This window comes from Oncorhynchus clarkii, unplaced genomic scaffold (assembly GCF_045791955.1).
Source record: "Oncorhynchus clarkii lewisi isolate Uvic-CL-2024 unplaced genomic scaffold, UVic_Ocla_1.0 unplaced_contig_4825_pilon_pilon, whole genome shotgun sequence".
Lineage (NCBI taxonomy): Eukaryota > Metazoa > Chordata > Actinopteri > Salmoniformes > Salmonidae > Oncorhynchus > Oncorhynchus clarkii.
In genome coordinates, this window is record NW_027260937.1 from 3,258 (window position 1) to 75,346 (window position 72,089).

At 43.9% G+C, this 72,089-nt stretch overlaps 1 protein-coding gene across 1 annotated transcript; it reads left to right on the forward strand.

The window, feature by feature from the left end:
- Positions 1-1,393: 1,393 nt before the first annotated feature.
- On the forward strand, positions 1,394-23,084 carry LOC139402444 (LIM domain only protein 7-like; the record flags this gene model as incomplete). Its single annotated transcript, XM_071146389.1, has 15 exons — positions 1,394-1,505; positions 2,368-2,529; positions 3,043-3,104; positions 3,227-3,290; positions 6,921-6,980; positions 8,774-8,799; positions 8,971-9,078; positions 9,507-9,877; positions 10,477-10,521; positions 11,793-11,848; positions 12,921-13,104; positions 13,884-14,147; positions 16,778-16,886; positions 20,408-20,510; positions 22,939-23,084. Coding segments are annotated over 15 exons (1,749 nt in total), but the record flags the coding sequence as incomplete, so codon positions are not given.
- Positions 23,085-72,089: the final 49,005 nt, after the last annotated feature.

Below are 72,089 nucleotides of genomic sequence, written 5' to 3' on the forward strand. Positions count from 1 at the left end.
CCTGGGGAATGGGAGTGGAGCTAGGGGCTGTAGGGCCTGGGTTAACCTCTACATCACTAGAGGAGGAGTAGGGTAAGAGTATGGCTAAAGGCTATAAGAACTGGTCGTCTAGTGTGTTCGGAACAGAGAGTAAAAGGAGCAGGTTTCTGGGAGCTGAAGAATAGATTCAAGGCATAATGTACAGACAAGGATGTGAATACAGTGGAGGTAAACCTAGGCATTGTGTGATGATGAGTGAGGTTTTGTCTCTAGAGACACCATTTAAACCAGGTGGGAGATAGCTAGCCCTTTTGTTCTAAGGCATATTGAGCAGGGCTGGAGGCTCTACAGTGAAATAAGAAAACAATCACTAACCAAAACAGCAATGGGAAAAGGCATATTGACATTAGGGAGAGGCATGAGTAGCCGAGTGATCATAGGGTCCAGTGAGTAGCTAGGCGAGCTGTTGGCACGGCGATTCAGACAGCTAGCGGGCCGGGGTTAGCAGAAGGGCCTTAGGGGGATGTCGCGACGGAAGGGTCTGTTGTAGCCTCCTCGGACGGTTACATCGGCAGACCAGTTGGGATGGATTGGCAGGGCTCCGTGTAGTAAAAGGGGTCCAGGCCAATTGGCAAAATGGGTATTGTAGCCCAAGAAATTGACTGATGGACCTCTTCAGCTAGCCGAGAGATGGGCATAGCACGAGGCTAGGCTAACTGGTGTTTGCTTCCGGACAGAGACGTTAGCCTGGAGTAGCCATTCGGATAGCAGCTAGCTAGCTGGGAGATGGGCGTAGCACATGGCTAGGCTAACTGGTGTTTGCTTCCGGACAGAGACGTTAGCCTGGAGTACCCATTTAGGATAGCAGCTAGCTAGCTGCGATAATCCAGGTGAAAAAGTTCAGAGCTTGCGGTAGGAATCCGGAGATGTGGTAGAGAGGAAGCGGTCCCCGATATGCTCTGGGTTGAATCGCGCTGTGCAGATTGGCAGTAGTTGACCGGGCTGAGGTTAGGTGATGACAGCTAGCAGTGGCTAACTGACTACTAGCTACTAACTAGTTAGCTGGCTAGCGTCTGTTGGTTCTATAGAAAATAGTAGATCCATACCACATTGGGTGAGGTGGGTTTCAGGAGAGTATGTTAAAATTTAGGTAAAAAATATATTAAATTATTTATGAAGGAAACAAAGATATCTACACGTGACAAGACAAAGACGTCTGACTGCTACGCCATCTTGGAGTACTACAACGATGTGTATAAACCATAGCACTGGGGTGCTTTATTGAAGCCATTGAGTAGCCATCTTGGAACTCCTCAATTGTAGGACTTTGAACCTGCCCTCGTGGGGGGGGGGGGATCTGGTTTCGTGGCACATCGAATCTCCAGGTGTCACCTTCACCTCGTCTCCTCCTCAGGTACGTCACAGTGACAGAGTGAGTCTTACCTTGAAGATGAACAGTCGACCACACTTTGGTTTCAACACTCACTGGGACTCGACAGGAGCAAGAGTCGGAGGCATCCAACCAGGTGAGAGTTGACTTCACCTCTCCCCTCCTTCAGGAATGGATGGGGACACCTATGTCCTGTGTACCGTGTTGTTGTTAGCATTGGTTGTAATCCAATAAGAGTTTACCAAAGTAGGTCAACAGAAATGTAGCAACAGCAGTAAGAAATGGATGAATAGAAGTTTGAACAAACAGATTAATATTTATCTTTTTTTGGGGGGGGGGGTATGTTTTAGTCTAAAGGTGTCTTGGTGCTAGAAACGGTTGAATTGACCGTGGCTGGGTCGTTAGTAATGACACACTGGTTGTTCCACCGATGTCCATTACCTACAGTACAGGGAGATATTCATGAATGTTTAAACAGACCTGTGAGAGGTGTGACTTACCCTGCAACAGAGACCTAGTCAGAACCACTCTGGATATCTGTACTCAGGAGATCGACAACCTTATCCTGTTCCTCTGGGTCGGTCAGGTGTGACTGCAAATACCATCTACTACTGTCCTGTAGCTACTCTCTCTCCTGCTGTCCTGTAGCTACTCTCTCTCTCCTGCTGTCCTGTAGCTACTCTCTCTCTCTCCTGCTGTCCTGTAGCTACTCTCTCTCTCTCCTGCTGTCCTGTAGCTACTCTCTCTCTCTCCTGCTGTCCTGTAGCTACTCTCTCTCTCTCCTGCTGTCCTGTAGCTCCTCTCTCTCTCTCCTGCTGTCCTGTAGCTCCTCTCTCTCTCTCCTGCTGTCCTGTAGCTCCTCTCTCTCTCTCCTGCTGTCCTGTAGCTCCTCTCTCTCTCTCCTGCTGTCCTGTAGCTCCTCTCTCGGTCTCTGTCTCGTAGCTCCTGCTGGCCTGTAGCTTGCCTCAACATAGTGAAAGCCTCTCCTCTCCCTCCAGGTAGTCCTGCAGAGTTGTGCCAGCTCCGTGCAGGTGATGAGATAGTGTCTGTTGGTGGGCACAGGGTGGCAGAGATGAGCCACAGCCAGTGGAAGGGCATGATGACCTCTGCCCTGCAGAAAGGCAGTCTCACCATGGATGTACAGCGCTATGGTAACAACGGTGTGCGAAAGAGACTCCCCCTGACCTGCTGGGAGCTTTGTTTGTCCCTCACCACTTCCCCCCCTGACCTGCTGGGAGCTTTGTTTGTCCCTCACCACTTCCCCCCCTGACCTGCTGGGAGCTTTGTTTGTCCCTCACCACCTCTTCCCCCCCTGACCTGCTGGGAGCTTTGTTTGTCCCTCACCACTTCTCCCCCCCCTGACCTGCTGGGAGCTTTGTTTGTCCCTTACCACTTCCCCCCCCCCTGACCTGCTGGGAACTCTGTCTGTCCCTCACCACTTGCCGTCCTGTAGTGTTTACTGATTTTGTGAATCAATGTTTGTAAACCCTGTGGGACCGGGCCTGTGTTGTGACGGACTGGGTCAGAGGCCCCTGTGGGATCGGGCCTGTGTTGTGACGGACTGGGTCAGAGGCCCTGTGGGACCGGGCCTGTGTTGTGACGGACTGGGTCAGAGGCCCTGTGGGACCGGGCCTCGATCATCCATCTGACCAGTGGTGCTCTGACACTTACAGGTCTAACTGACACCAGCAGAGATGCAACGATGATGAAACTGGCCCAGATCAACGGACAAGAGGTCAATGTGTGACACTACTTTTTCATACGATCAGTGTTGACATCTCTAACGCATTTACTGACATGATTTGAGTGATGAAGGAAACGGGTTAGTAAATCTCTTTGTGTCTTTTCCCTTCTTAGGTGCCGACCTCTAAGAGCAGTAAGGGAGGTTTTCAGGACGATCCCCTGACTATCAGAAGTAAAGGTAATGAATGAATTGACTGGGACTTGACAGTGCCTTCAGGAAGTATTCACACCCCTTGACTTTGTCCACATTTTGTTAGTCTGAATTTAAAATGTATAAAATAGAGGTTTTATGTCACTGGCCTACACAATACCCCATAATGTCGGTATAATTATGTTTTGACATTTTTTGTTGTTGAAATTCATAAAATAAATGAATTGCTGAAGTGACTTTGGTCAGTAACTATTCAGTCCTTTTGTTATGGCCTAAATTAAGTTCAGGAGCAAAAATATTCTCGCACTATGTGCGATTTATAGTGTTTTTTTAACATTAAAAAAATAAATAATCACCACCTCTCTGTACCCCGCTCATACAATTCTGTAAGGTCCCTCGGTTAAACAGTACATTTCAGACACAGATTCAACCACAAAGACCAGGGAGGGTTTCCAATGCCTCGCAAAAAAGGGCACCTATTGGTAGATGGGTAAAAATAAAATAAAATCAGACATTGAATATCCCTTTGAGGTAAAGTTATTCATTACACGTTGGATGGTGTGTCACTACAAAGACACAGGCGTCCTTCCTAACTCAGTTGCCGGAGAGGAAGGAAACTGCTCAGGGATTTAACCATGAGGCCAACGGTGACTTTAAAACAGTTACAGAGTTTAATGGCTGTGATCGGAGAGAACTGAGAATGGATCAACATTGTATTGACTCCACAATACTAACCGACAGTAAATGAGGATGGATCAACATGGTTGTTACTCCACAATACTAACCTACAGTAAATGAGGATGGATCAACATGGTTGTTACTCCACAATACTAACCGACAGTAAATGAGGATGGATCAACATGGTTGTTACTCCACAATACTAACCGACAGTAAATGAGGATGGATCAACATGGTTGTTACTCCACAATACTAACCTACAGTAAATGAGGATGGATCAACATGGTTGTTACTCCACAATACTAACCGACAGTAAATGAGGATGGATCAACATGGTTGTTACTCCACAATACTAACCGACAGTAAATGAGGATGGATCAACATGGTTGTTACTCCACAATACTAACCGACAGTAAATGAGGATGGATCAACATGGTTGTTACTCCACAATACTAACCGACAGTAAATGAGGATGGATCAACATGGTTGTTACTCCACAATACTAACCGACAGTAAATGAGGATGGATCAACATGGTTGTTACTCCACAATACTAACCGACAGTAAATGAGGATGGATCAACATGGTTGTTACTCCACAATACTAACCGACAGTAAATGAGGATGGATCAACATGGTTGTTACTCCACAATACTAACTGACAGTAAATGAGGATGGATCAACATGGTTGTTACTCCACAATACTAACCGACAGTAAATGAGGATGGATCAACATGGTTGTTACTCCACAATACTAACCGACAGTAAATGAGGATGGATCAACATGGTTGTTACTCCACAATACTAACCGACAGTAAATGAGGATGGATCAACATGGTTGTTACTCCACAATACTAACCGACAGTAAATGAGGATGGATCAACATGGTTGTTACTCCACAATACTAACCGACAGTAAATGAGGATGGATCAACATGGTTGTTACTCCACAATACTAACCGACAGTAAATGAGGATGGATCAACATGGTTGTTACTCCACAATACTAACCGACAGTAAATGAGGATGGATCAACATGGTTGTTACTCCACAATACTAACCGACAGTAAATGAGGATGGATCAACATGGTTGTTACTCCACAATACTAACCGACAGTAAATGAGGATGGATCAACATGGTTGTTACTCCACAATACTAACCGACAGTAAATGAGGATGGATCAACATGGTTGTTACTCCACAATACTAACCGACAGTAAATGAGGATGGATCAACATGGTTGTTACTCCACAATACTAACCGACAGTAAATGAGGATGGATCAACATGGTTGTTACTCCACAATACTAACCGACAGTAAATGAGGATGGATCAACATGGTTGTTACTCCACAATACTAACCGACAGTAAATGAGGATGGATCAACATGGTTGTTACTCCACAATACTAACCGACAGTAAATGAGGATGGATCAACATGGTTGTTACTCCACAATACTAACCGACAGTAAATGAGGATGGATCAACATGGTTGTTACTCCACAATACTAACCGACAGTAAATGAGGATGGATCAACATGGTTGTTACGCCACAATACTAACCGACAGTAAATGAGGATGGATCAACATGGTTGTTACGCCACAATACTAACCGACAGTAAATGAGGATGGATCAACATGGTTGTTACTCCACAATACTAACCGACAGTAAATGAGGATGGATCAACATGGTTGTTACTCCACAATACTAACCGACAGTAAATGAGGATGGATCAACATGGTTGTTACTCCACAATACTAACCGACAGTAAATGAGGATGGATCAACATGGTTGTTACTCCACAATACTAACCGACAGTAAATGAGGATGGATCAACATGGTTGTTACTCCACAATACTAACCGACAGTAAATGAAGATGGATCAACATGGTTGTTACTCCACAATACTAACCTACAGTAAATGAGGATGGATCAACATGGTTGTTACTCCACAATACTAACCTACAGTAAATGAGGATGGATCAACATGGTTGTTACTCCACAATACTGACCTACAGTAAATGAGGATGGATCAACATGGTTGTTACTCCACAATACTGACCTACAGTAAATGAGGATGGATCAACATGGTTGTTACTCCACAATACTAACCGACAGTAAATGATGGAGTGAAGAGAAGGAAGTCTGTATAGAATAAAAAATAATCTAAAACATGCAACAATGTGACGACAAATAATGAATTTGTTGTCCTGAATACAAAGTTACGTTTGGGACACATCAGACTTCCGCTCTCCATATGTTCAAGCATAGAGTGGGCTGCATCATGTTATGGGTATGCTTGTCATCAGCAAGGGCTTTTTTTATTTTCATAAAAAGAAACAGAATGGCGCTAAGCACAGGCAAAAACCGAGAGGGAAAGCTGATCGTCTGCTTCCACCAGACACTGGGAGAGAAACAATTTTCCAAATGACAATAACCTAAGGCCAAATGTAGACTGGAGTTGCTTACCAAGACGGAATGTTCCGGACTAGCTTAAAGTTTTGACTTAAATCAGCTGGAAAATATATGGCAAGACTTAAATGATTGTCTATCAATGATCAACAACCAGCTTGAATTTAAATAATGTACATATATTGTGAAATCCAGGTGTGTAAATCTCTTACTCACAGATGTAATCGCTAACAAAGGTGACTCTAACATGAACTGACTCAGGGGTGTGAATACTTACGGAAATGAGATTTCTGCATTACAGTTACAAACATTTCTAAAAACACTGTCATTATGGGGTTTGTGTGTGTGTGAGATCTATTTTGTCCATTTTGAATTCAGGCTGTAACAAAATGTGGAATATGTCCAGGAGTATGAATAACTTTGAAGACGATGTATCTTTTGAAATGACTGAAGATTTAGTTTTTTTGCTGTTTCCTGGTAGTTCCCGGATGTTACTCTACGGAAACTCAGTTACTCTCTCACTTCCTCTTCTCTTTCACACTTCCTGTTTCCCCCCCCCCCCCTATGTGTAGAACATGATCTGATTGTTTTGAAAACCCAGAAAAGGAGAGCAGAGTTCTTTAATCAGGAAGGTAACAGTCAATGTTAATGTCTGTCGCCAGGCTTCGTTGTTGTTGTTGTTGTTGTTGTTGTTGGTTTATATTCAATTAGTCATTAAGCCGTTTATGCATTTGCTTTGTAGATTAAATCAACTCTGACGATTGCTTGTTTGTCCTCGAATCTGCTGCTCATATATATATTTAACACAAATATAAACCCCAATGATTTTCGTGATGTTAGTTCATTAATTGGGCCCTAATCGATGGATTTCACATGACTGGGAATACAGAGATGGTTTTGTTGGTCACGTATACCTCATCTATAGCTGGAGACGGGACCGTTCCTGGTTACCCAGTCCGCTCCTGGTTACCCAGTCCGCTCCTGGTTACCCAGTCCGCTCCTGGTTACCCAGTCCGCTCCTGGTTACCCAGTCTGTTACTGTCGAGGGACCTCTCCTGGTAGTGTCATAATGCAGTTTTTTCCTCTCAGCCTCACCAGGAGTCAGCTCTATGGTCTACCTGTGTGGTGAGTGTGTGTGTGTGTGTTCAGCCTCACCAGGAGTCAGCTCTATGGTCTACCTGTGTGTGTGTGTTCAGCCTCACCAGGAGTCAGCTCTATGGTCTACCTGTGTGTGTGTGTTCAGCCTCACCAGGAGTCAGCTCTATGGTCTACCTGTGTGTGTGTGTTCAGCCTCACCAGGAGTCAGCTCTATGGTCTACCTGTGTGTGTGTGTTCAGCCTCACCAGGAGTCAGCTCTATGGTCTACCTGTGTGTGTGTGTTCAGCCTCACCAGGAGTCAGCTCTATGGTCTACCTGTGTGTGTGTGGTCAGCCTCACCAGGAGTCAGCTCTATGGTCTACCTGTGTGTGTGTGTTCAGCCTCACCAGGAGTCAGCTCTATGGTCTACCTGTGTGTGTGTGTGTTCAGCCTCACCAGGAGTCAGCTCTATGGTCTACCTGTGTGTGTGTGTGTTCAGCCTCACCAGGAGTCAGCTCTATGGTCTACCTGTGTGTGTGTGGTCAGCCTCACCAGGAGTCAGCTCTATGGTCTACCTGTGTGTGTGTGTTCAGCCTCACCAGGAGTCAGCTCTATGGTCTACCTGTGTGTGTGTGTGTTCAGCCTCACCAGGAGTCAGCTCTATGGTCTACCTGTGTGTGTGTGTGTTCAGCCTCACCAGGAGTCAGCTCTATGGTCTACCTGTGTGTGTGTGTGTTCAGCCTCACCAGGAGTCAGCTCTATGGTCTACCTGTGTGGTGAGTGTGTGTGTGTTCAGCCTCACCAGGAGTCAGCTCTATGGTCTACCTGTGTGTGTGTGTGTGTGTGTGTGCAGTGCTCTGAAGTTGACGCAACAACACTCCAGTATCTGGACCATCTCTTCCAAGCAGCTCTGTGATTCGTTGATTACTACCTAGTCAGTGTGTGTAAATGTCAGCTGATTGGAGCTGTGGTTTGAGATCATCCAGAAGGGTGATCTTTGGTTTGCAGTGCTCCCTGATTCCTTCAGAAGGCTCTATTGGGTGCTTGGTTTGCAGTGCTCTCTGATTCCTTCAGAAGGCTCTATTGGGTGCTTGGTTTGCAGTGCTCTCTGATTCCTTCAGAAGGCTCTATTGGGTGCTTGGTTTGCAGTGCTCCCTGATTCATTCAGAAGGCTCTATTGGGTGCTTGGTTTGCAGTGCTCTGATTAAATCACAAATAGAATGATGATAAATGTTGTGATATTAAAAGTGAGCCCGATTTGAGGAAACATTTATTCTCACATTGGCTGACTGTTAAAACACACCCTCTCCCCCCTCCCCCCCCCCCCCCCCCCCCCTCTCTCTGTTAGGAGGATCGGCGTCGGCGATATCTGATGTAAGTCATAGGAACAAGATAGGGGAACACTGGCTCTTAAGGGTGTGTGTGTGTTGTGACTGAGTAGTGGGGGGGGGGGTTATTGTGACTGAGTAATGGGGGGGGGGGGGGTTATTGTGACTGAGTAATGGGGGGGTGTTGTGAAGGGTAATATTCTGGGATGTCCTCCAGCTCCAGGTGCCGTCCCTCAGCACCTCCCCCTCCAGTTGGTCCTGGGACCCCGAGGAAGAGAGGAGGCGGCAGGAGAAGTGGCAGGAGGAGCAGGAGCGCCTCCTACAGGTCAGGAAGACATACATCTCTCTTAGTCTGGAACCACACTGAGCAAATGCCACTTAGCCTGGAACCACACTGAGCAAATACCACTTAGCCTGGAACCACACTGAGCAAATACCACTTAGCCTGGAACCACACTGAGCAAATACCACTTAGCCTGGAACCACACTGAGTAAATACCACTTAGCCTGGAACCACACTGAGTAAATACCACTTAGCCTGGAACCACACTGAGTAAATACCACTTAGCCTGGAACCACACTGACTAAATACCACTTAGCCTGGAACCACACTGAGTAAATGGTGACTTCAGTGTGGAACTGCTATCATTGGAACTGTTTGTGTCTTATGATAAAAGCACCAATTCTGGGCTAAACTTACCCGTAGTCTCAGAGGAAGCTGATTGGACAGTTGTCTTGTGTGATGTTGTACAGGAGAAGTACCGTCAGGACCAGGAGAGGCTGGATGCCGAGTGGCAACAGGCCCAGGAGGAGGCAGGGGCGGAGAGATACAGGCAGGCTGAGGTGACCCCTGATCCTCTACCGTCCAGATGCATCGTGGGATATGTAGTCCCTTGTGTCAAATCATCCACACCGAACATGGAGAGCTCAGGAGAGATGACCAATGGGATCGCTGGCCTTGCCAGTCCTCAGCCAGTCTTGAGCCAGCCCATGGCCCCTGTTGCCCATGTGGCATCCAATCAAAAGGAAGTTGTTTTTGACGGGGGAAGAAGGGAGGAGCCTCGTCCTCAAGAAGGGAGGAACCTGGAAGAGGAGACTGATGAAGTGGCAGGAGTAGATAATTGGTGAGGAAGACCACACCTTGGTTACTATTTAGTTCTGGTGATATGTTTAAAGGCGTCCCTCTGCCCAGTGGGTTGTGGGTCAATTGTGACTGACTTATCTACAAATAATGACTAGTTTATGATCCAAAGGTGATTTGTGGACCAGTCAGTCACAACCTTGCTGGTTTCTGTCAAACAAGCTGGCTGCTGTCTGCAAATTGACTCTTCTGTCCTCTCGCCCTCTCTCCTCTTGCCTTCTCGCCCTGTCCTCTTGCCTTCTCGCCCTGCCCTCTGTCCTCTCGCCCTGCCCTCTGTCCTCTCGCCCTGCCCTCTGTCCTCTCGCCCTCTGCCCTCTGTCCTCTCGCCCTCTGCCCTCTGTCCTCTCGCCCTCTGCCCTCTGTCCTCTCGCCCTCTGCCCTCTGTCCTCTCGCCCTCTGCCCTCTGTCCTCTCGCCCTCTGCCCTCTGTCCTCTTGCCCTGCCCTCTGTCCTCTTGCCCTGCCCTCTGTCCTCTTGCCCTGCCCTCTGTCCTCTCGCCCTGCCCTCTGTCCTCTCGCCCTGCCCTCTGTCCTCTCGCCCTGCCCTCTGTCCTCTCGCCCTCCTCTGCTGCCTCTGCCTCCAGGTCTGGGGACTCCTATGGTTTCACCCAGCTGTCTATAGCTGACAGGTCAGTCAGTACGAGACTCCTATGGTTTCACCAAGCTAGGGGGCTTGGGAGTGCACCTTTGTGATGACAAACTGTCAATGAATCGTGTGATATTTGTATGACTAGTTGTGCTCAGTGTTTGTATGTGTGAGTACTGCAGGGTGTTGTCGTGTGTGTGTGTACTGCAGGGTGTTGTCTTGTGTAACCTGACAGACTTGTGTGTGAGTACTGCAGGGTGTCGTGTGTGTGTGTGTGTGTGTGAGTACTGCAGGGTGTCGTGTGTGTGTGTGTGTGTGTGTGTGAGTACTGCAGGGTGTCGTGTGTGTGAGTACTGCAGGGTGTCGTGTGTGTGTGTGTGTACTGCAGGGTGTCGTGTGTGTGTACTGCAGGGTGTCGTGTGTGTGTGTGTACTGCAGGGTGTCGTGTGTGTGTGAGTACTGCAGGGTGTCGTGTGTGTGTGTGAGTACTGCAGGGTGTTGTGTGTGTGTGTGTGAGTACTGCAGGGTGTTGTGTGTGTGAGTACTGCAGGGTGTTGTGTGTGTGAGTACTGCAGGGTGTTGTGTGTGTGTGAGTACTGCAGGGTGTTGTGTGTGTGTGTGAGTACTGCAGGGTGTTGTGTGTGTGTGTGTGTGTGTGTGTGTGTGTGAGTACTGCAGGGTGTTGTGTGTGTGTGTGTGAGTACTGCAGGGTGTTGTGTGTGTGAGTACTGCAGGGTGTTGTGTGTGTGTGTACTGCAGGGTGTGTGTGTGTGTGTGTGTGAGTACTGCAGGGTGTGTGTGTGTGAGTACTGCAGGGTGTGTGTGTGTGTGAGTACTGCAGGGTGTGTGTGTGTGTGAGTACTGCAGGGTGTGTGTGTGTGTGAGTACTGCAGGGTGTGTGTGTGTGAGTACTGCAGGGTGTGTGTGTGTGAGTACTGCAGGGTGTGTGTGTGTGAGTACTGCAGGGTGTGTGTGTGTGAGTACTGCAGGGTGTGTGTGTGTGAGTACTGCAGGGTGTGTGTGTGTGAGTACTGCAGGGTGTGTGTGTGTGAGTACTGCAGGGTGTGTGTGTGTGAGTACTGCAGGGTGTGTGTGTGTGAGTACTGCAGGGTGTGTGTGTGTGAGTACTGCAGGGTGTGTGTGTGTGAGTACTGCAGGGTGTGTGTGTGTGAGTACTGCAGGGTGTGTGTGTGTGAGTACTGCAGGGTGTGTGTGTGTGAGTACTGCAGGGTGTGTGTGTGTGAGTACTGCAGGGTGTGTGTGTGTGAGTACTGCAGGGTGTTGTATAACCTGACTTGTATGTTTGTTGATCAGGATGAAATCCAAGTCCTCCCCATCGTTGGAGGGTTTCCACAGACAGGAGGTGAAAGGTCAGACTCTGCTGTTGACTGTCCCTCTGTTTAATGAGTGGGTTCCCCATTCCAAACCCAGCCTTGATGTTGATGCACTTTACACCATGTTGGTAAAATCTAACCAGGCCTCATTTAGCCGAGGCCCAGGGAGACGGGGTGGGGTGGGTAATGACTCTAACCAGGCCTCATTTAGCTGAGGCCCAGGGAGACGGGGTGGGTAATGACTCTAACCAGGCCTCATTTAGCTGAGGCCCAGGGAGACGGGTTGGATAATGACTCTAACCAGGCCTCATTTAGCTGAGGCCCAGGGAGACGGGGTGGGTAATGACTCTAACCAGGCCTCATTTAGCCGAGGCCCAGGGAGACGGGGGTGGGTAATGACTCTAACCAGGCCTCATTTAGCCGAGGCCCAGGGAGACGGGGGTGGGTAATGACTCTAACCAGGCCTCATTTAGCCGAGGCCCAGGGAGACGGGGGTGGGTAATGACTCTAACCAGGCCTCATTTAGCCGAGGCCCAGGGAGACGGGGGTGGGTAATGACTCTAACCAGTCCTCATTTAGCTGAGGCCCAGGGAGACAGGGGTGGGGTGGGTAATGACTCTAACCAGGCCTCATTTAGCTGAGGCCCAGGGAGACGGGGGTGGGGTGGGGTAATGACTCTAACCGGTCCTCTCATTTAGCCGAGGCCCAGGGATACAGGGGTGGGTAATGACTCTAACCTGTCCTCTCGTTTAGCCGAGGCCCAGGGATACTGGGGTGGGTAATTACTCTAACCGGTCCTCTCATTTAGCTGAGGCCCAGGGAGACGGGGGTGGGGTGGGTAATGACTCTAACCAGTCCTCTCATTTAGCTGAGGCCCAGGGATACTGGGGTGGGTAATGACTAACCAGTCCTCATTTAGCCGAGGCCCAGGGTAATTACTCCTCACCTTTCTGTATTGTGATAGAGGGGATGTTTTCACCTATTGGTCGTTGGAATAATATTGTTCACTCATTGGACAATGCTCAAATGACTGTCCTTTTTATTGGTCTTTCTGTACGAACTATGATTGGTTACACTGTCGTAACTCTGCTCTCTGGTTGGTTATTAGGCGCTACCAGGGAGGTCGCTAGGAGGAAGCCTCCTCAGAGCATGTCGTTAGTAGAGGCTGAGAGGCAACAGATCCTGGACGAGATGAGGAAGAGGACCGCTCTGCTGACCGACAACAGCTGGATACGACAACGCTCCACCTCTGACAACAGACAACCAACTAACCGGCGAGGGCCTATGAGGAGGTAGGAGGGGGGGTTGTCAACCCAGTAACCGGAGGTAGGTAGGAGGGGGGGTTGTCAACCCAGTAACCGGAGGTAGGTAGGAGGGGGGGTTGTCAACCCAGTAACCGGAGGTAGGTAGGAGGGGGGGTTGTCAACCCAGTAACCGGAGGTAGGTAGGAGGGGGGGTTGTCAACCCAGTAACCGGAGGTAGGTAGGAGGGGGGGTTGTCAACCCAGTAACCGGAGGTAGGTAGGAGGGGGGGGTTGTCAACCCAGTAACCGGAGGTAGGTAGGAGGGGGGGGTTGTCAACCCAGTAACCGGAGGTAGGTAGGAGGGGGGGTTGTCAACCCAGTAACCGGAGGTAGGTAGGAGGGGGGGGTTGTCAACCCAGTAACCGGAGGTAGGTAGGAGGGGGGGGGTTGTCAACCCAGTAACCGGAGGTAGGTAGGAGGGGGGGGGTTGTCTACCCATTAACCAGCGAGGGCCTGGGAGGAGGTAGGAGGGGGGGTTGTCAACCCAGTAACCGGCGAGGGCCTATGAGGAGGGGGGTTGTCAACCCAGTAACCGGCGAGGGCCTATGAGGAGGGGGGTTGTCTACCCATTAACCAGCGAGGGCCTATGAGGAGGGGGTTGTCTACCCATTAACCAGCGAGGGCCTATGAGGAGGGGGGGGGGGGGGGGGGTTTGTCAACCCAGTAACCGGCGAGGGCCTATGAGGAGGTAGGAGGGGGTGTGCCATTTGGACCGTACCTCTCTCTACGTGACCTGTTATTTGACCTCTCCATCTGTCCTCTCGGCAGGTACGACTCTCTGGACAACCTTCCCTCTTCCGCCACCCTGCTCTCTAACCCCCAACGCCCCCACTCCTCCCTGGGTTTCTCCGCCCCGTACCGCCCCCCCTCCTCCCGGCACAGCATGGGTGTGGCCCTGGGGGGTTACTCCAACGGGACCCAGAAGCACAGCCCTACCTGGCCCCGCCCCTTCAGCACATCTTCCCCCCCGCCCAACACCGGAGAGGAACCCGCCACCGGCGAATCACGACCCGTCTCACAGCAGCACCACCGGTAATGGACCAATCAGGACTTGTGTTGTATGTTTAAAATGTACAGTGCATTTTGAAAGCGTTCAGAGCCCTTGACTTTGTTACATTACAGCCTTGTTCAAAAATGGATTAAATCGTTTTTTCCTCCCCTCATCCATCTACACACAATACCCCATAATGACATCACAATACCCCCATAATGACATCACAATACCCCCATAATGACATCACAATACCCCGTAATGACATCACAATACCCCATAATGACATCACAATACCCCATAATGACATCACAATACCCCACAATGACATCACAATACCCCATAATGACAAACATTTTTTTTCACGTTTATTAAAGATGACACATTTACTTAAGTATTCAGACCCTTTTAATCAGTACTTTGTTGAAGGCGTCTGTGGCAGCGATTACAGCCTCGAGTATTCTTGGGTATGACGAGAGAGCTGTCCCGAAGCCACTGCTGTGTTGTCTTGGCTGTGTGAACTTTCACTCCAGTCAGAGGTCCTGAGCACTTCGCTCCGTTCATCTTTCCCTCGATCCAGACTAGTCTCAGTCCCTGCCGTTGAAAAACATCCCCACAGCATGATGCTGTCACCACCATACTTCACCGTAGGGATGGTGCCAGGTTTCCTCCAGATGTGACGCTTGGCATTCGACCAAAGAGTTCAATCTTGGTTTCATCAGACCAGAGAATCTTGTTTCTCATGGTCAGAGTCCTTTAGGTGCCTTTTGGCAAACTCGCTGAGGAGTGGCGTCTGTCTGGCCATTCTACCATAAAGGCCTGATTGGTGGAGTGCTGCAGAGATGGGAGAACCTTCCAGAAGGACAACCATTTCCACAGAGGAACTCTGGAGCTCTGTCAGAGTGACTATCAGGTTCTTGGTTACCTCCCTGACCAAGGCCCTTCTCCCCCGATTGCTCAGTTTGGCCGGGGGGCCAGCTCTAGGAAGAGTCTTGGTGGTTCCAAACTTCTTCCAATTAAGAATGATGGAGGCCACTGTGTTCTTGGGGACCTTCAATGCTGCAGAATTTGTGGGTACCCTTCTCCAGATCTGTGCCTCGACACAATCCTGTCTCGGAGCTCTACGGACAATTCCTTCGAGCTCATGGCTTGCTTTTTGCTCTGACCTTATAGACGGGTGTCTTTCCAAATCATGTCCAATCTATTTAATTTACCACAGGTGAACTTCCAATCAACTTGTAGACAGATCTTTAGGATGATCAATAGAAACAGGATGCACCTGAGATCAATTTCAAGTCTCATAGCAAATTGTCTGAATACTTATGTAAATAAGGTGTTTCTGTGTTTGTAAAGTGTCTAAAAACTTGTGTTCACTTTGTCACTATGGGGTCTTGTGATGTCACTATGGGGTCTTGTGATGTCACTATGGGGTCTTGTGATGTCACTATGGGGTCTTGTGATGTCACTATGGGGTCTTGTGATGTCACTATGGGGTCTTGTGATGTCACTATGGGGTCTTGTGATGTCACTATGGGGTCTTGTGATGTCACTATGGGGTCTTGTGTTTAGATTGAGGAAGAAATCATGTTGGCAGGCTGTAATGTAACAAAATGTGGATGAAGTCGAGGGGTGTGAACACTTTCCAAATTCACCATCTTTGAGTTTCAGTGCTGTAGTCTCCTCATACAGTCTGATCCCAGAGAGGAGAATGAGAGCATTAGTAACGAGGATGAATGCATGATAAACAGTCTCTGGAACAGAGAACAGGCTTCATACATATACAATAAGACATCATAATACATTAGACACGAGGGACTTTGTGAAAATAAAAACCCAATTTCAGTTTTATCTTCCTGGTGAACTTGTAGCTCATCGTCCAGCCGCATACCAAGGCATTTGTAGGAGGACACCTTTTCAATGGATGTTCCCCCAGACCTTGTGAATCAGTCTGGTCCCTCTGATCCCCCTCTCTCTCATCTTACCCCCAGATCTTGTGGATCAGTCTGGTCCCTCTGATCCCCCTCTCTCTCATCTTACCCCCAGACCTTGTGGATCAGTCTGGTCCCTCTGATCCCCCTCTCTCTCATCTTACCCCCAGACCTTGTGGATCAGTCTGGTCCCTCTGATACCCTTCTCATCTTAACCTCAGACCTTGTGGATCAGTCTGGTCCCTCTGATCCCCTTCTCTCTCATCTTACCCCCAGACCTTGTGGATCAGTCTGGTCCCTCTGATCCCCCTCTCTCTCATCTTACCCCCAGACCTTGTGGATCAGTCTGGTCCCTCTGATCCCCTTCTCTCTCATCTTACCTCCAGACCTTGTGGATCAGTCTGGTCCCTCTGATCCCCTTCTCTCTCATCTTACCCTCAGACCTTGTGGATCAGTCTGGTCCCTCTGATCCCCTTCTCTCTCATCTTACCCCCAGACCTTGTGGATCAGTCTGGTCCCTCTGATCCCCTTATCTCTCATCTTACCCCCAGACCTTGTGGATCAGTCTGGTCCCTCTGATCCCCTTCTCTCTCATCTTACCCTCAGACCTTGTGGATCAGTCTGGTCCCTCTGATCCCCTTCTCTCTCATCTTACCCCCAGACCTTGTGGATCAGTCTGGTCCCTCTGATCCCTCTCTCATCCTGTGTCTTCCTGTGTGTTCCCGTTCCCTCTCTCCCTCCAGAGTGCTGACTTCTCGTCAGGTGTGTTCAGTGTGTGTGTGTCCTATGGGCAGAGGGGCTGCCATGGTCATTGAGACCCTGAACCTCTGCTTCCACCTGGCCTGTTTTCAGGTGAGAGTCTGGTCTGCACCTCCATTCACCTGGTTGGAGGAGAGGTCCTCTACAAAACATGTCAGCACACTCAATCACCCTTCACAGCATGAGCTAATGGTCACTGTAGCTGACTGACTGGCTTCACCTGGGCACTGTAGCAGACTGACTGGCTTCACCTGAGCACTGTAGCTGACTGACTGACTGGCTTCACCTGGGCACTGTAGCTGACTGACTGACTGGCTTCACCTGGGCACTGTAGCTGACTGACTGGCTTCACCTGGGCACTGTAGCTTTCTGACTGACTGGCTTCACCTGGGCACTGTAGCTTTCTGACTGACTGGCTTCACCTGGGCACTGTAGCTGACTGACTGACTGGCTTCACCTGGGCACTGTAGCTGACTGGCTTCACCTGGGCACTGTAGCTGACTGGCTTCACCTGGGCACTGTAGCTGACTGGCTTCACCTGGGCACTGTAGCTGACTGGCTTCACCTGGGCACTGTAGCTGACTGGCTTCACCTGGGCACTGTAGCTGACTGGCTTCACCTGGGCACTGTAGCTGACGCTTCACCTGGGTACTGTAGCTGACTGGCTTCACCTGGGCACTGTAGCTGACTGGCTTCACCTGGGCACTGTAGCTGACTGGCTTCACCTGGGCACTGTAGCTGACTGGCTTCACCTGGGCACTGTAGCTGACTGGCTTCACCTGGGCACTGTAGCTGACTGGCTTCACCTGGGCACTGTAGCTGACTGGCTTCACCTGGGCACTGTAGCTGACTGGCTTCACCTGGGCACTGTAGCTGACTGGCTTCACCTGGGCACTGTAGCTGACTGGCTTCACCTGGGCACTGTAGCTGACTGGCTTCACCTGGGCACTGTAGCTGACTGGCTTCACCTGGGCACTGTAGCTGACTGGCTTCACCTGGGCACTGTAGCTGACTGGCTTCACCTGGGCACTGTAGCTGACTGGCTTCACCTGGGCACTGTAGCTGACTGGCTTCACCTGGGCACTGTAGCTGACTGGCTTCACCTGGGCACTGTAGCTGACTGGCTTCACCTGGGCACTGTAGCTGACTGGCTTCACCTGGGCACTGTAGCTGACTGGCTTCACCTGGGCACTGTAGCTGACTGGCTTCACCTGGGCACTGTAGCTGACTGGCTTCACCTGGGCACTGTAGCTGACTGACTGATTGTCTTCACCTGGGCTCTGTAGCAGACTGGCTTCACCTGGGCACTGTAGCTCACTGACCACACTGGCTTCACCTGGGCACTGTAGCAGACTGGCTGACTGACTGGCTTCACCTGGGCACTGTAGCTGACTGACTGGCTTCACCTGGGCACTGTAGCAGACTGGCTGACTGACTGGCTTCACCTGGGCACTGTAGCAGACTGGCTGACTGACTGGCTTCACCTGGGCTCTGTAGCTGACTGACTGACTGGCTTCACCTGGGCACTGTAGCAGACTGGCTGACTGTCTGGCTTCACCTGGGCTCTGTAGCAGACTGACTGACTGGCTTCACCTGGGCACTGTAGCAGACTGGCTGACTGTCTGGCTTCACCTGGGCTCTGTAGCAGACTGTCTGGCTTCACCTGGGCTCTGTAGCAGACTGACTGACTGTCTTCACCTGGGCTCTGTAGCTGACTGACTGTCTTCACCTGGGCTCTGTAGCTGACTGACCACACCGTCTTCACCTGGGCTCTGTAGCAGACTGACTGGCTGTCTGGCTTCACCTGGGCTCTGTAGCAGACTGACTGACTGTCTTCACCTGGGCTCTGTAGCTGACTGACTGTCTTCACCTGGGCTCTGTAGCTGACTGACCACACTGTCTTCACCTGGGCTCTGTAGCAGACTGACTGGCTGTCTGGCTTCACCTGGGCTCTGTAGCAGACTGACTGACTGTCTTCACCTGGGCTCTGTAGCTGACTGACTGGCTTCACCTGCTTATCTTCTTCCATGACAGAATACATGTCCTGCTTCTGCTCACTGTCTGTTCTAACTGGAGGGTTGATGTCTGACAGGAATCCATGAGGTGTCACCTTTCTTTGGGGGTTTCCTTGGTTTCTCCCTGCCTCACTCTCTTAACTCTCTGGTAATGCTAACTCTCTCTCTGTGGTGGTAGGGCTGGTAATGCTAACTTTCTCTCTACATGGTGCTAGGGCTGGGAATGCTAACTCTCTCTCTCCACGGTGCTAGGGCTGGGAATGCTAACTCTCTCTCTCCACGGTGGTAGGGCTGGTAATGCTAACTCTCTCTCTCTCTCTCCACGGTGGTAGGGCTGGGAATGCTAACTCTCTCTCTCTCTCTCCACGGTGGTAGGGCTGGGAATGCTAACTCTCTCTCTCCACGGTGGTAGGGCTGGGAATGCTAACTCTCTCTCTCTCTCCACGGTGGTAGGGCTGGGAATGCTAACTCTCTCTCTCTCCACGGTGGTAGGGCTGGTAATGCTATCTCTCTCTCTCTCTCTCTCTCTCCACGGTGGTAGGGCTGGGAATGCTAACTCTCTCTCTCTCTCCACAGTGGTAGGGCTGGGAATGCTAACTCTCTCTCTCTCTCCACGGTGGTAGGGCTGGGAATGCTAACTCTCTCTCTCTCTCCACGGTGGTAGGGCTGGGAATGCTAACTCTCTCTCTCTCTCTCTCTCCACGGTGGTAGGGCTGGGAATGCTAACTCTCTCTCTCTCTCTCTCTCCACGGTGGTAGGGCTGGGAATGCTAACTCTCTCTCTCTCTCTCCACGGTGGTAGGGCTGGGAATGCTAACTCTCTCTCTCTCTCTCCACGGTGGTAGGGCTGGGAATGCTAACTCTCTCTCTCTCTCTCCACGGTGGTAGGGCTGGGAATGCTAACTCTCTCTCTCTCTCTCCACGGTGGTAGGGCTGGGAATGCTAACTCTCTCTCTCTCTCTCCACGGTGGTAGGGCTGGGAATGCTAACTCTCTCTCTCTCTCTCCACGGTGGTAGGGCTGGGAATGCTAACTCTCTCTCTCTCTCTCCACGGTGGTAGGGCTGGGAATGCTAACTCTCTCTCTCTCTCTCCACGGTGGTAGGGCTGGGAATGCTAACTCTCTCTCTCTCTCTCCACGGTGGTAGGGCTGGGAATGCTAACTCTCTCTCTCTCTCTCCACGGTGGTAGGGCTGGGAATGCTAACTCTCTCTCTCTCTCTCCACGGTGGTAGGGCTGGGAATGCTAACTCTCTCTCTCTCTCTCCACGGTGGTAGGGCTGGGAATGCTATCTCTCTCTCTCTCTCTCTCTCTCCACGGTGGTAGGGCTGGGAATGCTATCTCTCTCTCTCTCTCTCTCTCTCTCCACGGTGGTAGGGCTGGGAATGCTATCTCTCTCTCTCTCTCTCTCTCTCTCCACGGTGGTAGGGCTGGGAATGCTAACTCTCTCTCTCTCTCTCTCTCTCCACGGTGGTAGGGCTGGGAATGCTAACTCTCTCTCTCTCTCTCTCCACGGTGGTAGGGCTGGGAATGCTAACTCTCTCTCTCTCTCTCTCCACGGTGGTAGGGCTGGGAATGCTAACTCTTTCTCCTCTCCCTCAGTGTGTGGACTGCAGGTGCCGACTTGGAGGGTCAGAGGTCAGAGCCCAGATCAGAATCAGCAACGGGAAGCCTTACTGTGACCCCTGCTACATCCGACTCAAGTGTAAGTCATTTATACAGAACATAAAGGAGTCCGATAAGAATCCCCCCCCCCATGTATCCAGGTCATTTATACAGAACACAAAGGAGTCCGATAAGAATCCCCCCCCCCCCCATGTATCCAGGTCATTTATACAGAACATAAAGGAGTCCGATAAGAATCCCCCCCCCCATGTATCCAGGTCATTTATACAGAACATAAAGGAGTCCGATAAGAATCCCCCCCCCCCCCCCCATGTATCCAGGTCATTTATACGGAACATAAAGGAGTCCGATAAGAATCCCCCCCCCCCCCCCCATGTATCCAGGTCATTTATACAGAACACAAAGGAGTCCGATAAGAATCCCCCCCCCCCCCCCCCCCCATATATCCAGGTAATTTATACAGAACATAAAGGAGTCCGATAAGAATCCCCCCCCCCCCCCCCCCCCATGTATCCAGGTCATTTATACGGAACATAAAGGAGTCCGATAAGAACCCCCCCCCCCATGTATTCAGGTCATTTATACAGAACATTAAGGAGTCCGATAAGAATCCCCCCCCCCCCCCCCCCCATGTATCCAGGTCATTTATACAGAACATAAAGGAGTCCGATAAGAATCCCCCCCCCCCCCCCATATATCCAGGTAATTTATACAGAACATAAAGGAGTCCGATAAGAATCCCCCCCCCCATGTATCCAGGTCATTTATACAGAACATAAAGGAGTCCGATAAGAATCCCCCCCCCCCCATATATCCAGGTAATTTATACAGAACATAAAGGAGTCCGATAAGAATCCCCCCCCCATGTATTCAGGTCATTTATACAGAACATAAAGGAGTCCGATAAGAATCCCCCCCCCCCCCCATGTATCCAGGTCATTTATACGGAACATAAAGGAGTCCGATAAGAATCACCCCCCCCCCCCCCATATATCCAGGTAATTTATACAGAACATAAAGGAGTCCGATAAGAATCCCCCCCCCCCCCCATGTATCCAGGTCATTTATACGGAACATAAAGGAGTCCGATAAGAATCACCCCCCCCCCCCCCCATGTATCCAGGTCATTTATACAGAACATAAAGGAGTCCGATGTCCGATAAGAATCCCCCCCCCCCCCCCCCCCATGTATCCAGGTCATTTATACAGAACATAAAGGAGTCCGATAAGAATCCCCCCCCCCCCCATGTATCCAGGTCATTTATACAGAACATAAAGGAGTCCGATAAGAATCCCCCCCCCCCCCCATGTATCCAGGTCATTTATACAGAACATAAAGGAGTCCGATAAGAATCCCCCCCCCCCCCCCCCCATGTATCCAGGTCATTTATACAGAACATAAAGGAGTCCGATAAGAATCCCCCCCCCCCATGTATCCAGGTCATTTATACGGAACATAAAGGAGTCCGATAAGAATCCCCCCCCCCCCCCATGTATCCAGGTCATTTATACAGAACATAAAGGAGTCCGATAAGAATCCCCCCCCATGTATCCAGGTCATTTATACGGAACATAAAGGAGTCCGATAAGAATCCCCCCCCATGTATCCAGGTCATTTATACGGAACATAAAGGAGTCCGATAAGAATCCCCCCCCCCCCCCATGTATCCAGGTCATTTATACGGAACATAAAGGAGTCCGATAAGAATCCCCCCCCCATGTATCCAGGTCATTTATACAGAACACAAAGGAGTCCGATAAGAATCATTTTACCCTGCTGGCCCGTTCTACTGGTCCACCCCCTCTGTGTATCCAAGTCATTTTACCCTGCTGGCCCGTTCTACTGGTCCACCCCCTCTGTGTATCCAAGTCATTTTACTCTGCTGCCCCGTTCTACTGGTCCACCCCCTCTGTGTATCCAAGTCATTTTACTCTGCTGCCCCGTTCTACTGGTCCACCTGCTCTGTGTATCCAAGTCATTTTACCCTGCTGGCCCGTTCTACTGGTCCCCCCCCCTCTGTGTATCCAAGTCATTTTACTCTGCTGCCCCGTTCTACTGGTCCACCCCCTCTGTGTATCCAAGTCATTTTACTCTGCTGCCTCGTTCTACTGGTCCACCTGCTCTGTGTATCCAAGTAATTTTACCCTGCTGGCCCGTTCTACTGGTCCACCTGCTCTGTGTATCCAAGTAATTTTACCCTGCTGGCCCGTTCTACTGGTCCACCTGCTCTGTGTATCCAAGTCATTTTACTCTACTGCCCCGTTCTACTGGTCCACCTGCTCTCACTGCACCTCATTTTACTCTGCTGGCCCGTTCTACTGGTCCACCGGCTCTCACTGCACCTTTTTAATGAGAACATACCTGACATGAATGTCTATTTAGAGAAGACGGGCCTGTCATTCTGGAAGTCCTTTCCTAGTACTCTGTAATTAGATGATGTGTCACTACTATATTAGATGTTTTATTAGATCAGACATAATCACATGTTCTCTTATCAACCTTTCAGCACGCCTTGCCACCTCCCTGTGACCAGAATGCATTGCAGCAGATTGAGGAAGAGACGACGACAACATCAACCTCAAACACGACGGTGGAGATCTTGACTATGACCTCGTGTTGACCACGTATTTAGAGCTGGTTGACCTTTCTTTTAGGGAACAATGTACCGATTTATACTATTGGTTGTGACTCAAATGGCTTCCTATTCCCTACATAGTGCACTACTACCCATAGGGCTCTGGTCAAAAGTAGTGCACTATGTAGGGAATAGGGGGCCGTTTGGGACATGTCTCAAAGATGCAGTTTTGGCGTTCTTCCTAGTTAATTAACTACTGTACATGTCCACATACCCTATGTCTCTGACTAAGAATCAGTTTTGGCGTTCTTCCTAGTTAATTAACTACTGTACATGTCCACATACCCTATGTCTCTGACGAAGATGCAGTTTTGGCGTTCTTCCTAGTTAATTAACTACTGTACATGTCCACATACCCTATGTCTCTGACTAAGAATCAGTTTTGGCGTTCTTCCTAGTTAATTAACTACTGTACATGTCTGACTAAGAATCAGTTTTGGCGTTCTTCCTAGTTAATTAACTACTGTACATGTCCACATACCCTATGTCTCTGACTAAGATGCAGTTTTGGCGTTCTTCCTAGTTAATTAACTACTGTACATGTCTGTAGCTTTTAATATGCAATCGATGGCTATCCACAACAATAGCTGGACACGTGTAGTTAAGAGCTATAGGGAGTTTTAAATCACAATTGGGATTTGTTTTTTTCTTGTTGATGACGTAAATTGATAAATGAGGCTCTATTAAATGAATCTAATAAATGTGAGTGTTGTATTTGACATACTTCTGTTTTTTCTTTGTCGACAATCTCAAAAAAAAAAAAAAAAGTTAGATTTATTTTGTTTGGTTGAACTATGTTAAGATTTATTTTTGTATTTTCATTTTTTGAGATGTCTAAAATATTAGTAGCTCAAACAAGTGTTAGAAAAAGGACTTCTCCACATGTTGATGGTCACGTGGCTGAAACTCTGCGGTTGGTGGACTCTGGAAGCAGGGAGGCTTGTTGTATGACTCGCTGAGGTATAAAGTGGCCTCGTTTTTAAAAGGAATTTACCTTCTAAACTGTTATGTTTGTAAATAAAAAGGACCAGGTGTTGAGCATTTAATCTGTGTATTCTAAATACGGACAGTGGTTAGAGTGTAGAGGCGGCAGGTAACCTAGTGGTTAGAGTGTAGAGGAGGCAGGTAGTCTAGTGGTTAGAGTGTAGAGGAGGCAGGTAGCCTAGTGGTTAGAGTGTAGAGGAGGCAGGTAGCCTAGTGGTTAGAGTGTAGAGGAGGCAGGGTAGCCTAGTGGTTAGAGTGTAGAGGAGGCAGGGTAGTCTAGTGGTTAGAGTGTAGAGGAGGCAGGTAGTCTAGTGGTTAGAGTGTAGAGGAGGCAGGTAGTCTAGTGGTTAGAGTGTAGAGGAGGCAGGTAGTCTAGTGGTTAGAGTGTAGAGGAGGCAGGTAACCTAGTGGTTAGAGTGTAGAGGAGGCAGGTAGGCCTAGTGGTTAGAGTGTAGAGGAGGCAGGTAGCCTAGTGGTTAGAGTGTAGAGGAGGCAGGTAGCCTAGTGGTTAGAGCTTTGAACTAGAAACCAAAAGGTTGCAAGATCGAATCCCTGAGCTGACAAGTGGCAACATCGGTCCTTCTGCCCCTGAACTAGGCAATTAACCCACTGTTCCCGCTAGACTGTCATTGAAAATAAGGATTTGTTCTTAACTGACTTGCTGAGTTAAATAAAGGTAAAATTGGACAGGGATGTCCCTTTAGGCTGTCATGGCTGTGTTTCACCACTAGATGGCAGTTTCTTATTAATTTTACTTTACCTTAGTTTAACTCGGCAAGTCAGTTAAGAACAAATTCTTATTTTCAATGACAGCCTACTGGGGAACAGTGGGTTAACCGCCTGTTCAGGGGCAGAAAGACAGGGTTAGACCCCATCTGGTCTATAGTAGTGGACCACTACCCCGTCTGGTCTATAGTAGTGGACCACTACCCTGTCTGGTCTGGTCTATAGTAGTGGACCACTACCCCGTCTGGTCTATAGTAGTGGACCACTACCCTGTCTGGTCTGGTCTATAGTAGTGGACCACTACCCCGTCTGGTCTATAGTAGTGGACCACTACCCCGTCTGGTCTATAGTAGTGGACCACTACCCCGTCTGGTCTATAGTAGTGGACCACTACCCCGTCTGGTCTATAGTAGTGGACCACTACCCCGTCTGGTCTATAGTAGTGGACCACTACCCCGTCTGGTCTATAGTAGTGGACCGCTACCCTGTCTGGTCTATAGTAGTGGACCGCTACCCTGTCTGGTCTATAGTAGTGGACCACTACCCTGTCTGGTCTGGTCTATAGTAGTGGACCACTACCCCGTCTGGTCTATAGTAGTGGACCACTACCCCGTCTGGTCTATAGTAGTGGACCACTACCCCGTCTGGTCTATAGTAGTGGACCACTACCCCGTCTGGTCTATAGTAGTGGACCACTACCCCGTCTGGTCTATAGTAGTGGACCACTACCCCGTCTGGTCTATAGTAGTGGACCACTACCCCGTCTGGTCTATAGTAGTGGACCACTACCCTGTCTGGTCTGGTCTATAGTAGTGGACCACTACCCCGTCTGGTCTATAGTAGTGGACCACTACCCTGTCTGGTCTGGTCTATAGTAGTGGACCACTACCCCGTCTGGTCTATAGTAGTGGACCACTACCCCGTCTGGTCTATAGTAGTGGACCACTACCCTGTCTGGTCTGGTCTATAGTAGTGGACCGCTACCCTGTCTGGTCTGGTCTATAGTAGTGGACCACTACCCCGTCTGGTCTATAGTAGTGGACCACTACCCCGTCTGGTCTATAGTAGTGGACCACTACCCCGTCTGGTCTATAGTAGTGGACCACTACCCCGTCTGGTCTATAGTAGTGGACCACTACCCCGTCTGGTCTATAGTAGTGGACCACTACCCTGTCTGGTCTGGTCTATAGTAGTGGACCACTACCCCGTCTGGTCTATAGTAGTGGACCACTACCCTGTCTGGTCTGGTCTATAGTAGTGGACCACTACCCCGTCTGGTCTATAGTAGTGGACCACTACCCTGTCTGGTCTGGTCTATAGTAGTGGACCACTACCCCGTCTGGTCTATAGTAGTGGACCACTACCCCGTCTGGTCTATAGTAGTGGACCACTACCCTGTCTGGTCTGGTCTATAGTAGTGGACCACTACCCCGTCTGGTCTATAGTAGTGGACCACTACCCCGTCTGGTCTATAGTAGTGGACCACTACCCTGTCTGGTCTGGTCTATAGTAGTGGACCACTACCCCGTCTGGTCTATAGTAGTGGACCACTACCCCGTCTGGTCTATAGTAGTGGACCACTACCCTGTCTGGTCTGGTCTATAGTAGTGGACCACTACCCTGTCTGGTCTGGTCTATAGTAGTGGACTACTACCCTGTCTGGTCTGGTCTATAGTAGTGGACCACTACCCCTGGTCTGGTCTATAGTAGTGGACCACTACCCTGTCTGGTCTATAGTAGTGGACCACTACCCTGTCTGGTCTATAGTAGTGGACCACTACCCCGTCTGGTCTATAGTAGTGGACCACTACCCCGTCTGGTCTATAGTAGTGGACCACTACCCCGTCTGGTCTATAGTAGTGGACCACTACCCCGTCTGGTCTATAGTAGTGGACCACTACCCCTGGTCTGGTCTATAGTAGTGGACCACTACCCCGTCTGGTCTATAGTAGTGGACCACTACCCCGTCTGGTCTATAGTAGTGGACCACTACCCCGTCTGGTCTATAGTAGTGGACCACTACCCCGTCTGGTCTATAGTAGTGGACCACTACCCTGTCTGGTCTGGTCTATAGTAGTGGACCACTACCCCTGGTCTGGTCTATAGTAGTGGACCACTACCCCGTCTGGTCTATAGTAGTGGACCACTACCCCGTCTGGTCTATAGTAGTGGACCACTACCCCGTCTGGTCTATAGTAGTGGACCACTACCCCGTCTGGTCTATAGTAGTGGACCACTACCCCGTCTGGTCTATAGTAGTGGACCACTACCCTGTCTGGTCTGGTCTATAGTAGTGGACCACTACCCTGTCTGGTCTGGTCTATAGTAGTGGACCACTACCCCGTCTGGTCTATAGTAGTGGACCACTACCCTGTCTGGTCTGGTCTATAGTAGTGGACCACTACCCCGTCTGGTCTATAGTAGTGGACCACTACCCCGTCTGGTCTATAGTAGTGGACCACTACCCCGTCTGGTCTATAGTAGTGGACCACTACCCCGTCTGGTCTATAGTAGTGGACCACTACCCCTGGTCTGGTCTGGTCTATAGTAGTGGACCACTACCCCGTCTGGTCTATAGTAGTGGACCACTACCCCGTCTGGTCTATAGTAGTGGACCACTACCCCGTCTGGTCTATAGTAGTGGACCACTACCCATCTGGTCTGGTCTATAGTAGTGGACCACTACCCCGTCTGGTCTATAGTAGTGGACCACTACCCCGTCTGGTCTATAGTAGTGGACCACTACCCTGTCTGGTCTGGTCTATAGTAGTGGACCACTACCCCGTCTGGTCTATAGTAGTGGACCACTACCCTGTCTGGTCTGGTCTATAGTAGTGGACCACTACCCCGTCTGGTCTATAGTAGTGGACCACTACCCTGTCTGGTCTGGTCTATAGTAGTGGACCACTACCCCGTCTGGTCTATAGTAGTGGACCACTACCCCGTCTGGTCTATAGTAGTGGACCACTACCCTGTCTGGTCTGGTCTATAGTAGTGGACCACTACCCCGTCTGGTCTATAGTAGTGGACCACTACCCTGTCTGGTCTGGTCTATAGTAGTGGACCACTACCCCGTCTGGTCTATAGTAGTGGACCACTACCCCGTCTGGTCTATAGTAGTGGACCACTACCCCGTCTGGTCTATAGTAGTGGACCACTACCCCGTCTGGTCTATAGTAGTGGACCACTACCCCGTCTGGTCTATAGTAGTGGACCACTACCCTGTCTGGTCTGGTCTATAGTAGTGGACCACTACCCCGTCTGGTCTATAGTAGTGGACCACTACCCCGTCTGGTCTATAGTAGTGGACCACTACCCCGTCTGGTCTATAGTAGTGGACCACTACCCCGTCTGGTCTATAGTAGTGGACCACTACCCCGTCTGGTCTATAGTAGTGGACCACTACCCCGTCTGGTCTATAGTAGTGGACCACTACCCCGTCTGGTCTATAGTAGTGGACCACTACCCTGTCTGGTCTGGTCTATAGTAGTGGACCACTACCCCGTCTGGTCTATAGTAGTGGACCACTACCCTGTCTGGTCTGGTCTATAGTAGTGGACCACTACCCCTGGTCTGGTCTATAGTAGTGGACCACTACCCCGTCTGGTCTATAGTAGTGGACCACTACCCCGTCTGGTCTATAGTAGTGGACCACTACCCCGTCTGGTCTATAGTAGTGGACCACTACCCCTGGTCTGGTCTATAGTAGTGGACCACTACCCCGTCTGGTCTATAGTAGTGGACCACTACCCCTGGTCTATAGTAGTGGACCACTACCCCGTCTGGTCTATAGTAGTGGACCACTACCCCGTCTGGTCTATAGTAGTGGACCACTACCCCGTCTGGTCTATAGTAGTGGACCACTACCCCGTCTGGTCTATAGTAGTGGACCACTACCCCGTCTGGTCTATAGTAGTGGACCACTACCCCGTCTGGTCTATAGTAGTGGACCACTACCCTGTCTGGTCTGGTCTATAGTAGTGGACCCTATCTGGTCTGGTCTATAGTAGTGGACCACTACCCCGTCTGGTCTATAGTAGTGGACCACTACCCCGTCTGGTCTATAGTAGTGGACCACTACCCCGTCTGGTCTATAGTAGTGGACCACTACCCCGTCTGGTCTATAGTAGTGGACCACTACCCCGTCTAGTAGTGGACCACTACCCCGTCTGGTCTATAGTAGTGGACCACTACCCTGTCGTCTGGTCTATAGTAGTGGACCACTACCCCGTCTGGTCTATAGTAGTGGACCACTACCCCGTCTGGTCTATAGTAGTGGACCACTACCCTGTCTGGTCTGGTCTATAGTAGTGGACCACTACCCCGTCTGGTCTATAGTAGTGGACCACTACCCCGTCTGGTCTATAGTAGTGGACCACTACCCTGTCTGGTCTGGTCTATAGTAGTGGACCACTACCCCGTCTGGTCTATAGTAGTGGACCACTACCCCGTCTGGTCTATAGTAGTGGACCACTACCCCGTCTGGTCTATAGTAGTGGACCACTACCCCGTCTGGTCTATAGTAGTGGACCACTACCCCGTCTGGTCTATAGTAGTGGACCACTACCCCGTCTGGTCTATAGTAGTGGACCACTACCCCGTCTGGTCTATAGTAGTGGACCACTACCCCGTCTGGTCTATAGTAGTGGACCACTACCCCGTCTGGTCTATAGTAGTGGACCACTACCCTATAGTAGTGGACCACGTCTGGTCTATAGTAGTGGACCACTACCCTGTCGTCTGGTCTATAGTAGTGGACCACTACCCCGTCTGGTCTATAGTAGTGGACCACTACCCCGTCTGGTCTATAGTAGTGGACCACTACCCTGTCTGGTCTGGTCTATAGTAGTGGACCACTACCCCGTCTGGTCTATAGTAGTGGACCACTACCCCGTCTGGTCTATAGTAGTGGACCACTACCCCGGTCTGGTCTATAGTAGTGGACCACTACCCCGTCTGGTCTATAGTAGTGGACCACTACCCCGTCTGGTCTGGTCTATAGTAGTGGACCACTACCCCGTCTGGTCTATAGTAGTGGACCACTACCCCGTCTGGTCTATAGTAGTGGACCACTACCCCGTCTGGTCTATAGTAGTGGACCACTACCCCGTCTGGTCTATAGTAGTGGACCACTACCCCGTCTGGTCTATAGTAGTGGACCACTACCCCATCTGGTCTGGTCTATAGTAGTGGACCACTACCCCGTCTGGTCTGGTCTATAGTAGTGGACCACTACCCCGTCTGGTCTATAGTAGTGGGTATAGTAGTGGACCACTACCCCGTCTGGTCTATAGTAGTGGACCACTACCCTGTCTGGTCTGGTCTATAGTAGTGGACCACTACCCCGTCTGGTCTATAGTAGTGGACCACTACCCCGTCTGGTCTATAGTAGTGGACCACTACCCCGTCTGGTCTATAGTAGTGGACCACTACCCCGTCTGGTCTATAGTAGTGGACCACTACCCCGTCTGGTCTATAGTAGTGGACCACTACCCCGTCTGGTCTATAGTAGTGGACCACTACCCCGTCTGGTCTATAGTAGTGGACCACTACCCCGTCTGGTCTATAGTAGTGGACCACTACCCCGTCTGGTCTATAGTAGTGGACCACTACCCCGTCTGGTCTATAGTAGTGGACCACTACCCCCTGGTCTATAGTAGTGGACCACTACCCCGTCTGGTCTATAGTAGTGGACCACTACCCCGTCTGGTCTATAGTAGTGGACCACTACCCCGTCTGGTCTATAGTAGTGGACCACTACCCCCTGGTCGTCTGGTCTATAGTAGTGGACCACTACCCCGTCTGGTCTATAGTAGTGGACCACTACCCCGTCTGGTCTATAGTAGTGGACCACTACCCCGTCTGGTCTATAGTAGTGGACCACTACCCCGTCTGGTCTATAGTAGTGGACCACTACCCCGTCTGGTCTATAGTAGTGGACCACTACCCCGTCTGGTCTATAGTAGTGGACCACTACCCCGTCTGGTCTATAGTAGTGGACCACTACCCCGTCTGGTCTATAGTAGTGGACCACTACCCGTCTGGTCTGGTCTATAGTAGTGGACCACTACCCCGTCTGGTCTATAGTAGTGGACCACTACCCTGTCTGGTCTGGTCTATAGTAGTGGACCACTACCCCGTCTGGTCCTATAGTAGTGGACCACTACCCCGTCTGGTCTATAGTAGTGGACCACTACCCCGTCTGGTCTATAGTAGTGGACCACTACCCCGTCTGGTCTATAGTAGTGGACCACTACCCCGTCTGGTCTATAGTAGTGGACCACTACCCCGTCTGGTCTATAGTAGTGGACCACTACCCTGTCGTCTGGTCTATAGTAGTGGACCACTACCCCGTCTGGTCTATAGTAGTGGACCACTACCCCGTCTGGTCTATAGTAGTGGACCACTACCCCGTCTGGTCTATAGTAGTGGACCACTACCCCTGGTCTGGTCTGGTCTATAGTAGTGGACCACTACCCCGTCTGGTCTATAGTAGTGGACCACTACCCCGTCTGGTCTATAGTAGTGGACCACTACCCCGTCTGGTCTATAGTAGTGGACCACTACCCCGTCTGGTCTATAGTAGTGGACCACTACCCCGTCTGGTCTATAGTAGTGGACCACTACCCCGTCTGGTCTATAGTAGTGGACCACTACCCCGTCTGGTCTATAGTAGTGGACCACTACCCCGTCTGGTCTATAGTAGTGGACCACTACCCCGTCTGGTCTATAGTAGTGGACCACTACCCCGTCTGGTCTATAGTAGTGGACCACTACCCCGTCTGGTCTATAGTAGTGGACCACTACCCCGTCTGGTCTATAGTAGTGGACCACTACCCCGTCTGGTCTATAGTAGTGGACCACTACCCCGTCTGGTCTATAGTAGTGGACCACTACCCCGTCTGGTCTATAGTAGTGGACCACTACCCCGTCTGGTCTATAGTAGTGGACCACTACCCTGTCTGGTCTATAGTAGTGGACCACTACCCTGTCTGGTCTGGTCTATAGTAGTGGACCACTACCCCGTCTGGTCTATAGTAGTGGACCACTACCCCGTCTGGTCTATAGTAGTGGACCACTACCCCGTCTGGTCTATAGTAGTGGACCACTACCCTGTCTGGTCTGGTCTATAGTAGTGGACCACTACTGGACCACTACCCTGTCTGGTCTGGTCTATAGTAGTGGACCACTACCTGGTCTGGTCTATAGTAGTGGGTCTGGTCTATAGTAGTGGACCACTACCCCGTCTGGTCTATAGTAGTGGACCACTACCCCGTCTGGTCTATAGTAGTGGACCACTACCCCGTCTGGTCTGTAGTAGTGGACCACTACCCCGTCTGGTCTATAGTAGTGGTCTGGTCTATAGTAGTGGACCACTACCCCGTCTGGTCTATAGTAGTGGACCACTACCCCGTCTGGTCTATAGTAGTGGACCACTACCCCGTCTGGTCTATAGTAGTGGACCACTACCCCGTCTGGTCTATAGTAGTGGACCACTACCCCGTCTGGTCTATAGTAGTGGACCACTACCCCGTCTGGTCTATAGTAGTGGACCACTACCCCCTGGTCGTCTGGTCTATAGTAGTGGACCACTACCCCGTCTGGTCTATAGTAGTGGACCACTACCCCGTCTGGTCTATAGTAGTGGACCACTACCCTGTCTGGTCTGGTCTATAGTAGTGGACCACTACCCCGTCTGGTCTATAGTAGTGGACCACTACCCCGTCTGGTCTATAGTAGTGGACCACTACCCCGTCTGGTCTATAGTAGTGGACCACTACCCTGTCTGGTCTATAGGTCTATAGTAGTGGACCACTACCCTGTCTGGTCTGGTCTATAGTAGTGGACCACTACCCTGTCGTCTGGTCTATAGTAGTGGACCACTACCCCGTCTGGTCTATAGTAGTGGACCACTACCCCGTCTGGTCTATAGTAGTGGACCACTACCCGTCGTCTGGTCTATAGTAGTGGACCACTACCCTGTCTGGTCTGGTCTATAGTAGTGGACCACTACCCTGTCTGGTCTGGTCTATAGTAGTGGACCACTACCCTGTCTGGTCTGGTCTATAGTAGTGGACCACTACCCCGTCTGGTCTATAGTAGTGGACCACTACCCCGTCTGGTCTATAGTAGTGGACCACTACCCTGTCGTCTGGTCTATAGTAGTGGACCACTACCCCGTCTGGTCTGGTCTATAGTAGTGGACCACTACCCCGTCTGGTCTATAGTAGTGGACCACTACCCCGTCTGGTCTATAGTAGTGGACCACTACCCCTATAGTAGTGGACCACTACCCTGGTCTGGTCTATAGTAGTGGACCACTACCCTGTCTGGTCTATAGTAGTGGACCACTACCCTGTCTGGTCTGGTCTATAGTAGTGGACCACTACCCTGTCTGGTCTATAGTAGTGGACCACTACCCTGTCTGGTCCGGTCTATAGTAGTGGACCACTACCCTGTCTGGTCTGGTGTATAGTAGTGGACCACTACCCCGTCTGGTCTATAGTAGTGGACCACTACCCCGTCTGGTCTATAGTAGTGGACCACTACCCCGTCTGGTCTATAGTAGTGGACCACTACCCCGTCTGGTCTATAGTAGTGGACCACTACCCCGTCTGGTCTATAGTAGTGGACCACTACCCTGTCTGGTCTGGTCTATAGTAGTGGACCACTACCCCGTCTGGTCTATAGTAGTGGACCACTACCCCGTCTGGTCTATAGTAGTGGACCACTACCCCGTCTGGTCTGGTCTATAGTAGTGGACCACTACCCCGTCTGGTCTGGTCTATAGTAGTGGACCACTACCCCGTCTGGTCTGGTCTATAGTAGTGGACCACTACCCTGTCTGGTCTGGTCTATAGTAGTGGACCACTACCCTGTCTGGTCTGGTCTATAGTAGTGGACCACTACCCCGTCTGGTCTATAGTAGTGGACCACTACCCCGTCTGGTCTATAGTAGTGGACCACTACCCTGTCTGGTCTGGTCTATAGTAGTGGACCACTACCCCGTCTGGTCTATAGTAGTGGACCACTACCCCGTCTGGTCTATAGTAGTGGACCACTACCCCGTCTGGTCTATAGTAGTGGACCACTACCCTGTCTGGTCTATAGTAGTGGACCACTACCCCTGTCTGGTCTATAGTAGTGGACCACTACCCTGTCTGGTGGTCTATAGTAGTGGACCACTACCCTGTCTGGTCCGGTCTATAGTAGTGGACCACTACCCTGTCTGGTCTATAGTAGTGGTATAGTAGTGGACCACTACCCCTGTCTGGTCTGGTGTATAGTAGTGGACCACTACCCCGTCTGGTCTATAGTAGTGGACCACTACCCCGTCTGGTCTATAGTAGTGGACCACTACCCCGTCTGGTCTATAGTAGTGGACCACTACCCCGTCTGGTCTATAGTAGTGGACCACTACCCTGTCTGGTCTGGTCTATAGTAGTGGACCACTACCCCGTCTGGTCTATAGTAGTGGACCACTACCCCGTCTGGTCTATAGTAGTGGACCACTACCCCGTCTGGTCTGGTCTATAGTAGTGGACCACTACCCTGTCTGGTCTGGTCTATAGTAGTGGACCACTACCCTGTCTGGTCTGGTCTATAGTAGTGGACCACTACCCCGTCTGGTCTATAGTAGTGGACCACTACCCCGTCTGGTCTATAGTAGTGGACCACTACCCCGTCTGGTCTATAGTAGTGGACCACTACCCCGTCTGGTCTATAGTAGTGGACCACTACCCTGTCTGGTCTGGTCTATAGTAGTGGACCACTACCCCGTCTGGTCTATAGTAGTGGACCACTACCCTGTCTGGTCTGGTCTATAGTAGTGGACCACTACCCCGTCTGGTCTATAGTAGTGGACCACTACCCTGTCTGGTCTGGTCTATAGTAGTGGACCACTACCCCGTCTGGTCTATAGTAGTGGACCACTACCCTGTCTGGTCTGGTCTATAGTAGTGGACCACTACCCCGTCTGGTCTATAGTAGTGGACCACTACCCTGTCTGGTCTGGTCTGGTCTATAGTAGTGGACCACTACCCTGTCTGGTCTGGTCTATAGTAGTGGACCACTACCCCGTCTGGTCTATAGTAGTGGACCACTACCCTGTCTGGTCTGGTCTATAGTAGTGGACCACTACCCCGTCTGGTCTATAGTAGTGGACCACTACCCTGTCTGGTCTGGTCCATAGTAGTGGACCACTACCCTGTCTGGTCTGGTCCATAGTAGTGGACCACTACCCTGTCTGGTCTGGTCTATAGTAGTGGACCACTACCCCGTCTGGTCTATAGTAGTGGACCACTACCCCGTCTGGTCTATAGTAGTGGACCACTACCCCGTCTGGTCTATAGTAGTGGACCACTACCCCGTCTGGTCTATAGTAGTGGACCACTACCCCGTCTGGTCTATAGTAGTGGACCACTACCCTGTCTGGTCTGGTCTATAGTAGTGGACCACTACCCCGTCTGGTCTATAGTAGTGGACCACTACCCCGTCTGGTCTATAGTAGTGGACCACTACCCCGTCTGGTCTATAGTAGTGGACCACTACCCCGTCTGGTCTATAGTAGTGGACCACTACCCCGTCTGGTCTATAGTAGTGGACCACTACCCCGTCTGGTCTATAGTAGTGGACCACTACCCCGTCTGGTCTATAGTAGTGGACCACTACCCCGTCTGGTCTATAGTAGTGGACCACTACCCCGTCTGGTCTATAGTAGTGGACCACTACCCTGTCTGGTCTGGTCTATAGTAGTGGACCACTACCCCGTCTGGTCTATAGTAGTGGACCACTACCCCGTCTGGTCTGGTCTATAGTAGTGGACCACTACCCCGTCTGGTCTATAGTAGTGGACCACTACCCCGTCTGGTCTATAGTAGTGGACCACTACCCCGTCTGGTCTATAGTAGTGGACCACTACCCCGTCTGGTCTATAGTAGTGGACCACTACCCCGTCTGGTCTATAGTAGTGGACCACTACCCCGTCTGGTCTATAGTAGTGGACCACTACCCCGTCTGGTCTATAGTAGTGGACCACTACCCCGTCTGGTCTATAGTAGTGGACCACTACCCTGTCTGGTCTGGTCTATAGTAGTGGACCACTACCCCGTCTGGTCTATAGTAGTGGACCACTACCCCGTCTGGTCTATAGTAGTGGACCACTACCCCGTCTGGTCTGGTCCATAGTAGTGGACCACTACCCTGTCTGGTCTATAGTAGTGGACCACTACCCTGTCTGGTCTGGTCTATAGTAGTGGACCACTACCCCGTCTGGTCTATAGTAGTGGACCACTACCCCGTCTGGTCTATAGTAGTGGACCACTACCCCGTCTGGTCTATAGTAGTGGACCACTACCCCGTCTGGTCTATAGTAGTGGACCACTACCCCGTCTGGTCTATAGTAGTGGACCACTACCCCGTCTGGTCTATAGTAGTGGACCACTACCCCGTCTGGTCTATAGTAGTGGACCACTACCCCGTCTGGTCTATAGTAGTGGACCACTACCCCGTCTGGTCTATAGTAGTGGACCACTACCCTGTCTGGTCTGGTCTATAGTAGTGGACCACTACCCTGTCTGGTCTATAGTAGTGGACCACTACCCTGTCTGGTCTGGTCTATAGTAGTGGACCACTACCCTGTCTGGTCGTCTGGTCTATAGTAGTGGACCACTACCCTGTCTGGTCTATAGTAGTGGACCACTACCCTGTCTGGTCTGGTCTATAGTAGTGGACCACTACCCCGTCTGGTCTATAGTAGTGGACCACTACCCCGTCTGGTCTATAGTAGTGGACCACTACCCCGTCTGGTCTATAGTAGTGGACCACTACCCCGTCTGGTCTATAGTAGTGGACCACTACCCCGTCTGGTCTATAGTAGTGGACCACTACCCCGTCTGGTCTATAGTAGTGGACCACTACCCCGTCTGGTCTATAGTAGTGGACCACTACCCCCTATAGTAGTGGACCACTACCCCGTCTGGTCTATAGTAGTGGACCACTACCCCGTCTGGTCTATAGTAGTGGACCACTACCCCGTCTGGTCTATAGTAGTGGACCACTACCCCGTCTGGTCTATAGTAGTGGACCACTACCCCGTCTGGTCTATAGTAGTGGACCACTACCCCGTCTGGTCTATAGTAGTGGACCACTACCCCGTCTGGTCTATAGTAGTGGACCACTACCCCGTCTGGTCTATAGTAGTGGACCACTACCCTGTCTGGTCTGGTCTATAGTAGTGGACCACTACCCCGTCTGGTCTATAGTAGTGGACCACTACCCCGTCTGGTCTATAGTAGTGGACCACTACCCTGTCTGGTCTGGTCTATAGTAGTGGACCACTACCCCGTCTGGTCTATAGTAGTGGACCACTACCCCGTCTGGTCTGGTCTATAGTAGTGGACCACTACCCCGTCTGGTCTATAGTAGTGGACCACTACCCGTCTGGTCTGGTCTATAGTAGTGGACCACTACCCCGTCTGGTCTATAGTAGTGGACCACTACCCCGTCTGGTCTATAGTAGTGGACCACTACCCCGTCTGGTCTATAGTAGTGGACCACTACCCCGTCTGGTCTATAGTAGTGGACCACTACCCCGTCTGGTCTATAGTAGTGGACCACTACCCCGTCTGGTCTATAGTAGTGGACCACTACCGTCTGGTCTATAGTAGTGGACCACTACCCCGTCTGGTCTATAGTGGACCACTAGTCTATGGACCACTACCCCGTCTGGTCTATAGTAGTGGACCACTACCCCGTCTGGTCTATAGTAGTGGACCACTACCCTGTCTGGTCTGGTCTATAGTAGTGGACCACTACCCCGTCTGGTCTATAGTAGTGGACCACTACCCTGTCTGGTCTGGTCTATAGTAGTGGACCACTACCCCGTCTGGTCTATAGTAGTGGACCACTACCCCGTCTGGTCTATAGTAGTGGACCACTACCCCGTCTGGTCTATAGTAGTGGACCACTACCCCGTCTGGTCTATAGTAGTGGACCACTACCCTGTCTGGTCTGGTCTATAGTAGTGGACCACTACCCCGTCTGGTCTATAGTAGTGGACCACTACCCCGTCTGGTCTATAGTAGTGGACCACTACCCTGTCTGGTCTGGTCTATAGTAGTGGACCACTACCCCGTCTGGTCTATAGTAGTGGACCACTACCCCGTCTGGTCTATAGTAGTGGACTACTACCCTGTCTGGTCTGGTCCATAGTAGTGGACCACTACCCCGTCTGGTCTATAGTAGTGGACCACTACCCTGTCTGGTCTGGTCTATAGTAGTGGACCACTACCCCGTCTGGTCTATAGTAGTGGACCACTACCCTGTCTGGTCTGGTCCATAGTAGTGGACCACTACCCTGTCTGGTCTGGTCTATAGTAGTGGACCACTACCCCGTCTGGTCCATAGTAGTGGACCACTACCCTGTCTGGTCTGGTCCATAGTAGTGGACCACTACCCTGTCTGGTCTGGTCTATAGTAGTGGACCACTACCCCGTCTGGTCTATAGTAGTGGACCACTACCCTGTCTGGTCTGGTCTATAGTAGTGGACCACTACCCCGTCTGGTCTATAGTAGTGGACCACTACCCTGTCTGGTCTGGTCTATAGTAGTGGACCACTACCCCGTCTGGTCTATAGTAGTGGACCACTACCCTGTCTGGTCTGGTCCATAGTAGTGGACCACTACCCTGTCTGGTCTGGTCTATAGTAGTGGACCACTACCCCGTCTGGTCTATAGTAGTGGACCACTACCCTGTCTGGTCTGGTCTATAGTAGTGGACCACTACCCCGTCTGGTCTATAGTAGTGGACCACTACCCTGTCTGGTCTGGTCCATAGTAGTGGACCACTACCCTGTCTGGTCTGGTCTATAGTAGTGGACCACTACCCCGTCTGGTCTATAGTAGTGGACCACTACCCTGTCTGGTCTGGTCCATAGTAGTGGACCACTACCCTGTCTGGTCTGGTCTATAGTAGTGGACCACTACCCCGTCTGGTCTATAGTAGTGGACCACTACCCTGTCTGGTCTGGTCTATAGTAGTGGACCACTACCCCGTCTGGTCTATAGTAGTGGACCACTACCCTGTCTGGTCTGGTCCATAGTAGTGGACCACTACCCTGTCTGGTCTGGTCTATAGTAGTGGACCACTACCCCATGTTATCCTCGCAAGGTGAGGTATTGAAAACGGGTGTCAATTTTTATGTAAATATATTGCAATTTTATTATACTGAAGAAAAATATATTTTAACATTTTCAAAGATTTTACTGAGTTATAAGGAAACCAGTAAAAGTACATAAATTCCACAGGCCCCAATCTATGGATTTCACATGACTGGGCAGGGACTCAGCCATGGGTGGGCCTGGGAGGGCATAGGCATATAACAACCTGACGTCTGCTGTGTTTGTTATAACAACCTGACATCTGCTGTGTGTTATAACAACCTGGCATGTGTGTGTTATTACAACCTGACATCTGCTGTGTGTTATAACAACCTGACATCTGCTGTGTGTTATAACAACCTGACATGTGTTTGTTATAACAACCTGACATCTGCTGTGTGTTATAACAACCTGACATGTGTGTGTTATAACAACCTGACATCTGCTGTGTTTGTTATAACAACCTGACATCTGCTGTGTGTTATAACAACCTGACATCTGCTGTGTTTGTTATAACAACCTGACATCTGCTGTGTTTGTTATAACAACCTGACATCTGCTGTGTTTGTTATAACAACCTGACATCTGCTGTGTTTGTTATAACAACCTGACATGTGCTGTGTTTGTTATAACAACCTGACATCTGCTGTGTGTTATAACAACCTGACATCTGCTGTGTGTTATAACAACCTGACATCTGCTGTGTTTGTTATAACAACCTGACATCTGCTGTGTTTGTTATAACAACCTGACATCTGCTGTGTGTGTTATAACAACCTGACATCTGCTGTGTTTGTTATAACAACCTGACATCTGCTGTGTGTTATAACAACCTGACATGTGTGTGTTATAACAACCTGACATCTGCTGTGTGTTATAACAACCTGACATCTGCTGTGTTTGTTATAACAACCTGACATCTGCTGTGTGTTATAACAACCTGACATCTGCTGTGTTTGTTATAACAACCTGACATGTGCTGTGTTTGTTATAACAACCTGACATCTGCTGTGTTTGTTATAACAACCTGACATCTGCTGTGTTTGTTATAACAACCTGACATCTGCTGTGTTTGTTATAACAACCTGACATCTGCTGTGTTTGTTATAACAACCTGACATCTGCTGTGTTTGTTATAACAACCTGACATCTGCTGTGTTTGTTATAACAACCTGACATCTGCTGTGTGTTATAACAACCTGGCATGTGTGTGTTATTACAACCTGACATCTGCTGTGTTTGTTATAACAACCTGACATCTGCTGTGTTTGTTATAACAACCTGACATCTGCTGTGTGTTATAACAACCTGACATCTGCTGTGTGTTATAGCAACCTGACATCTGCTGTGTGTGTTATAACAACCTGACATCTGCTGTGTGTGTTATAACAACCTGACATCTGCTGTGTTTGTTATAACAACCTGACATCTGCTGTGTGTTATAACAACCTGACATCTGCTGTGTGTTATAACAACCTGACATCTGCTGTGTTTGTTATAACAACCTGACATCTGCTGTGTGTGTTATAACAACCTGACATCTGCTGTGTGTGTTATAACAACCTGACATCTGCTGTGTGTGTTATAACAACCTGACATCTGCTGTGTTTGTTATAACAACCTGACATCTGCTGTGTGTTATAACGACCTGACATCTGCTGTTCATCCCATTATGGATTCATGAGGAAACTGGCCAATGGGGTTACAGAGTTCAAGAGCCTCTTTATACCCCCTGTTCTCCCACTTCCTCAGAAACAAAACAAGCCTGTTCATCCCCTGTTCTCCCACTTCCTCAAAAACAAAACAAGTCTGTTCTTCATCCCCTGTTCTTCATCCCCTGTTCTTCCACTTCCTCAAAAACAAAACAAGCCAAACAGTGAAAAGAGAACCGTTAACAAAGATAATTTGGCAGAGGAGCCATCTAGAGGGAGGTGGTCGAGGGAGGTAGAGGAGCCATGTAGAGGGAGAGGGAGGTAGAGGAGCCATGGAGAGGGAGGTATAGGAGCCATCTAGAGGGAGAGGGAGGTAGAGGAGCCATCTAGAGGGAGGTGGTCGAGGGAGGTAGAGGAGGAATCTAGAGGGAGGAGGTAGAGGAGAGGTAGAAGAGCCATCTAGAGGGAGAGGAGGAGGGAGGGAGGGAGCGAGTGAGAGGAGGAGGAAGGGGGAGAGGTAGTGGAGGGAGGTGGGAAGGGGAGAGGAGAATGTGGAGAGGGAGGGAGCGAGCGAGAGGTAGAGCGGGAGGAGGTGAGGGAGAGGAGGAGGAGGAGGAAGGTGGGTAGGCAGGGAAGGAGGGAGGTAGTGGAGAGGGATAAGGGGGGTTTCGAGGGAGGTGGAGGAAGGTGGAGAGGGTACTCACTGTTGAAATTGAAAACAAGTTAAGTGGTTTGATAGGGTGCATTAAATCATGTGTTCCCTCTGATTCTGGGAATCTTTATCCTGATCACAACTCACGTACGCACAGCGTAGACATACACAACGTACGAACACAGTCATGATTTAATGAACCAAATCAAATACAGTAGACTGGTTCATCTTTCAGCAATGGGCCCTCTCCTCATATCTCTCTTTCCCCCTCTCCTCCCTCTCTCTCCTTTCTCCTCTCCTCTCCCCTTCCCATCTCCCCTCCCTCTCTTTCAATTCTCCTCTCCCTCTCCTCTCTCATCTCTCGTCCTCTCATCTTCCTCTCCTCCCTCTCCCTCCTTTCTCCTCTCCCCTTCTCATCTCCCTCTCTTCTCCTCTCCCCCTATCTTGTTGATGTCTTTATAGATCCAATCGCCTATGAGTGATGTTATTAATATCTTGGTTGGAGGTCAGGCACCTGAGTCTGATGTCAGTACGGAGGGATGATGTCAGTATCTCTTTCTCCTCATCTCCCTCTCCTCTCTCCTCTCACTCCACATCTCTCCTCTCCTCATGTCTCTTTCCTCATCTCACTCTCCTCTGAAACAGTCCCCACTATCTCCATCTAGTCCTCTGACTGAAACAAAGGACTAGACAGAGTGGGGACCATGAGGTCTGAAACAGAGGACTAGGTAGAGTGGAGACCAAGAGGAGGTCTGAACCAGAGGACTAGGTAGAGTGGAGACCATGAGGAGGTCTGTAACAGAGGACTAGATAGAGTGGGGACCATGAGGAGGTCTGTAACAGAGGGGGTTAAGGTCCAATCTCCATGGGGGTTAAGGTCCAATCTCCATGGGGGGTTGGGGTCCAGCCTCCATGGGGGGTTAGGGTCCAATCTCTGCTCTGCTCCAGCTTAAATACAGATGCTATTACGTGCTTTCTCTTTCTCTACTGAAATGAATTGTCCTTCAAGCAGTGATTTAAGTGTAATTGTGTGGTTTATGAAAAAGGAAGTTGTTTCAGCATAACGATGTCGTGAGGCGCTGGAAAAACCTTGATAGTGGAGCTTGAATAAATGAAGGCCTTTGACAGAAGGAAGTCACGAAAATGGAAACAGTATAATGTGTGACTGATTGGGGACTCGGGGTTTAACCAGAGGTTCCAGCTCTACGACACTGTGGTTCCATCCTAAAAGGCTCACTGCACCCGATATAGTGCACTCCCTTTGAACCAAGGCCCATACGGTGCCATTTGGAATGCGCTCTGAGTTAGCCAAGTGGAGATGTGATCTGGGGGGGGGGGGACTTGTATAAACCACGATGGTCGCCAGACCAATATACTTTGTGTCTGTCTACGCCTGGGCTCCATGGAAATCCCAAATATATGAAGAAGAACTGGGAAATTACAGGGACAGGAGGAAGTGGTCACTAAGGGTACGTCCCAAATGGCTCCCTATCTAGTGTGCACTACTTTTGACCCGGACCTATAATGCTATATATATATATATAGGGTGCCGTTTGGGAAGCAGACCTACTATACTATGCTGGAAAGTTCCCAGAATTCCCCCTAGGAGTTAGATGAGAGGAATATTTCAAAGGAGACTTGTTTTTGAATCCAGTCATGTGATATGCCTCTGGTTAGTGTTTGAGGTGAAGGAGCGTTGAAGGGAAGGAATGCCCTTTATTGGGCGGAGAGAGATAGAACCGGCTAGCCTTGAACGTTGAAGGGAAGGAATGCCCTTTATTGGGCGGAGAGAGATAGAACCGGCTAGTCTTGAACGTTGAAGGGAAGGAATGCCCTTTATTGGGCGGAGAGAGATAGAACCGGCTAGTCTTGAACGTTGAAGGGAAGGAATGCCCTTTATTGGGCGGAGAGAGAGATAGAACCGGCTAGTCTTGAACGTTGAAGGGAAGGAATGCCCTTTATTGGGCGGAGAGAGAGATAGAACCGGCTAGTCTTGAACGTTGAAGGGAAGGAATGCCCTTTATTGGGCGGAGAGAGAGATAGAACCGGCTAGTCTTGAACGTTGAAGGGAAGGAATGCCCTTTATTGGGCGGAGAGAGAGATAGAACCGGCTAGTCTTTGTGCATGTAAAATATAACGGGTTTTGGCTGCTTCTCAGCAGCCAGATCGACAACCAACAGACAAGGCAGTTTGTTAAACGGTTCCTCTTGATCAGGGTTGTTTATAGGTGATGGTCATTTGGTAACAAAAACAACTGTTGGAAACATGTTAAAGTATATGAAGTACATCCTGTTCTGTCCCTGTTGGAAACATGTTAAAGTATATGAAGTACATGAAGTACATGTTCCTGTTGGAAACATGTTAAAGTACATGAAGTACATGTTCCCGTTGGAAACATGTTAAAGTACATGAAGTACATGTCCCCGTTGGAAACATGTTAAAGTACATGAAGTACATGTCCCCGTTGGAAACATGTTAAAGTACATGAAGTACATTATGTTCTGTCCCCGTTGGAAACATGTTAAAGTACATGAAGTACATGTCCCTGTTGGAAACATGTTAAAGTACATGAAGTACATGCCGTTCTGTTCCCATTGGAAACATGTTACTCTTTGACCTCGTTATATAATTCCCCTTGTGTCTCCAGAAGAGAGACGCGAGGACAGTTGGACAGGGACCAATTAACCTGTAGACTGGTCTGGTCTCTTATTCTCCTGAATAGATATGTTGCTGTAGACTGGTCTGGTCTCTTAGTCTCCTGAATAGATATGTTGCTGTAGACTGAATTAACTGGTCTGGTCTCTTAGTCTCCTGAATAGATATGTTGCTGTAGACTGAATTAACTGGTCTGGTCTCTTAGTCTCCTGAATAGATATGTTGCTGTAGACTGGTCTGGTCTCTTAGTCTCCTGAATAGATATGTTGCTGTAGACTGGTCTGGTCTCTTAGTCTCCTGAATAGATATGTTGCTGTAGACTGGTCTGGTCTCTTAGTCTCCTGAATAGATATGTTGCTGTAGACTGGTCTGGTCTCTTAGTCTCCTGAATAGAGTATGATAATGATGTTGGTTTTGTACACAACACATCCTGCATCATTCCCACAGTATCGCCATGACCCCCGAAACCTGACCATGAAAAGTATTGACTTGGGGGAAACTAAAATTCAGTTTTTAAACAAACAAGTTGGGAGTGTTTACAACAAGCCGAAGGCCCAGACAAAGCCTCTCCTCTGTCCTGGCAAACCACCGTAGAACGGAATCATATAATTAGGAGTTAGAATACGAGTTTAAAAGGATCTCTCTTAGTGGAACCAGCTGACGTGAGGACAGCAGAGTCCCTGTCCGTCTCCTTCCTTTATGGAGGAACAAGCACTGACTGTGACTGAGATATGTGGTTGTCTAACCTAGATATCTGAAGATGAATGACCTGACTATGACTGAGATATGTGGTTGTCTAACCTAGATATCTGAAGATGAATGACCTGACTATGACTGAGATATGTGGTTGTCTAACCTAGATATCTGAAGATGAATGACCTGACTATGACTGAGATATGTGGTTGTCTAACCTAGATATCTGAAGATGAATGACCTGACTATGACTGAGATATGTGGTTGTCTAACCTAGATATCTGGAGATGAATGCACTGACTGTGACTGAGATATGTGGTTGTCTAACCTAGATATCTGAAGATGAATGACCTGACTGTGACAGATATGTGGTTGTCTAACCTAGATATCTGAAGATTAATGTACTGACTGTGACTGAGATATGTGGTTGTCTAACCTAGATATCTGAAGATGAATGACCTGACTGTGACTGAGATATGTGGTTGTCTAACCTAGATATCTGAAGGTTAATAATGTACTGACTGTGACTGAGATATGTGGTTGTCTAACCTAGATATCTGAAGGTTAATAATGTACTGACTATGAAAACACTGACCAACCTTTAAATACCTTCCTTCATCCTACCAACACTGACCAACCTTTTAAAACTCTTCTTTCATCCTACCAACACTGACCAACCTTTAAATTCTCTTCCTTCATCCTACCAACAACCGACCCAGAGATCACCTGTGCGTTGTGTAATCACCATCAGAACCTCTTGATGCGTCAGAGCTCCTGAGTCCTAACGAGGAACCAGGGATCCATATGACTTCCATTGTGAGCAGTGAAACTCTCTCTAACGACCCCTGTGTGGTTCTCAAACCAGACACGTTAGTTTCTGGCCAAGGGCTGGCTGGGAAAGGACTGCTTCTGGGGGAATAATAATGAAATCACTATTCTGCTGTGATGATACCATTCTACTGTACTGGTGTAATGATACCATACTACTGTACTGGTGTAATGATACCATTCTACTGTACTGGTGTAATGATACCATACTACTGTAATGGCGTAATGATACCAATATGATACAATACTACTATACTGGTTTAATGATACCATACTGCTGTTCTTGTGTAATGAGACCAATCTACTGTACTGGTGTAATGATACCAATATGATACCATACTAATGTACTGGTGTAATGATACCATACTACTGTACTGGTGTAATGATAACAATATGATACCATACTACTGTACTGGTGTAATGATACCATACTAATGTACTGGTGTAATGATACCATACTACTGTACTGGTGTAATGATACCATACTACTGTAATGGTGTAATGATACCATACTACTGTACTGGTGTAATGATACCATACTACTGTACTGGTGTAATGATACCATTCTACTGTACTGGTGTAATGATACCATACTACTGTACTGGTGTAATGATAACAATATGATACCATACTACTGTACTGGTGTAATGATACCATTCTACTGTACTGGTGTAATGATACCATTCTACTGTACTGGTGTAATGATACCATACTACTGTACTGGTGTAATGATACCATACTACTGTACTGGTGTAATGATACCATTCTACTGTACTGGTGTAATGATACCAATATGATACCATACTACTGTACTGGTGTAATGATACCGTACTACTGTACTGGTGTAATGATACCATACTAGTGTACTGGTGTAATGATACCATACTAATGTACTGGTGTAATGATACCATTCTACTGTACTGGTGTAATGATATCATACTAATGTACTGGTGTAATGATACCATTCTACTGTACTGGTGTAATGATATCATACTAATGTACTGGTGTAATGATACCATTCTACTGTACTGGTGTAATGATACCATACTACTGTACTGGTGTAATGATATCATACTACTGTACTGGTGTAATGATACCATACTACTGTACTGGTGTAATGATACCATACTACTGTACTGGTGTAATGATACCATTCTACTGTACTGGTGTAATGATATCATACTACTGTACTGGTGTAATGATACCATACTACTGTACTGGTGTAATGATACCATACTACTGTACTGGTGTAATGATAACAATATGATCTACTGTATCTATTATATTATGACAGACCAGCTAGATGTACTGTCTCTATGTCTCTATTATATTATGACAAACCAGCCAGATCTACTATATCTATTATAATATGGCAGACCAGCTAGATCTACTGTCTCTATTATATGATGATAGAACAACTAGATCTACTGTCTCTATTATATTATGACAGACCAGATAGATCTACTGTCCCTATTATACTATGACAGACCAGCTATATCTAATGTCTCTATTATATTATGACAGACCAGCTAGATCTACTGTCTCTATTATATTTTGACAGACCAGTTAGATCTACTGTCTCTATTGTATTATGACAGACCAGATATATCTACTGTCTCGATTATATTATGACAGACCAGTTAGATCTACTTTCTCTATTGTATTATGACAGACCAGCTAGATCTACTGTCTCTATTATATTATGACATACCAGCTAGATCTACTGTCTCTATTATACTATGACAGACCAGATATATCTAATGTATCTATTATATTTTGACAGACCAGTTAGATCTACTGTCTATATTGTATTATGACAGACCAGATATATCTACTGTCTCGATTATATTATGACAGACCAGTTAGATCTACTGTCTCTATTGTATTATGACAGGCCAGCTAGATCTACTGTCTCTGTTATATTATGACATACCAGCTAGATCTACTGTCTCTAATATACTTTGACAGACCAGATATATCTACTGTCTCTATTATACTATGACAGACCATATATATCTAATGTATCTATTAGATTATGACATACCAGCTAGATCTACTGGCTCTATTATATTATGACATACCAGCTAGATCTACTGTCTCTATTATATTATGACAGACCAGATATATCTAATGTCTTTATTATATTTTGACAGACCAGCTAGATCTACTGTCTTTATTATATTATGACAGACCAGCTAGATCTACTGTCTCATTTATATTATGACAGATCAGCTAGATCTAGTGTCTCATTTATATTATGACAGACCAGCTAGATCTACACTCTCTATTATATTATGACAGACCAGATATATCTACTGTCTCTATTATATTATGACAGACCAGATAGATATTCTGTCTCTATTATATTATGACAGACCAGGTAGATCTACTGTCTCTATTGTATTATGACAGACCAGATATATCTACTGTCTCGATTATATTATGACAGACCAGTTAGATCTACTTTCTCTATTGTATTATGACAGACCAGCTAGATCTACTGTCTCTATTATATTATGACATACCAGCTAGATCTACTGTCTCTATTATACTATGACAGACCAGATATATCTAATGGATCTATTATATTATGACAGACCAGCTAGATCTACTGTATATATTATATTATGACAGACCAGCTAGATCTACTGTCTCTATTATATTTTGACAGACCAGTTAGATCTACTGTCTCTATTGTATTATGACAGACCAGATATATCTACTGTCTCGATTATATTATGACAGACCAGTTAGATCTACTGTCTCTATTGTATTATGACAGGCCAGCTAGATCTACTGTCTCTGTTATATTATGACATACCAGCTAGATCTACTGTCTCTAATATACTTTGACAGACCAGATATATCTACTGTCTCTATTATACTATGACAGACCATATATATCTAATGTATCTATTAGATTATGACATACCAGCTAGATCTACTGGCTCTATTATATTATGACATACCAGCTAGATCTACTGTCTCTATTATATTATGACAGACCAGATATATCTACTGTCTCTATTATATTTTGACAGACCAGCTAGATCTACTGTCTTTATTATATTATGACAGACCAGCTAGATCTACTGTCTCATTTATATTATGACAGATCAGCTAGATCTAGTGTCTCATTTATATTATGACAGACCAGCTAGATCTACACTCTCTATTATATTATGACAGACCAGATATATCTACTGTCTCTATATTATGACAGACCAGATAGATATTCTGTCTCTATTATATTATGACAGACCAGGTAGATCTACTGTCTCATTTATATTATGACAGACCAGATATATATTCTGTCTCTATTATATTATGACAGACCAGCCAGATCTACTGTATCTAGTATATTATGACAGAGCAGCCACATCTACTGTATCTATTATATTATGACAGACCAGCTAGATGTACTGTCTCTATGTCTCTATTATATTATGACAGACCAGATAGATATTCTGTCTCTATTATATTATGACAGACCAGCCAGATCTACTGTATCTATTATATTATGACAGAGCAGCCACATCTACTGTCTCTATTGAATTATTACAGACCAGCTAGATCTACTGTTTCTATTATATTATGTTAGACCAGTTAGATCTACTGTCTCTTTTGTATTATGACAGACCAGCTAGATCTAGATCTACTGTCTCTATTATATTATGACAGACGTGCTAGATCTAATGTCTCTATTGTATTATGACAGACCAGCTAGATCTACTGGCTCTATTATATTATGACACACCAGCTAGATCTACTGTCTTTATTATATTATGACAGACCAGACAGATCTACTGTCTCTATTATATTATGACAGACCAGCTAGATCTACTGTCTTTATTATATTATGACAGACCAGCTAGATCTACTGTCTCATTTATATTATGACAGACCAGCTAGATCTAGTGTCTCTATTATATTATGACAGACCAGCTAGATCTACTGTCTCTATTATATTATGACAGACCAGCTAGATCTAGTGTCTCATTTATATTATGAAGGACCAGCTAGATCTACACTCTCTATTATATTATGACAGACCAGCTAGATCTACTGTTTCTATTATATTATGTTAGACCATTTAGATCTACTGTCTCTTTTGTATTATGACAGACCAGCTAGATCTAGATCTACTGTCTCTATTATATTATGACAGACCAGCTAGATCTACTGTATCTATTATATTATGACAGACCAGCCAGATCTGCTGTCTCTATTATATTATGACAGACCAGGTAGATCTACTGTCTCTATTATATTATGACAGACCAGCTAGATCTACTGTCTCTATTGTATTATGACAGGCCAGCTAGATCTACTGGCTCTATTATATTATGACAGACCAGCTAGATCTACTGTCTTTATTATATTATGACAGACCATCCAGATCTCCTGTATCTATTGTATTATGATAGACCAGCAAGATCTACTGTCTTTATTATATTATGACAGACCAGCTATATCTACTGTCTGTATTATATTATGACAGACCAGCTAGATCTACTGTCTCATTTATATTATGATAGACCAGCTCAATCTACTGTATCTATTATATTATGACAGACCAGATAGATATTCTGTCTCTATTATATTATTACAGACCAGGTAGATCTACTGTCTCTATTATATTATGACAGACCAGATAGATATTCTGTCTCTATGTCTCTATTATATTATGACAGACCAGATAGATATTCTGTCTCTATTATATTATGACAGACCAGCCAGATCTACTGTATCTATTATATTATGACAGAGCAGCCACATCTACTGTCTCTATTGAATTATGACAGACCAGCTAGATCTACTGTTTCTATTATATTATGTTAGACCAGTTAGATCTACTGTCTCTTTTGTATTATGACAGACCAGCTAGATCTAGATCTACTGTCGCTATTATATTATGACAGACCAGCTAGATCTAGTGTCTCTATTGTATTATGACAGACCAGCTAGATCTACTGGCTCTATTATACTATGACAGACCAGATATATCTAATGTATCTATTACATTATGACATACCAGCTAGATCTACTGTCTCTATTGTATTATGACAAACCAGCTAGATCTACTGGCTCTATTATATAATGACATACCAGCTAGATCTACTGTCTCTATTGTATTATGACAGACCAGCTAGATCTACTGGCTCTATTATATTATGACATACCAGCTAGATCTACTGCCTCTATTATATTATGACAGACCAGATATATCTACTGTCTCTATTATATTTTTGACAGACCAGCTAGATCTACTGTCTTTATTATGTTATGACAGACCAGCTAGATCTACTGTCTCATTTATATTATGACAGATCAGCTAGATCTAGTGTCTCATTTATATTATGACAGACCAGCTAGATCTACACTCTCTATTATATTATGACAGACCAGCTAGATCTACTGTCTCTATCATATGATGACAGACCAGATAGATATTCTGTCTCTATTATATTATGACAAACCAGCCAGATCTACTGTATCTATTATATTATGACAGAGCAGCCACATCTACTGTCTCTATTGAATTATGACAGACCAGCTAGATCTACTGTTTCTATTATATTATGTTAGACCAGTTAGATCTACTGTCTCTTTTGTATTATGACAGACCAGCTAGATCTAGATCTACTGTCTCTATTATATTATGACAGACCAGCTAGATCTAGTGTCTCTATTGTATTATGACAGACCAGCTAGATCTACTGTCTCTATTATATTATGACATACCAGCTAGATCTACTGTCTTTATTATATTATGACAGACCAGACAGATCTACTGTCTCTGTTATATTATGACAGACCTGCTAGATCTACTGTCTTTATTATATTATGACAGACCAGCTAGATCTACTGTCTCATTTATATCATGACAGACCAGCTAGATCTACTGTCTCTATTATATTATGACAGACCAGCTAGATCTACTGTCTCTATTATATTATGACAGACCAGCTAGATCTAGTGTCTCATTTATATTATGAAGGACCAGCTAGATCTACACTCTCTATTATATTATGACAGACCAGCTAGATCTACTGTTTCTCTTATATTATGTTAGACCAGTTAGATCTACTGTCTCTTTTGTATTATGACAGACAAGCTAGATCTACTGTCTCTATTACATTATGACAGACCAGCTAGATCTACTGTCTCATTTATATTATGACAGACCATATTATGACAGAGCAGCCACATCTACTGTCTCTATTGAATTATGACAGACCAGCTAGATCTACTGTTTCTATTATATTATGTTAGACCAGCTAGATCTAGATCTACTGTCTCTATTATATTATGACAGACCAGCTAGATCTAGTGTCTCTATTGTATTATGACAGACCAGCTAGATCTACTGTCTCTATTATATTATGACATACCAGCTAGATCTACTGTCTTTATTATATTATGACAGACCAGACAGATCTACTGTCTCTGTTATATTATGACAGACCTGCTAGATCTACTGTCTTTATTATATTATGACAGACCAGCTAGATCTACTGTCTCATTTATATTATGACAGACCAGCTAGATCTACTGTCTCTATTATATTATGACAGACCAGCTAGATCTACTGTCTCTATTATATTATGACAGACCAGCTAGATCTAGTGTCTCATTTATATTATGAAGGACCAGCTAGATCTACACTCTCTATTATATTATGAAGGACCAGCTAGATCTACACTCTCTATTATATTATGACAGACCAGCTAGATCTACTGTCTCTTTTGTATTATGACAGACAAGCTAGATCTAGATCTACTGTCTCTATTACATTATGACAGACCAGCTAGATCTACTGTCTCATTTATATTATGACAGACCATATTATGACAGAGCAGCCACATCTACTGTCTCTATTGAATTATGACAGACCAGCTAGATCTACTGTTTCTATTATATTATGTTAGACCAGTTAGATCTACTGTCTCTTTTGTATTATGACAGACCAGCTAGATCTAGATCTACTGTCTCTATTATATTATGACAGACCAGCTAGATCTACTGTCTCTATTATAATATGACAGACCAGATAGATCTACTGTATCTATTATATTATGACAGAGCAGCCACATCTACTGTATCTATTATATTGTGACAGACCAGCTAGATGTACTGTCTCTATGTCTCTATTATATTATGACAGACCAGATAGATATTCTGTCTCTATTATATTATGACAGACCAGCCAGATCTACTGTATCTATTATATTATGACAGAGCAGCCACATCTACTGTCTCTATTGAATTATGACAGACCAGCTAGATCTACTGTTTCTATTATATTATGTTAGACCAGTTAGATCTACTGTCTCTTTTGTATTATGACAGACCAGCTAGATCTAGATCTACTGTCGCTATTATATTATGACAGACCAGCTAGATCTAGTGTCTCTATTGTATTATGACAGACCAGCTAGATCTACTGGCTCTATTATATTATGACATACCAGCAAAATCTACTGTATCTATTATATTATGACAGAGCAGCCACATATACTGTCTCTATTGAATTATGACAGACCAGCTAGATCTACTGTTTCTATTATATTATGTTAAACCAGTTAGATCTACTGTCTCTTTTGTATTATGACAGACCAGCTAGATCTAGATCTACTGTCTCTATTATACTTTGACAGACCAGATATATCTACTGTCTCTATTATACTATGACAGACCAGATATATCTAATGTATCTATTACATTGACATACCAGCTAGATCTACTGTCTCTATTGTATTATGACAAACCAGCTAGATCTACTGGCTCTATTATATAATGACATACCAGCTAGATCTACTGTCTCTATTGTATTATGACAGACCAGCTAGATCTACTGGCTCTATTATATTATGACATACCAGCTAGATCTACTGCCTCTATTATATTATGACAGACCAGATATATCTACTGTCTTTATTATATTTTTGACAGACCAGCTAGATCTACTGTCTTTATTATGTTATGACAGACCAGCTAGATCTACTGTCTCATTTATATTATGACAGATCAGCTAGATCTAGTGTCTCATTTATATTATGACAGACCAGCTAGATCTACACTCTCTATTATATTATGACAGACCAGCTAGATCTACTGTCTCTATCATATGATGACAGACCAGATAGATATTCTGTCTCTATTATATTATGACAAACCAGCCAGATCTACTGTATCTATTATATTATGACAGAGCAGCCACATCTACTGTCTCTATTGAATTATGACAGACCAGCTAGATCTACTGTTTCTATTATATTATGTTAGACCAGTTAGATCTACTGTCTCTTTTGTATTATGACAGACCAGCTAGATCTAGATCTACTGTCTCTATTATATTATGACAGACCAGCTAGATCTAGTGTCTCTATTGTATTATGACAGACCAGCTAGATCTACTGTCTCTATTATATTATGACATACCAGCTAGATCTACTGTCTTTATTATATTATGACAGACCAGACAGATCTACTGTCTCTGTTATATTATGACAGACCTGCTAGATCTACTGTCTTTATTATATTATGACAGACCAGCTAGATCTACTGTCTCATTTATATCATGACAGACCAGCTAGATCTACTGTCTCTATTATATTATGACAGACCAGCTAGATCTACTGTCTCTATTATATTATGACAGACCAGCTAGATCTAGTGTCTCATTTATATTATGAAGGACCAGCTAGATCTACACTCTCTATTATATTATGACAGACCAGCTAGATCTACTGTTTCTCTTATATTATGTTAGACCAGTTAGATCTACTGTCTCTTTTGTATTATGACAGACAAGCTAGATCTACTGTCTCTATTACATTATGACAGACCAGCTAGATCTACTGTCTCATTTATATTATGACAGACCATATTATGACAGAGCAGCCACATCTACTGTCTCTATTGAATTATGACAGACCAGCTAGATCTACTGTTTCTATTATATTATGTTAGACCAGCTAGATCTAGATCTACTGTCTCTATTATATTATGACAGACCCTCTATTATATTATGACAGACCAGCTAGATCTAGTGTCTCATTTATATTATGAAGGACCAGCTAGATCTACACTCTCTATTATATTATGACAGACCAGCTAGATCTACTGTTTCTCTTATATTATGTTAGACCAGTTAGATCTACTGTCTCTTTTGTATTATGACAGACAAGCTGACAGACCAGCTAGTCATTAGATCTAGTGTCTCTATTGTATTATGACAGACCAGCTAGATCTAGTCTAGATCTAGTGATCTACTCTCTATTGTATTATGACAGACCAGCTAGATCTACTGTCTCAGGCTAGATCTACTGTCTTTATTATATTATGACAGACCAGACAGATCTACTGTCTCTGTTATATTATGACAGACCTGCTAGATCTACTGTCTTTATTATATTATAGCTGATCTACTGTCTCATTTATATTATGACAGACCAGCTAGATCTACTGTCTCTATTATATTATGACAGACCAGCTAGATCTACTGTCTCTATTATATTATGACAGACCAGCTAGATCTAGTGTCTCATTTATATTATGAAGGACCAGCTAGATCTACACTCTCTATTATATTATGACAGACCAGCTAGATCTACTGTTTCTCTTATATTATGTTAGACCAGATCTAGATCTACTGTCTCTATTACATTATGACAGACCAGCTAGATCTACTGTCTCATTTATATTATGACAGACCATATTATGACAGAGCAGCCACATCTACTGTCTCTATTGAATTATGACAGACCAGCTAGATCTACTGTTTCTCTTATATTATGTTAGACCAGTTAGATCTACTGTCTCTTTTGTATTATGACAGACCAGCTAGATCTAGATCTACTGTCTCTATTATATTATGACAGACCAGCTAGATCTAGTGTTTCTATTATATTATGATAGACCAACTAGATCTACTGTCTCTATTATAATATGACAGACCAGATAGATCTACTGTATCTATTATATTATGACAGACCAGCCAGATCTACTGTATCTATTATATTATGATAGACCAGACAGATCTACTGTCTCTATTATATTATGACAGACCAGCTAGATCTACTGTCTTTATTATATTATGACAGACCAGCTAGATCTACTGTCTCATTTGTATTATGACAGACCATCCAGATCTCCTGTATCTATTGTATTATGATAGACCAGCAAGATCTAATGTCTTTATTATATTATGACAGACCAGCTTTATCTACTGGCTGTATTATATTATGACAGACCAGCTAGATCTACTGTCTCATTTACATTATGATAGACCAGCTCAATCTACTGTCTCTATTATATTATGACAGACCAGCCAGATCTGCTGTCTCTATTATATTATGACACACCAGCTAGATTTACTGTCTCTATTATATTATGACAGACCAGCTAGATCTAGTGTTTCTATTATATTATGATAGACCAACTAGATCTACTGTCTCTATTATAATATGACAGACCAGATAGATCTACTGTATCTATTATATTATGACAGACCAGCCAGTTCTACTGTATCTATTATATTATGACAGACCAGCTAGATCTACTGGCTCTATTATATTACGACAGACCAGCTAGATCTACTGTCTTTATTATATTATGACAGACCAGCTAGATCTACTGTCTTTATTATATTATGACATACCAGCTAGATCTACTGTCTTTATTATATTATGACAGACCAGATTGACATTCTGTCTCTATTATAATATGACAGACCAGCCTGATGTACTGTCTCTATTATATTATGACAGACCAGCTAGATCTACTGTCTTTATTATATTATGACATACCAGCTAGATCTACTTTCTTTATTATATTATGACAGACCAGATTGACATTCTGTCTCTATTATATTATGACAGACCAGCCTGATCTACTGTCTCTATTATATTATGACAGACCAGCTAGATCTACCGAATCTATTATATTATGACAGACCAGCTAGATGTACTGTCTCTATTATATTATGACAGACCAGCTAGATCTACTGTATCTAGTATATTATGACAGACCAGCTCAATCTACTGTCTCTATTATATTATGACATACCAGCTAGATCTACTGTATCTAGTATATTATGACAGACCAGCTCAATCTACTGTCTCTATTATATTATGACAGACCAGCCAGATCTACTGTATCTATTATATTATGACAGATCAGCTAGATCTACTGTATCTAGTATATTATGACAGACCAGCTCGATCTACTGTCTCTATTATATTATGACATACCAGCTAGATCTACTGTCTCTATTATATTATGACATACCAGCTAGATATACTGTCTCTATTATAATATGACAGACCAGATAAATCTACTGTCTATGTTATATTATGACAGACCAGGTAGATCTACTGTCTCTATTATATTATGACAGACCAGCTAGATCTACTGTCTCTATTGTATTATGACAGGCCAGTTAGATCTACTGGCTCTATTATATTATGACAGACCAGCTAGATCTACTGTCTTTATTATATTATGACAGACCAGCTATATCTACTGTCTGTTTTATATTATGACAGCCCAGCTAGATCTACTGTATCATTTATATTATGATATACCAGCTCAATCTACTGTATCTATTATATTATGACAGACCAGGTAGATCTACTGTCTCTATTATATTATGACAGACCAGATAGATATTCTGTCTCTATTATATTATGACAGACCAGCCAGATCTACTGTATCTATTATATTATGACAGAGCAGCCACATCTACTGTATCTATTATATTATGACAGACCAGCTAGATGTACTGTCTCTATGTCTCTATTATATTATGACAGACCAGATAGATATTCTGTCTCTATTATAATATGACAGACCAGCCAGATCTACTGTATCTATTATATTATGACAGACCAGACAGATCTACTGTCTCTATTATATTATGACAGACCAGCTAGATCTACTGTCTTTATTATATTATGACAGACCAGCTAGATCTACTGTCTCATTTATATTATGACAGACCATCCAGATCTCCTGTATCTATTGTATTATGATAGACCAGCAAGATCTATAGTCTTTATTATATTATGATAGACCAGCTCAATCTACTGTCTCTATTATATTATGACAGACCAGCCAGATCTGCTGTCTCTATTATATTATGACACACCAGCTAGATTTACTGTCTCTATTATATTATGACAGACCAGCTAGATCTAGTGTTTCTATTATATTATGATAGACCAACTAGATCTACTGTCTCTATAATATGACAGACCAGATAGATCTACTGTATCTATTATATTATGACAGACCAGCCAGTTCTACTGTATCTATTATATTATGACAGACCAGCTAGATCTAGTGGCTCTATTATATTACGACAGACCAGCTAGATCTACTGTCTTTATTATATTATGACAGACCAGCTAGATCTACTGTCTTTATTATATTATGGCATACCAGCTAGATCTACTGTCTTTATTATATTATGACAGACCAGATTGACATTCTGTCTCTATTATAATATGACAGACCAGCCTGATCTACTGTCTCTATTATATTATGACAGACCAGCTAGATCTACTGTCTTTATTATATTATGACATACCAGCTAGATCTACTTTCTTTATTATATTATGACAGACCAGATTGACATTCTGTCTCTATTATAATATGACAGACCTGCCTGATCTACTGTATCTATTATATTATGACAGACCAGCTAGATCTACCGAATCTATTATATTATGACAGACCAGCTAGATGTACTGTCTCTATGTCTCTATTATATTATGACAGACCAGCCAGATCTACTGTATCTATTATATTATGACAGACCAGCTAGATCTACTGTATCATTTATATTATGACAGACCAGCTCGATCTACTGTCTCTATTATATTATGACACACCAGCTAGATCTACTGTCTCTATTATATTATGACATACCAGCTAGATATACTGTCTCTATTATCATATGACAGACCAGATAAATCTACTGTCTATGTTATATTATGACAGACCAGATAGATCTACTGTCTCTATTATATTATGACAGACCAGCTAGATCTACTGTCTCTTTTGTATTATCACAGACCAGCTAGATCTACTGTCTCTATTATATTATGACATACCAGCTAGATCTACTGTCTCTATTATATTATGACAGACCAGATAGATCTACTGTCTCTATTATATTATGACAGACCAGCCAGATCTACTGTATCTATTATATTATGACAGACCAGACAGATCTACTGTCTCTATTATATTATGACAGACCAGCTAGATCTACTGTCTTTATTATATTATGACAGACCAGCTAGATCTACTGTCTCATTTATATTATGACAGACCATCCAGATCTCCTGTATCTATTGTATTATGATAGACCAGCAAGATCTAATGTCTTTATTATATTATGACAGACCAGCTTTATCTACTGGCTGTATTATATTATGACAGACCAGCTAGATCTACTGTCTCATTTACATTATGATAGACCAGCTCAATCTACTGTCTCTATTATATTATGACAGACCAGCCAGATCTGCTGTCTCTATTATATTATGACACACCAGCTAGATTTACTGTCTCTATTATATTATGACAGACCAGCTAGATCTAGTGTTTCTATTATATTATGATAGACCAACTAGATCTACTGTCTCTATTATAATATGACAGACCAGATAGATCTACTGTATCTATTATATTATGACAGACCAGCCAGTTCTACTGTATCTATTATATTATGACAGACCAGCTAGATCTACTGGCTCTATTATATTACGACAGACCAGCTAGATCTACTGTCTTTATTATATTATGACAGACCAGCTAGATCTACTGTCTTTATTATATTATGACATACCAGCTAGATCTACTGTCTTTATTATATTATGACAGACCAGATTGACATTCTGTCTCTATTATAATATGACAGACCAGCCTGATCTACTGTCTCTATTATATTATGACAGACCAGCTAGATCTACCGAATCTATTATATTATGACAGACCAGCTAGATGTACTGTCTCTGTCTCTATTATATTATGACAGACCAGCCAGATCTACTGTATCTATTATATTATGACAGACCAGCTAGATCTACTGTATCTAGTATATTATGACAGACCAGCTCGATCTACTGTATCTAGTATATTATGACAGACCAGCTCGATCTACTGTCTCTATTATATTATGACATACCAGCTAGATCTACTGTCTCTATTATATTATGACATACCAGCTAGATATACTGTCTCTATTATAATATGACAGACCAGATAATTCTACTGTCTATGTTATATTATGACAGACCAGATAAATCTACTGTCTATGTTATATTATGACAGACCAGATAGATCTACTGTATCTATTATATTATGACAGACCAGCCAGTTCTACTGTATCTATTATATTATGACAGACCAGCTAGATCTACTGGCTCTATTATATTACGACAGACCAGCTAGATCTACTGTCTTTATTATATTATGACAGACCAGCTAGATCTACTGTCTTTATTATATTATGACATACCAGCTAGATCTACTGTCTTTATTATATTATGACAGACCAGATTGACATTCTGTCTCTATTATAATATGACAGACCAGCCTGATCTACTGTCTATTATATTATGACAGACCAGCTAGATCTACCGAATCTATTATATTATGACAGACCAGCTAGATGTACTGTCTCTGTCTCTATTATATTATGACAGACCAGCCAGATCTACTGTCTCTATTATATTATGACATACCAGCTAGATCTACTGTCTCTATTATATTATGACATACCAGCTAGATATACTGTCTCTATTATAATATGACAGACCAGATAAATCTACTGTCTATGTTATATTATGACAGACCAGGTAGATCTACTGTCTCTATTATATTATGACAGACCAGCTAGATCTACTGTCTCTATTGTATTATGACAGGCCAGTTAGATCTACTGGCTCTATTATATTATGACAGACCAGCTAGATCTACTGTCTTTATTATATTATGACAGACCATCCAGATCTCCTGTATCTATTGTATCATGATAGACCAGCAAGATCTACTGTCTTTATTATATTATGACAGACCAGCTATATCTACTGTCTGTTTTATATTATGACAGACCAGCTAGATCTACTGTCTCATTTATATTATGATATACCAGCTCAATCTACTGTATCTATAATATTATGACAGACCAGGTAGATCTACTGTCTCTATTATATTATGACAGACCAGATAGATATTCTGTCTCTATTATATTATGACAGACCAGCCAGATCTACTGTATCTATTATATTATGACAGAGCAGCCACATCTACTGTATCTATTATATTATGACAGACCAGCTAGATGTACTGTCTCTATGTCTCTATTATATTATGACAGACCAGATAGATATTCTGTCTCTATTATAATATGACAGACCAGATAGATCTACTGTATCTATTATATTATGACAGACCAGCCAGATCTACTGTATCTATTATATTATGACAAACCAGACAGATCTACTGTCTCTATTATAGTATGACAGACCAGCTAGATCTACTGTCTTTATTATATTATGACAGACCAGCTAGATCTACTGTCTCATTTATATTATGACAGACCATCCAGATCTCCTGTATCTATTGTATTATGATAGACCAGCAAGATCTATAGTCTTTATTATATTATTATAGACCAGCTCAATCTACTGTCTCTATTATATTATGACAGACCAGCCAGATCTGCTGTCTCTATTATATTATGACACACCAGCTAGATTTACTGTCTCTATTATATTATGACAGACCAGCTAGATCTAGTGTTTCTATTATATTATGATAGACCAACTAGATCTACTGTCTCTAATATAATATGACAGACCAGATAGATCTACTGTATCTATTATATTATGACAGACCAGATTGACATTCTGTCTCTATTATAATATGACAGACCAGCCTGATCTACTGTCTCTATTATATTATGACAGACCAGCTAGATCTACTGTCTTTATTATATTATGACATACCAGCTAGATCTACTTTCTTTATTATATTATGACAGACCAGATTGACATTCTGTCTCTATTATAATATGATAGACCAGCTAGATCTACTTTATCTATTATATTATGACAGACCAGCTAGATGTACTGTCTCTATGTCTCTATTATATTATGACAGACCAGCTAGATCTACTTTATCTATTATATTATGACAGACCAGCTAGATCTACTGTCTCTAATATATTATGACACACCAGCTAGATCTACTGTCTCTATTATATTATGACATACCAGCTAGATATACTGTCTCTATTATAATATGACAGACCAGATAAATCTACTGTCTATGTTATATTATGACAGACCAGATAGATCTACTGTCTCTATTATATTATGACAGACCAGCTAGATCTACTGTCTCTATTGTATTATCACAGACCAGCTAGATCTACTGTCTCTATTATATTATGACATACCAGCTAGATCTACTGTCTCTGTTATACTTTGACAGACGGGATATATCTAATGTATCTATTATATTATGACAGACCAGCTAGATCTACTGTCTTTATTATATTATGACAGACCAGCTATATCGAATGTCTCTATTATATTATGACAGACCAGCTAGATATACTGTCTCTATTATAATATGACAGACCAGATAGATCTACTGTCTCTATTACATTATGACAGACCAGCTAGATCTACTGTCTCTATTATATTATGAATGACCAGCAAGATCTACTGGCTCTATTATATTATGACATACCAGCTAGATCTACTTTCTTTATTATATTATGACAGACCAGATTGACTTTCTGTCTCTATTATAATATGACAGACCAGCCTGATCTACTGTCTCTATTATATTATGACAGACCAGCTAGATCTACTTCATCTATTATATTATGACAGACCAGCTAGATGTACTGTCTCTATGTCTCTATTATATTATGACAGACCAGCCAGATCTACTGTATCTATTATATTATGACAGACCAGCTAGATATAATGTATCTAGTATATTATGACAGACCAGCTAGATCTACTGTATCATTTATATTATGACAGACCAGCTCGATCTACTGTCTCTATTATATTATGACACACCAGCTAGATCTACTGTCTCTATTATATTATGACATACCAGCTAGATATACTGTCTCTATTATCATATGACAGACCAGCTAGATCTACTGTCTATATTATATTATGACAGACCAGCTAGATCTACTGTCTTTATTATATTATGACATACCAGCTAGATCTACTTTCTTTATTATATTATGACAGACCAGATTGACATTATGTCTCTATTATAATATGACAGACCAGCCTGATCTACTGTCTCTATTATATTATGACAGACCAGCTAGATCTACTGTATCTATGTCTCTATTATATTATGACAGACCAGCCAGATCTACTGTATCTATTATATTATGACAGACCAGCTAGATCTACTGTATCATTTATATTATGACAGACAAGCTAGATCTAGATCTACTGTCTCTATTATATTATGACAGACCAGCTAGATCTACTGTCTCATTTATATTATGACAGACCATATTATGACAGAGCAGCCACATCTACTGTCTCTATTGAATTATGACAGACCAGCTAGATCTACTGTTTCTATTATATTATGATAGACCAACTAGATCTACTGTCTCTATTATAATATGACAGACCAGATAGATCTACTGTCTCTATTATATTATGACAGACCAGCTAGATCTAGTGTTTCTATTATATTATGATAGACCAACTAGATCTACTGTCTCTATTATAATATGACAGACCAGATAGATCTACTGTATCTATTATATTATGACAGACCAGCCAGATCTACTGTATCTATTATATTATGACAGACCAGACAGATCTACTGTCTCTATTATATTATGACAGACCAGCTAGATCTACTGTCTTTATTTTATTATGACAGACCAGCTAGATCTACTGTCTCATTTATATTATGACAGACCATCCAGATCTCCTGTATCTATTGTATTATGATAGACCAGCAAGATCTAATGTATTTATTATATTATGACAGACCAGCTTTATCTACTGGCTGTATTATATTATGACAGACCAGCTAGATCTACTGTCTCATTTATATTATGATAGACCAGCTCAATCTACTGTCTCTATTATATTATGACAGACCAGCCAGATCTGCTGTCTCTATTATATTATGACACACCAGCTAGATTTACTGTCTATATTATATTATGACAGACCAGATTGACATTCTGTCTCTATTATAATATGACAGACCAGCCTGATCTACTGTCTCTATTATATTATGACAGACCAGCTAGATCTACCGAATCTATTATATTATGACAGACCAGCTAGATGTACTGTCTCTATGTCTCTATTATATTATGACAGACCAGCCAGATCTACTGTATCTATTATATTATGACAGACCAGCTAGATCTACTGTATCATTTATATTATGACAGACCAGCTCGATCTACTGTCTCTATTATATTATGACATACCAGCTAGATCTACTGTCTCTATTATATTATGACATACCAGCTAGATATACTGTCTCTATTATAATATGACAGACCAGATAAATCTACTGTCTATGTTATATTATGACAGACCAGATAGATCTACTGTCTCTATTATATTATGACAGACCAGCTAGATCTACTGTCTCTATTGTATTATCACAGACCAGCTAGATCTACTGTCTCTATTATATTATGACATACCAGCTAGATCTACTGTCTCTGTTATACTTTGACAGACGGGATATATCTAATGTATCTATTATATTATGACAGACCAGCTAGATCTACTGTCTCTATTATATTATGACAGACCAGCTAGATCTACTGTCTTTATTATATTATGACAGACCAGCTATATCGAATGTCTCTATTATATTATGACAGACCAGCTAGATATACTGTCTCTATTATAATATGACAGACCAGATAGATCTACTGTCTCTATTACATTATGACAGACCAGCTAGATCTACTGTCTCTATTATATTATGACAGACCAGCTAGATCTACTGGCTCTATTATATTATGACAGACCAGATAGATCTACTGTCTATATTATATTATGACAGACCAGCTAGATCTACTGTCTTTATTATATTATGACATACCAGCTAGATCTACTTTCTTTATTATATTATGACAGACCAGATTGACTTTCTGTCTCTATTATAATATGACAGACCAGCCTGATCTACTGTCTCTATTATATTATGACAGACCAGCTAGATCTACTGTATCATTTATATTATGACAGACCAGCTCGATCTACTGTCTCTATTATATTATGACACACCAGCTAGATCTACTGTCTCTATTATATTATGACATACCAGCTAGATATACTGTCTCTATTATCATATGACAGACCAGATAAATCTACTGTCTATGTTATATTATGACAGACCAGATAGATCTACTGTCTCTATTATATTATGACAGACCAGCTAGATCTACTGTCTCTATTGTATTATCACAGACCAGCTAGATCTACTGTCTCTATTATATTATGACATACCAGCTAGATCTACTGTCTCTGTTATACTATGACAGACGGGATATATCTAATGTATCTATTATATTATGACAGACCAGCTAGATCTACTGTCTCTATTATATTATGACAGACCAGCTAGATCTACTGTCTTTATTATATTATGACAGACCAGCTATATCGAATGTCTCTATTATATTATGACAGACCAGCTAGATATACTGTCTCTATTATAATATGACATACCAGATAGATCTACTGTCTCTATTACATTATGACAGACCAGCTAGATCTACTGTCTCTATTATATTATGACAGACCAGCAAGATCTACTGGCTCTATTATATTATGACAGACCAGCTAGATCTACTGTCTATATTATATTATGACAGACCAGCTAGATCTACTGTCTTTATTATATTATGACATACCAGCTAGATCTACTTTCTTTATTATATTATGACAGACCAGATTGACATTATGTCTCTATTATAATATGACAGACCAGCCTGATCTACTGTCTCTATTATATTATGACAGACCAGCTAGGTCTACTGTATCTATGTCTCTATTATATTATGACAGACCAGCCAGATCTACTGTATCTATTATATTATGACAGACCAGCTAGATCTACTGTATCATTTATATTATGACAGACAAGCTAGATCTAGATCTACTGTCTCTATTATATTATGACAGACCAACTTGATATACTGTCTCATTTATATTATGACAGACCATATTATGACAGAGCAGCCACATCTACTGTCTCTATTGAATAATGACAGACCAGCTAGATTTACTGTTTCTATTATATTATGTTAGACCAGTTAGATCTACTGTCTCTTTTGTATTATGACAGACCAGCTAGATCTAGATCTACTGTCTCTATTATATTATGACAGACCAGCTAGATCTAGTGTTTCTATTATATTATGATAGACCAACTAGATCTACTGTCTCTATTATAATATGACAGACCAGATAGATCTACTGTATCTATTATATTATGACAGACCAGCCAGTTCTACTGTATCTATTATATTATGACAGACCAGCTTGATCTACTGGCTCTATTATATTACGACAGACCAGCTAGATCTACTGTCTTTATTATATTATGACAGACCAGCTAGATCTACTGTCTTTATTATATTATGACATACCAGCTAGATCTACTGTCTTTATTATATTATGACAGACCAGATTGACATTCTGTCACTATTATAATATGACAGACCAGCCTGATCTACTGTCTCTATTATATTATGACAGACCAGCTAGATCTACCGAATCTATTATATTATGACAGACCAGCTAGATGTACTGTCTCTATGTCTCTATTATATTATGACAGACCAGCCAGATCTACTGTATCTATTATATTATGACAGACCAGCTAGATCTACTGTATCATTTATATTATGACAGACCAGCTCTATCTACTGTCTCTATTATATTATGACATACCAGCTAGATCTACTGTCTCTATTATAATATGACAGACCAGATAAATCTACTGTCTATGTTATATTATGACAGACCAGATAGATCTACTGTCTCTATTATATTATGACAGACCAGCTAGATATACTGTCTCTATTATAATATGACAGACCAGATAAATCTATTGTCTATGTTATATTATGACAGACCAGATAGATCTACTGTCTCTATTATATTATGACAGACCCGCTAGATCTACTGTCTCTATTGTATTATCACAGACCAGCTAGATCTACTGTCTCTATTATATTATGACATACCAGCTAGATCTACTGTCTCTGTTATACTTTGACAGACGGGATATATCTAATGTATCTATTATATTATGACAGACCAGCTAGATCTACTGTCTCTATTATATTATGACAGACCAGCTAGATCTACTGTCTTTATTATATTATGACAGACCAGCTATATCGAATGTCTCTATTATATTATGACAGACCAGCTAGATATACTGTCTCTATTATAATATGACAGACCAGATAGATCTACTGTCTCTATTACATTATGACAGACCAGCCTGATCTACTGTCTCTATTATATTATGACAGACCAGCTAGATCTACTGGCTCTATTATATTATGACAGACCAGCTAGATCTACTTTATCTATTATATTATGACATTACAGCTAGATCTACTTTCTTTATTATATTATGACAGACCAGATTGACTTTCTGTCTCTATTATAATATGACAGACCAGCCTGATCTACTGTCTCTATTATATTATGACAGACCAGCTAGATCTACTTTATCTATTATATTATGACAGACCAGCTAGATGTACTGTCTCTATGTCTCTATTATATTATGACAGACCAGCCAGATCTACTGTATCTATTATATTATGACAGACCAGCTAGATCTACTGTATCATTTATATTATGACATACCAGCTAGATATACTGTCTCTATTATCATATGACAGACCAGATAAATCTACTGTCTATGTTATATTATGACAGACCAGATAGATCTACTGTCTCTATTATATTATGACAGACCAGCTCGATCTACTGTCTCTATTATATTATGACACACCAGCTAGATCTACTGTCTCTATTATATTATGACATACCAGCTAGATATACTGTCTCTATTATCATATGACAGACCAGATAAATCTACTGTCTATGTTATATTATGACAGACCAGCCAGATCTACTGTATCTATTATATTATGACAGACCAGCTAGATCTACTGTATCATTTATATTATGACATACCAGCTAGATATACTGTCTCTATTATCATATGACATACCAGCTAGATCTAATGTCTCTGTTATACTATGACAGACGGGATATATCTAATGTATCTATTATATTATGACAGACCAGCTAGATCTACTGTCTTTATTATATTTTGACAGACCAGCTATATCGAATGTCTCCATTATATTATGACAGACCAGCTAGATATACTGTCTCTATTACAATATGACAGACCAGATAGATCTACTGTCTCTATTATATTATGACAGACCAGCTAGATCTACTGGCTCTATTATATTATGACAGACCAGCTAGATCTACTGTCTCTATTATAATATGACAGACCAGATAGATCTACTGTATCTATTATATTATGACAGACCAGCCAGATCTACTGTATCTATTATATTATGATAGACCAGACAGATCTACTGTCTCTATTATATTATGACAGACCAGCTAGATCTACTGTCTTTATTATATTATGACAGACCAGCTAGATCTACTGTCTCTATTACATTATGACAGACCAGCCTGATCTACTGTCTCTATTATATTATGACAGACCAGCTAGATCTACTGGCTCTATTATATTATGACAGACCAGCTAGATCTACTGTCTATATTATATTATGACAGACCAGCTAGATCTACTGTCTTTATTATATTATGACATTACAGCTAGATCTACTTTCTTTATTATATTATGACAGACCAGATTGACTTTCTGTCTCTATTATAATATGACAGACCAGCCTGATCTACTGTCTCTATTATATTATGACAGACCAGCTAGATCTACTTTATCTATTATATTATGACAGACCAGCTAGATGTACTGTCTCTATGTCTCTATTATATTATGACAGACCAGCCAGATCTACTGTATCTATTATATTATGACAGACCAGCTAGATCTACTGTATCATTTATATTATGACATACCAGCTAGATATACTGTCTCTATTATCATATGACAGACCAGATAAATCTACTGTCTATGTTATATTATGACAGACCAGATAGATCTACTGTCTCTATTATATTATGACAGACCAGCTCGATCTACTGTCTCTATTATATTATGACACACCAGCTAGATCTACTGTCTCTATTATATTATGACATACCAGCTAGATATACTGTCTCTATTATCATATGACAGACCAGATAAATCTACTGTCTATGTTATATTATGACAGACCAGCCAGATCTACTGTATCTATTATATTATGACAGACCAGCTAGATCTACTGTATCATTTATATTATGACATACCAGCTAGATATACTGTCTCTATTATCATATGACATACCAGCTAGATCTAATGTCTCTGTTATACTATGACAGACGGGATATATCTAATGTATCTATTATATTATGACAGACCAGCTAGATCTACTGTCTTTATTATATTTTGACAGACCAGCTATATCGAATGTCTCCATTATATTATGACAGACCAGCTAGATATACTGTCTCTATTACAATATGACAGACCAGATAGATCTACTGTCTCTATTATATTATGACAGACCAGCTAGATCTACTGGCTCTATTATATTATGACAGACCAGCTAGATCTACTGTCTCTATTATAATATGACAGACCAGATAGATCTACTGTATCTATTATATTATGACAGACCAGCCAGATCTACTGTATCTATTATATTATGATAGACCAGACAGATCTACTGTCTCTATTATATTATGACAGACCAGCTAGATCTACTGTCTTTATTATATTATGACAGACCAGCTAGATCTACTGTCTCATTTATATTATGACAGACCATCCAGATCTCCTGTATCTATTGTATTATGATAGACCAGCAAGATCTAATGTCTTTATTATATTATGACAGACCAGCTTTATCTACTGGCTGTATTATATTATGACAGACCAGCTAGATCTACTGTCTCATTTATATTATGATAGACCAGCTCAATCTACTGTCTCTATTATATTATGACAGACCAGCCAGATCTGCTGTCTCTATTATATTATGACACACCAGCTAGATTTACTGTCTCTATTATATTATGACAGACCAGCCAGTTCTACTGTATCTATTATATAATGACAGACCAGCTAGATCTACTGGCTCTATTATATTACGACAGACCAGCTAGATCTACTGTCTTTATTATATTATGACAGACCAGATTGACATTCTGTCTCTACTATAATATGACAGACCAGCCTGATCTACTGTCTCTATTATATTATGACAGACCAGCTAGATCTACCGAATCTATTATATTATGACAGACCAGCTAGATGTACTGTCTCTATGTCTCTATTATATTATGACAGACCAGCCAGATCTACTGTATCTATTATATTATGACAGACCAGCTAGATCTACTGTATAATTTATATTATGACAGACCAGCTCTATCTACTGTCTCTATTATATTATGACATACCAGCTAGATCTACTGTCTCTATTATATTATGACATACCAGCTAGATATACTGTCTCTATTATAATATGACAGACCAGATAAATCTACTGTCTATGTTATATTATGACAGACCAGATAGATCTACTGTCTCTATTATATTATGACAGACCAGCTAGATCTACTGTCTCTATTGTATTATCACAGACCAGCTAGATCTACTGTCTCTATTATATTATGACATACCAGCTAGATCTACTGTCTCTATTACATTATGACAGACCAGCTAGATCTACTGTCTCTATTATATTATGACAGACCAGCTAGATCTACTGGCTCTATTATATTATGACAGACCAGCTAGATCTACTGTCTATATTATATTATGACAGACCAGCTAGATCTACTGTCTTTATTATATTATGACATACCAGCTAGATCTACTTTCTTTATTATATTATGACAGACCAGATTGACATTCTGTCTCTATTATAATATGACAGACCAGCCTGATCTACTGTCTCTATTATATTATGACAGACCAGCTAGATCTAATGTATCTATGTCTCTATTATATTATGATAGACCAGCCAGATCTACTGTATCTATTATATTATGACAGACCAGCTAGATCTACTGTATCATTTATATTATGACAGACCAGCTCGATCTACTGTCTCAATTATATTATGACACACCAGCTAGATCTACTGTCTCTATTATATTATGACATACCAGCTAGATATACTGTCTCTATTATCATATGACAGACCAGATAAATCTACTGTCTCTATTATATTATGACAGACCAGCTAGATCTACTGTCTCTATTGTATTATCACAGACCAGCTAGATCTACTGTCTCTATTATATTATGACATACCAGCTAGATCTACTGTCTCTGTTATACTATGACAGACGGAATATATCTAATGTATCTATTATATTATGACAGACCAGCTAGATCTACTGTCTCTATTATATTATGACAGACCAGCTAGATCTACTGTCTTTATTATATTATGACAGACCAGCTATATCGAATGTCTCTATTATATTATGACAGACCAGCTAGATCTGCTGTCTCTATTATATTATGACAGACCAGCTAGATCGACTGTCTTTATTATATTATGACAGACCAGCTATATCTAATGTCTCTATTACATTATGATAGACCAGCTAGATCTACTGTCTCATTTATATTAAGACAGACCAGCTAGATCTACTATCTTATTTATATCATGACAGACCAGCTACATCTACTGTCTCTATTATATTATGACAGACCAGCTAGATCTACTGTCTCATTTATATTATGACAGACCTGCTCAATCTACTGTCTCTATTGTATTATGACAGATCAGCTAGACCTACCGCCTCTATTATATTTTGACATACCAGCTAGATCTACTGTCTCTATTATATTATGACAGATCAGATAGATCTACTGTCTCTATTATATTTTGACAGACCAGCTAGATCTACTGTCTTTATTAAATTATGACAGACCAGCTAGATCTACTGTCTCATTTATATTATGACAGACCAGCTAGATCGAATGTCTCATTTATATTATGAAAGACCAGCTAGATCTACTGTCTCTATTGTATTATGACAGACCAGCTAGACCTACTGTCTCTATTATATTATGACAGACCAGATAGATCTACTGTCTCTATTATATTATGACAGACCAGCTAGATCTACTGTCTTTATTAAATTATGACAGACCAGATAGATCTACTGTCTCTATTATATTATGACAGACCAGCTAGATCTACTGTCTTTATTAAATTATGACAGACCAGCTAGATCTACTGTCTCTATTATATTATGACAGACCAGATAGATATTCTGTCTCTATTATATTATGACAGACCAGATAGATATTCTGTCTCTATTATATTATGACAGACCAGATAGATCTACTGTATCTATTATATTATGACAGACCAGCTAGATGTACTGTCTCTATGTCTCTATTATATTATGACAGACCAG